We start from the raw sequence: 71,016 nt of genomic DNA on the forward strand, positions 1-71,016 counted from the left end.
GCTAGGCCCAGTACCTCAAGTCAAACAAGTCATATTACTTTGTTATTAATGCAGGAAAACTGAAATTAGTTTACCTAATTTCTAACAGCATGTCACGTGTTCAACTAGAAGCGAAAAAAACTCTAGACCACCTTTACTCCACACACAGAGACGCATACAAGCTCTCCCTCGCCCTCCATTTGGCAAATATGACCATAACTCTATCCTCCTGAATCCTGCTTACAGGCAAAAACTCAAACAGGAAGTACCAGTGATGCGCTCAATACGGAAGTGGTCCGATCAAGCAGATGATAAGCTACAGGACTGTTTCACTAGCACAGACTGGAATATGTTCCGGGTCTCATCCGATGGCATTGAGGAGATAACCACATCAGTCACCGACTTCATTAACAAGTGAATCGACAACGTTGTCCTCACAGTGACCATACGGGTACATATTTCAACCAGAAGCCCTGGATTACAGGCAACAAACGCACTGAGCTAAAAACCAGAGCTCCCGCTTTCAAGAAGTGGGACACTAACCCAGACGATTATAAGAAAATCTGCTATGTCCTCCGACAAACCATCAAACAGACATACGTCAATGCAGGATTAAGATCGAATCCTGCTACACCAGCTTTGATGCTCGTCGGATGTGGCAGGGCTTGCAAACTATCACGGATTATAAAGGGAAACCCAGCCGCGAGCTGCCCAGTGACGACCAGACGAGCAAAATGCCTTCTATGCTCACTTCAAGGCAAGCAACACTGAACCATGCATGAGAACAACATTTGTTTGGGTGTAGGACCTCAACAGATCCACAAATGACTCAATCTCTACTGCACGCCACACTGTCCTTTCCACTTGGACAAAAGGAACACCTACATGAGAATGTTGTTCATTGTCCACAGCTCAGCGTTCAACACCATAGTGCCCTCCAAGCTCATCACTAAGCTAAGGACCCTGGGACTGAAAACCTCCCTCAACAACTAGACTTCCTGATGGGATGTCCCCAGGTGGTGAGGGTAGGCAACAACACATCTGCCACGGTGGCCCTCAACACGGGTGCATAAAATTTGATTTGTATTACATGTAACCCTGTCAATCAATACACAGAGCACAGTGGAGGCTGCTGAGGGGAGGATGGCTCATTATGTCTGGAACGGAGTAAATGGAACGGCATCAAACCATGTGTTTTATGTATTGGATACCATTCCATTGATTCAGCTCCAGCCATTACCACGAGCCCGTCCTCCCCAATTAAGGTGCCACCAAACTCCTGTGGCATAGTATACGTTGGTAACTTCCTGTTTAGTTTCAAGCTATTTTCTGACCTTTTATCTGAGGGTTTCTTCGATTTAATGTAGAATCTCTCCAATCGAATAATATACGGACGCTCCTTCAGGTGTCATAAGTGCAGATGAACCATTTGTTATTCATTGGTCCTTATCATCACAACAAGACTATTGATTAAGTGTCCAAAGGTGATAAGAGTATGGAACACATGTATCCACTGTCCCCTCCCATCAGTCCAGCCAGGCAATTCATGAACTTTATCTCCACTTGGGGAAAAAGCACCTAGACATTATTTCCCATTGCTTCTAGCCCAGCATTTGGTTTGCAACAGTGGGGGTTTGCATACATCTTGCTGTCTGCCCCTCCAACCTCGACAACATTGTTGCAATTTATTATTACATGCAGTAATAAGTGTGCCACCCAGTTGACAGTGCTGCCAACAGCTAATTCATGTCTGCTCTCTGAGTAAGGGAGGTGGAGAAAGGAGAGGTAAAATAAGTGAAACTAATGTTTTGGTTAATGCATTGGATTGGAATACTTAGCTTCAATAAATCACTTTTCCATGTGTACATATTGCAACTGTTGTGACTTCTGGCTATAGATATTCAATATTATTTGATCTAATTTATTTAATTAGGTAGTCCTATCCAAATTAATCTAAGAGGGGCACAATTTAAGGGTTTTAATATAGAGACTGAATTAACTCGATCAGTAGTTATCATTAACCGGTATACCATCTAATCCTCTATCAACAATAGTGTTAATCAACAGTCAATTGACTATGTTCTCATTCTGAACGGTTGTCGAGCTCTGAAACTTCCAAGAACCCAATGTCTTGCAAATTAACTCAATGCCACAAATAATTAATTCAAGGTTTTATTTACTAGACTAAATAAGTTGGAAAATTCAGTAATTAACAGATACAATATAGAGGCAGAGTGTACAAGATACAGCACAGTTGTCTAGGGGAGAATCTCCACAGGTCAATATAAATTAACTTCCGTACCCAACTCAGCAAATACAACAGTACATACATTCACAAGACCTTTGAGGACGAGATGAGTATTATCAATTGAGAGGGAAATATGAGAGGCTCCACCAACACATGCTTTCACAACCGTGAAATGATAGTTTTGTCACCCAGAAATCGGCAGTGGGCCCAGGCTACCAGGCTAATGTGGACAATGCAGAGACGGTATGGATCATGGGTTGGTAAATTAGACCTGCCGTCTTACACACACACAACGCCACTTTCATAGAATAGTTATAATGCAACAGGGAAATTCATTGTATGTCGATGTTGCCTCTCAGTGGGATTCCGTCAGGATGGGATAAGTGCTTGGAGGATGGTGGTCTCTCTCTCCCTCTCGTAGAGCTGAGGCCAGGGGGCCGGAAATAGCTCACAGCCAAAGGAGTGATACCCACGTCTTCCTCTCTTGGTTCTTTTACTGAACAAAAATATAAAACGCAACATGCAACAATTTCAAATATTTTACTGAGTTACAGTTCATATAAGGAAATCAGTCCATTGAAATAAATTAATTGGGCCCTAATCTATGGATTTCACATGACTGGGAATAGAGATACCTTTAAAAAAAAGGTAGGGGCCTGGATGGATGAGAAACAGTATCTGGTGTGACCACCATTTGCCTCCTGCAGCGTGACACATCTCCTTCACATAGAGTTCATCAGGTTGTTGATTGTGGCCTGTGGAATGTTGTCCCACTACTCTTCAATGGCTCTGCGAAGTTGCTTGATATTGGCGGAAACTGAAACATGCTGTCGGACACATCGATCCAGAGCATCCCAAACATGCTCAATGGGTGACATGTCTGGTGAGTATGCAGGCTATGGAAGAACTGGGAAATGTTCAGCTTCGAGGAATTGTGTACAGATCCTTGCGACATAAGGCTGTGCATTAACATGCTAAAACAGGAGGTGATGGTGACAGATGAATGGAATGACAATGGGCATCAGGATCTCATCACGGTATATCTGTGCATTAAGATAAATGCAAGTGTGTTCGTTGTCCATAGCTTGCCTGCCCTTATCATAACCCTACCGCCACCACAGGTCACTCTGTTCACAACGTTGACATCAGCAAACCGCTCACCCACATGATGCCATACACGTGGTCTGCGGTTGTGAGGCTGGTTGCGCGTACTGTAAAATTCTCTAAAACGACGTTGGAGGCGGCTTATGGTAGAGAATTTAACATTCAATTATCTGGCAACAGCTCTGATGGACATTCCTGCAGTCAGCATGTCGATTGCACAAGCCCTCAAAACTTGAGACATCTGTGTTGTGGGACAAAAGTGCACATTTTAGAGTGGCCTTTTATTGTCCCCAGCATAAGGTGCACCTGTGTAATGATCATGCTGTTTCATCAGCTTCTTGATAGGCCACATCTGTCAGGTGCATGGATTATCTTGGCAAAGGAGAAATGCTCACTAACAGGGATGTAACAAATCTGTGCACAACATTTGAGAGAAATAAGCTTTCTGCGCATATGAAAAATTGGGATCTTTTATTTCAGCTCATGAAACATTACATGTTGCATTTATATTTTTGTTCAGTGTATTATCAGTCCAGGGAAGTAGGCCTAAAGTCTATTAGAGTTAATGTAATTATTTCTCTGACCCCGCAGGATGTATTGCGAACTCAGTCCGTGGTCTTGAATGAGCAACAGCGCGCTCCGCAGGGTCCTCTCTGGAAACTCTTCTGTCTGAGTAGGATAAGGCTTCCTTGATCGGTCTTTTGGTTTCCAAGGAGATTAGATCATTCGTCCAACGGGCGTGGCCTCGCCTTGTAGAACTTGATCTCATTTATGTTTAGTACGTCCTCTAATTTATAGGGAGACTCGCAGAAGGCAGGCTCTAAGACTAGTGGGCTTTTCGTCACAACACAACAATATCAAGTGGAAGTGTTACAAATAAGGGACAAGTTGATTCTCTTTTAGAAACACTTCAGAGGAACAATGAATGCTTGGTAGCTTTTACAAAACAGAGGGGTGTGTTTTGAAATGGCATCCTATTTCCTGTAGTGCACTACATTTTTGTTCTGCAAAGAGAGGAAGGGAAACAGTAACACGGAGAGGAAGGGAAACAGTAACACGGAGAGGGGGAAGCGACACTACTTTTGATCAGAGCTGTAGGTTTATTTGGTCATAAAGTAGTGCACTATATTAGGGAATAGGGAACGCAGCTCAGTGTCTGTATAGTCCAGTTCCCCTAGTCAAAACACCTGAGAACCCTCTCACCTACGTGGCTGCTTACAGCTGTACTGCTTTAAGGACCCACTCTCCAGTTCTCTCCAGTTCCTACACTCAGAACACTGGGGCTGTGTGCCAAATGGCACCCTATTCAGTGCTCTACTTTTGACCAGAATCCTATGGGCCCTAGTGCACAATTTAGAGAAAAGGGTGCCATTTGGGGCGTAGCCCCGAGGTTCCTCTCACTTGGTTTGCTGCTCACACCTGTGCCTCTTCAGGGACCCACTCTGACTGTAGCTCCTACAGCACTCCGTGCATTTGTACGGCTTCTCTCCTGTGTGGACAACCATGTGCACTTTACGGGACGCCGAAGTGATGAAGCACTTGTCACACTCGGAGCATTTGTATGGTTTCTCCCCAGTGTGTCTCCTCATGTGCTGCGCTAGATGCCCACTCTGACTGTATCTCCTACAGCACTCTGTGCATTTGTAAGGCTTCTCTCCTGTGTGGACAACCATGTGCACTTTACGAGACGCCGAAGTGATGAAGCACTTGTCACACTCGGAGCATTTGTAAGGTTTCTCCCCTGTGTGTTTCATTGTAACGTGGTCTTTCAATTGGTACCCCTGTTTGAACTGCTTCCCACAGTCCTGGCAAGAGAACAGTGTTTTCCTGCTGTGTTGTCGCCGGTGGATCATAAGGGTGTGCGGCCGGGCAAAGGTCATGGGACACTCTGGGCAGGACAGCGGGCGCTCGCCGGTGTGGCTCAGTCGATGATACTTCAGACTAATGTAACGGACAAAACTCTGGCCGCACTCTGGGCACACGTACGGTTTATTCCCGCTGTGGGCCGTCATGTGGCTCTTCAGGTGGTCGGAGATCTTGAAGCTTTGGCCGCACTGGGGGCAGACGTAGGGCCGTGCATCGCTGTGGAACCGCATGTGCCGGGTCAGGTTGGATTTGAACGTGAAGGTCCTGCCGCATTGGAGGCAGGCGAAGGGGCGCTCCAACTCGTGGATTGGTCGGTGCTCATCTAGACTGCCTTTCCGGGAGAACGTTTTATGGCACACCTCACAGGAGTACGGCCGGTACTGTGTGTGGCTCCGGGAATGAAACTTAAACTGAATTTTGGAGAAGAACTTCTGGCCGCAGTCCGGACACGGGAACCTGGGGACCTTCTGGTTATGAGGCCAACATTCCAGGTCAGACCGCAACGCAGCCGGATTGAATGGCTGAATGGTAGACTGCAGCTGCCTCCCATCATCCTGGCGGTACAGGGGGGCATCCTTCGTCTTGATACCAAAGTGATGTGCATCTGTCCTGGGGTTGCTCTCTGTAGGTCCGCTGGTGTTAACCATCTCTGGGTCGTAGCTCTCTGGCTTCACAGAGTTCAACCAGTGTTCATCACTTCTTGTACCGATAGGCAGCTCATCCATCTCTTGTTTCACCTGGTTTAGAATAAGAGCTTTATTTTTCCAGAGGAAACTTATGCGATAGTAAGATACGTCAAGATATCTAGTAAATATATACAGTGCACTCGGACATATTCAGACCCCCAGACTTTTTCCACAGTTACATTAGCCTTATTCTAAAATTGATTAAATAGATTTTTTCACCCCTCAATCTACACACAATACCCCATAATGACATTTTTAAATGTTTGCAAATGTATTAAAAAATAAACTGAAATATCACATTTACGTAAGTATTCAGATTCTTTACTCAGTACTTTATTGAAGCACCTTTGGAACCTTTGGCAGTGATTAAAGCCTTGAGTCTTCTTGGGTATGATGCTACAAGCTTGGCACACCTGTATTTGGGGAGTTTCTCCCATTCTTCTCTGCAGAACCTCTTGAGCTCTGTCAGGTTGGATGGGGAGTGTTGCTTCACAGTTATTTCCAGGTCTCTCCAGAGATGTTCAATCGGGTTCAAGTCTGGGCTCTGGATGGGCCACTCAAGGTCATTCAGAAACTTGTCCCGAAGCCACTCCTGTGTTGTCTTGGCTGTGTGTTCAGGGGTTGTTGTCCTGTTGGAAGGTTAACCTTCACCCCAGTCTGAGGTCCTGAGTGCTCTGGAGCAGGTTTTCATCAAGGATCTCTCTGTACTTTGCTCTGTTAATCTAGTCTCCCAGTCCCTGCCGTTGAAAAACATCCCCACAGTATGATGCTGCCACCACCATGCTTCACAGTAGGGATGGTGCCAGGTTTCATCCAGGTGTGACGCTTGGCATTCAGGCCAAAATAGTTGAATCTTGGTTTCATCAGACCAGAGAATCTTGTTTCTCATGGTCAGAGTCCTTTAGGTGCCTTTTGGCAAACTCCAAGCGGCCTGTCATGTGCCTTTTACTGAGGAGTGGCTTCCATCTGACCACTCTACCATAAAGGCCTGGTTGGTGGAGTGCTGCAGAGACGGTTGTCCATCTGGAAGGTTCTTCCATCTCCACAGAGGAACTCTGGAGCTCTGTCAGAGTGACCATCGGGTTCTTGGTCAGGACTCTTAGTGGTTCTAAACTTCTTTCATTTTAAAATGATGGAGGCAACTGTGTTCTTGGGGACCTTCAATGCTGCAGACATTCTTTGGTACCTTTCCTCAGATCTGTGCCTCGACACAATCCTCTCGGAGCTCTACGGACAATTCCTTTGACCTCATGGCTTGGTTTTATCTCTGACATGCAATGTCAATTGTGGGACATTATATAGACAGGTGTGTGCCTTTCCAAATCATGTCCAATCAATTGAATTTACCATAGGTGGACACCAATCAAGTTGTAGAAACATATCAAGGATGATCAATGGAAACAGAATGGAACTGAGCACAATTTTGAGTCTCGTAGCAAAGGTTCTGAATAATTTTGTAAACATTTCTAAAAACCAGTTTTGCTTTGTCATTATGGGGTATTGTGTGTAGATTGATGAATTTTTTTTATTTAATACACTTTAGAATGAGGCTGTAACGTCACAAAATGTGGAAAAAGTCAAGGGGTCTGAATACTTTCCGAATGAACTGTAGCTGCAACATTCACACAGACAGATACAAATGCTATAAAAGATCTCAATTACATTTTCATTTAAAAGCCACAAGTTTAAACCTACCTCTTTTTTTGCTGCGTCAGGCCTCAAGATGGAGCGGGAGAGTTTGAGAATTATCCTGGGTTTATTTTTGCTTCCCTTCGGGCAGTGCTGATGTCTAGACACTAGTGATACCTGGCTAAAAATGTTTTTGTTGTCAGCGGAGTTGTGTCCATTTCTTGTGGATTTTTTCTTTCCTCTGCTGGTGGTGGTGTTTTTCTTCTTCGTTGGTTTTCTGCCTGGTTTGTTGTTGTTCTTCGGGTTGTTCTGGTCAAGTCTAGGATCACAGAGAGACAGTTGATCCTTTGTCAGTCTGTAGAGTCTCAAGATGGGTAAAGAAACAGCAGCGGACATTTTGAGTTGATTCAAGTTAACGCTATGCAGAGAATCGCCTTCCTCCATTTTGAGTTGATTCAGGTTAACACTATGCAGAGAATCTCCTTCCTCCATCTTGAGTTGATTCAGGTTAACGCTATGCAGAGAATCTCCTTCCTCCATTTTGAGTTGATTCAGGTTAACGCTATGCAGAGAAGCGCCTTCCTCCATTTTGAGTTGATTCAGGTTAACGCTATGCAGAGAATCTCCTTCCTCCATTTTGAGTTGATTCAGGTTAACGCTATGCAGAGAATCTCCTTCCTCCATTTTGAGTTGATTCAGGTTAACGCTGTGCAGAGAATCTCCTTCCTCCATCTTGAGTTGATTCAGGTTAACGCTGTGTAGAGAATCTCCTTCCTCCATTTTGAATTGATTCAGGTTAACGCTATGCAGAGAATCGCCTTCCACCATTTTGAGGTGATGTAGTTTTAACCTGGGCAGAGAAACTTGTTCTGTTAAACTAACGGCCTTCATATCAGTAAATGTTTCAAACTTCCAGGGTCTTATAGCTCTAGGCTGGTGCCATGTGGGTGATTGTGTTGCTTGTCTTCTCCTTATAAGACAGCTCTAGGCTGGTGCCATGTGGGTGATTGTGATGGCTTGTCTTCTTATAAGACAGAGCTGGTCATCATCTGTAAGAAGTAATGGAGAGACATGTAAGAATAAAGAAGAATATCAACTAGACAAATTGACCAGATCAGAATAAGGGAATCCACGGCTTGTTCACCCCACTATTATCCAGAAGGTGAGGTCCATACAGGTGCATCAAAGCTGGGACCGAAAGATTGAAAAACAGCTTCTATCTCATGGCCATCAGACTGTTAAATAGCCATCTCTAGCAGGCCTCTATCCAGTATCCTGCCCTGAACTTAAGTCACTGTCACTAGCTGACTATCACCCAATTACTCATCCCTGCACCTTAGAGGCTGCTGCCCTAAGTACATAGACATGGAACACTGGTCACTTCAATAATGTTTACATACTGTTTTACCCATTTCATAAGTACAGTATATTCTAGTCAAGTACATCTTATTCAACTATTGCTGTACATACAGTGCCTTAAGAAAGTGTTCAGACCCCTTGAACTGTCCACCTTTTGTTACGTTAAAGCCTTATTCTAAAATGAAAAATAAAATAAAATACGAAAATCCTCAGCCATCTACACACAATACCCAATAATGACAAAACAAAAACAGGTTTTTAGAAATGTTTGCAAATAAAAAAATAAAAAAACAGCAATACCTTATTTACATAAGTATTCAGTCCCTTTGCTATGAGACTCGAAATTGAGCTCAGGTGCATCCTGTTTCCATTGATGATCCTTGATGTTTCTACAACTTGATTGGAGTCCACCTGTGGTAAATTCAATTGATTGGACATGATTTGTAAAGGCACACACACCCCTGTCTATATAAGGTCCCACAGTTGACAGTGCATGTCAGAGCAAAAACCAAGCCATGAGGTTGAATGAATTGTCCTTAGAGCTCCGAGACAGGATTGTGTCGAGGCACAGATCTGGGGAAGGGTACCAAAACATTTTTGCAGCATTGAAGGTCCCCAAGAACACAGTGGCCTCCATCATTTTTAAAATGGAACAAGTTTGGAACTGCCAAGGTTCTTCCTAGAGCTGGCCGCCCGGCCAAACTGAGCAATCGGGGGAGAAGGGCCTTGGTCAGGGATGGTCACTCTGACAGAGCTTTAGAGTTCCTCTGTGGAGATGGGAGAACCTTCCAGAAGGACAACCATCTCTGCAGCACTCCACCAATAAGGCCTTTATGGTAGAGTGGCCAGATGGAAGCCACTCCTCAGTAAAAGGCACATGACAGCCTGCTTGGAGTTTGCCAAAAAGCACCTAAAGGACTCACGGACCATGAGAAACAAGATTCTCTGGTCTGATGAAACCAAGATTCAACTATTTGGCCTGAATGCCAAGCGTCACACCTGGAGGAAACCTGGCACCATCCCTACTGTGAACCATGGTGGTGGAAGCATCATGCTGTGGGGATGTTTTTCAGCGGCAGGGACTGGGAGACAAGTCAGGATCGAGGCAAAGATTAACAGAGCAAAGTACAGAGAGATCCTTGATGAAAACCTGCTCCAGAGCATTCAGGACCTCAGACTGGGGTGAAGGTTAACCTTCCAACAGGACAATCACCCTAAGCACACAGCCAAGACAACACAGGAGTGGCTTCAGGACAAGTTTCTGAATGACCTTGAGTGGCCCATCCAGAGCCCGGACTTGAACCCAATGAAACATCTCTGGAGAGACCTGAAAATAGCTATGAAGCAACACTCCCCATCCAACCTTTCAGAGCTTAAGAGGTTCTGCAGGGAAGAATGGGAGAAACTCCCCAAATACAGGTGTGCCAAGCTTGTAGCATCATACCCAAGAAGACTCGAGGCTGTAATTGCTGCCAAAGGTTCTTCAACAAAGTACTGAGTAAAGGGTCTGAATACTTATGTAAATGTGATATTTGTTTAATTTTTTATAAACTAACATACATTTCTAAAAAACGGTTTTTGCTTAGTCATTAATGGGGTATTGTGTGTAGATTTGAAAATGATTGAATCAATTTTAGAACAAGGCTGAAACCTAACAACATTTGTAAAAAGTCAAGGGGTCTGAATACTTTCCGAAGGCACTGTATATGGTAGAGACATAGAATTTGGACTATCGTTTTTCTGATGCAATTCTCTATTGAACATTTTGTCATAAAGATTGAATGAAATAATGGTTGAACACTCTACATTATCCTTCGCTAACACTAGCCTTCACCGTCGTTAACAGAACTGCGGGAAAAGATTGCCCAACAGGGGGGGGGGGTGAATTGACACTGGCTAGCTAGCTACTTTTGTCACCCCCGCCTCTTCTTATTTATCTGTGGAATACATTCCTAGTGTATGAGAAATGTTTGCTTGCCAAATGCTAGCCAGCTAGCTAATACTTAAAATGAAAAATGTTTGGCTACAGTTATGGTAACCATTTGCAAACGCTTTAGCTTTGCTTGTGTAACAGTATAGCTTCCGTCCCTCTCCTCGCCCCAACCTGGGCTTGAACCAGGGACCCTCTGCACACATCAACAACTGACACCCCACGAAGCATCGTTACCCATCGCGCCACAAAAGCCACGGCCTTGCAGAGCAAGGGGAACAACTACTTCAGGTCTCAGAGCGAGTGACGTCACCCGATTGAAACGCTATTAGCGCGCACCACCGCTAACTAACTAGCCATTTCACATCGGTTACACTCACCCGCCTTTTGACCTCCTCCTTCCGCTGCAACTAGTGATCCGGGTCACGGCACCAATGTAACAGTATAGCTTCCGTTTCTCTCCTCGCCCCAACTAGCCATTTTACATCGGTTACACTTGCTAGCTTGATGGTTAGCGCCAGAGGTTAGCTATAGTATTTAGCTACTGCCAACATGTTTTGTTGTTGTGTAATTATCATATTTTGCCAAGTCCACTGTTTGCAGAATGCATGCTGGCATTTGAATACAACTTGGGAAAAGAAAATCTGGACACAATGTGGACACATTTAAATCTAACTATAGACACATGCAGTGGTGTGTATTCTGGATGCCAAGGGAAGCCAGCCTAAAAAAATTGACCAAGAAAAACTTTTAAAAATGATTTAGCTTTTGTCTTTTCAGAATTCTCCTTCAATTTGCAAGAGGCTGAATGTATCGCACCCGAGAAAGCATCCGAGCAAGCGAAACAGCGCCCCTCTGTCTCTGTATGTGTAGGCCATCTATCTGATGCTGTCTGGTCAGAAAGACTATGACATTGTTGCTAGCTGTCGCTGAATGCAAGGGAAGCCAGCAAGCATTTGGCCTCCCGTGATAAAAAAAAAGTATAAAATAGTAGCCAATCAGCATTGAGCTAAACTGAGTGAGTTCAGCTGTGAATGGTCCTGGCACACCAAAAAAAAAGGGTCAAGTGAAGCCAGTTTTGATTTGGCTTCACTCCTATCACATCAAGAGAAATACGTCATTGACAGAAACAACATGAAATGTTGCATCTCATTGTGTTGTTGTCCTCCGGTATCTAGATAAAATTGGCCCTTTACTAAATTAGACATGGATGGAGATAGGGATTTGGACTTGTGGTTTTACTTAATGCTCCATACTGGCCAATGATTATAATGACGATTCTGATTCAACCATAAATTCATACATTGTGCCCCTGGACTGAGAGGATGGAAGTTCAATATGTAGCTAGATGTAGAAGACTAATGTTAACTAGCTAACATTGCCCATGAAAGGAAGTTAGGCTAACGAGCAAGCATTTTAGCCAGGTAGCACAGGGCAACAAAAATATAAGTGTTTACTGTATGACAGTCATAGACCATTGCATCAACATGGAAAAAGAAGAGGAAGGCATTGTTCTCTAGAAGTAGGGAGAGTCAACGTGTTTTTTTCTACTTGCATGAACGCACACACAAAGCAGAACCATGGACTGCCACATCATATTTAGCTTACGTTGATTGGACTAAATATTTTCCCCAATACCTTTTATTGTCACCGTCTTAGACTAAGCACAGGTGATTTGATGATGTTGACATGGTGCTGGAATAGTGGAGGCAGCTCCTGTTTTCTTTGCGACTTGCGGTAACTCTCTGTGGTTCTAAAACAGTAGTTGTTTAGTAGTTTGAAAATGTGGGAAACATTAATTTGCTTGACCATGCTGTAGGTCAAGTAAGGGTTTGTTAGAATCAATATGCTTTGTGGACTTGCTTTCTGGTTTTGTGATGAAACAAAGGCGTGGTTGAATATTCTGCCACTGTCTTCTTATTGTCTTGGCCTTAAGACCACAGAGGCAAGGCATATGAACTAACAGGTTCTAGAGCAAACAATGCAATCATCACAACACATAGGTTGTAATATGTTTTTGTTGGGCTTGGCTTCCCCAGTGATTTTACCCACGCACTGCGACTCCACACATGATGTGTTCGGAATAGTCCTCCACAGTGGATGTGTCATAATAGCCATAAAAACACAGAAATGGTTCCAATGGTTTTTCCGCCATTAATTTCTCACATTCAAATGAATTGTGTGTTTGGTGTACGCTTACCTTGGCCTTACATTTTGATAGCCTTGTAATTCTCTCTTGGACAAGGGGAGTTTTATCAATATATTCACCTCAATTTACTCCCCAAAATATGCTATGCTAATTATTGATAAAAGTTATCTTGTCCGAGAGACAGTTGTTATCACAATGTCACGCCAGGGTAAGTCTACACGAAACACAGACCTTATATGAAGTAGTTCTAAAATCCCAGATGGAGAAATGAATTGTGAAAAAACAATTGGAACCATTTCCGGGTTTTATGACTCATATCACAGAAAGAACAATGAGACAGATATTTCAGTGGATGTATAAATGTGAAGCACCTGCTTGGTGTTTCCACTCACAACCAAATACAGAATTACAGTTAATATGAGGAAATCAGTCAGTTGAAATAATTTCATTAGGCCCTAATCTATGGATTTCACATGACTGGGAAAGCAGATATGCATCTGTTGGTAACATTACCTTAAAAAAAAAAAAATGGGCATGACAATGGGCCTCAGGGTCTCTCACAGTATTTTTGTGCAATCAAATCGCCATCGATAAAATACAATTTGTTCGTATCACTAGCCACTTTAAACAATGGCACTTTATATAATGTTTACATACCCTACATTACTCATCTCATATGTATATACTGTACTCTATACCATCTAGTGCATCTTGCCTATGGCGTTCGGCCATCACACATTCATATATTTTTATGTACATATTCATATTCATTCCTTTACACTTGTGTGTATAAGGTAGTTGTTGTGAAATTGTTAGGTTATATTACTTGTAAGATATTGCTAGATATTACTGCATGGTCGGAACTAGAAGCACAAGCATTTCGCTACACTCGCATTACCATCTGCTAACCATGTGTATGTGACAAATAAAATTTGATTTGATTTTGTTGTCCGTAGTTTATGCCTGCCCATACCATAACCCCAACACCACCATGGGGCACTGTTCACCACTTTGACGTCAGCAAACCGCTCGCCCACTCAAACGCCATACATGTGGTCTGTGGTAGTGAGGCCGGTTGGACCCACTGCCAAATTCTCTAAAATGAAGTTGGAGGTGGCTTACGGTAGATAAATGAACATTAACTTCTCTGGCAACAGCTCTGGTGGACATTCCTGCAGTCAGCATGCCAATTGCACGTACCCTCAAAACTTGAGACATCTGTGGTGTTGTGACAGAAGTGCATGTTTTCGAGTGGCCTTTTATTGTCCCCAGCACAAGGTGCACCTGTGTAATGATCATAATAAGCTTGTTGATATGCCACACCTGTCCAATGGATGGATTATATTGGCTAAGGAGAAATGCTCACTAACAGTGATGTAAACAATAGTTCAGCTAATGAAACATGGTCCCAACAGTTTGTTGCGTTTATATTTTTGTGTGTATGAGCAGAACTGTCCGAGTCTATATTCAAGTAATAATAAGAAATTACCATCGACCACGCCCATAAATTGTGGAAAACAATCATTCTTTCCCATTCACCACCATCGTAAAACAGCCATCTTAGTTGTCGCTTTTATAGAAATAACAAAACATGTTCAATGTACATATAACCAGATAAAAAATCCCGACCTGGGGATCGCAAATAAGGAAATAAAGCCTGTGTGGCTTCAGTCTATTCGCCATTGGAGTGGGAAATGTAGGGAGCAGGTGTCCAAGTACAGTAGGCTACACGGAGCTATGTGTGTGGAAAAATATTTGATCACAGGCAATACATTTAACTTGTTTAGTATAGTTCATTTGTAACTCCACTCGCTACTTGTATCTGTATAGTCTATGTGTTTGTGTTGTTGGTCGTGGTTTGGTTATGTTCCGGTCGGAAGCTAGCTACAGGAGCTAGCTGCTAACGTTATGTGAAAAGGGGCACGAGGGAAGCCCTAAAATATTACATTCTTCTAACTAGGCAAGTCAGTTAAGAACAAATTCTTATTTACAATGACGGCCTACCCCGGCTAAACCCGGACGAAGCTGGGTAAATTGTACGCCGCCCTATGGGACTCCCAACCACGGCCGGATGTGATACAGCCTGGATAGACAACAACTGCATTAACTGTCAAGTCTAGAAACGGCCAGCCTACCTGCAGAGACGGAGGCAACAATCTTCAGCGGTTATGAGTGATCCGAGTTGGTCCTACAAGCTAGTACATTTATCTCTGAGATCTCCCTGTTTGTAATAAACACTGTTAGCCATACACAGGGTTGCCAGGTCATGGAAATGTCTAGCCCAAGACCGAAAAACAACACAAAAGGCCTGAAAACGAGGCCAATTTTTTTTTCTTCACATCAAGAGTTGAGTTGCCACGTTTATAGGATAAACCATTTCCCCATAACGTTATTAGCCTATTAACAAGGAACATAGACGTAACTACATGCTAAATATGTTCTTATGCATGACGCAACGTAGAGTGCCTGGATAAAGCCTTATTGGCCATATACCACAAACCTCCAGGGTGCCTTATTGCAATTATAAACTGGTTACCAATGTAAAAGTTTTTCTCATACCCATATGTCATATGGTCTGATATACCACAGCTTTCAGCCAATCAGCATTCAGGGCCTGAACTTGGTTTATAATTGTAAATAAATCACTTTTGTGCATAACTATAGATAAATCCACAGAGTTTGAGTGATGAATGTTGGACAATGTGCAGGGACGGAGGATCTACAAATCTCTGAGGAAGAAACACTATTTTCTGGCAATTGTGCTGTTATTATGAAGCCAGATGTTAAGATGACAAACCGTTATAAATTGACCATTTGCGAGATTGCCTTGTCATTTTAATAGGCATAGGCTACAGACTAAAATCTGGGATTATGATTGTAATTCAACTTTGCCATGCTTTGCTTAGATAGATGCAGGTAGCCTATAGGCCTACATCTAATTTCAGATAGTCTACAGTAGACTAGGCAAAATGTAAACTGAACGATTTAGTGTATTGCTTAGTTCAAATTAACAGACTCATTTATTCTACATGAATAGTTTGGTGATTTGAGGTAAGAAGTGCTTGTTTCCCAATAACCTGCTGGGATGGGCTACTGAGGATCGGTCTTAATTTCAATCATTGGATAAAATATGAATAATATGTATATCAACTGAATGTTTGTCAACAGCCAGTGTTTATTATTTAAGAGAAATGCCATGGTGACCGCAGTGCAACTTAGAAGTAGCCCAAAAACCCGCAACCAATACATTTTCACCCGTGACATCGTTTTCAAAGTTGCCCAAATGTCAAAACTGTAAACATGGCAACCCTGCACAGACAGATCAAAGGAAGTTGTGACTGCTTCTGCTGCTCGTTCAAGACGTCCACATGATCATTTCTGCCACCTAGCGGAGTGGAGAAATTAGACATTTCCTTCCATTTCCATGCATGTATAATACCACTAGATAGATTCTTATGGGTTTCCCCTATTCATCTGTGCGTGTACTATCTACAATCATGACCTCTACCTAAACCATAAAAATAACATAGTAATACACTTACTGTTTACAGAGACAGTATAAACTGAGTGTACATCAAGGACACCTTCCTAATATTGAGTTGAGCCACCCACCACTTTTGCCCTCAGAACAGCCACAATTCATCTGGGCACGGAATCCACAGGGACGCTGGTCCATGTTGACTCCAATGCTTCCTACTGTTGTGTCAAGTTGGCTGGATGTCCTTTGGGTGGTGGAACATTCTTGATACACACGGGAAACTGTTGAATGTGGAAAAACCCAGCAGTGTTGCAGTTCTTGACACAAACCGGTGTGCCTGGCACCTACTACCATACCCCGTTCAAACCACTTAAATATGTTGTCTTGCGCATTCACCCTCTGAATGGCACACATACACAATCCATGTCTCAATTGTCGCAAAGCTTAAAAAAATATATATATATTTAACCTGTCTCATCTACACTGATTGAAGTGGATTTAACAAGTGACATCAATAAGGGATCATATCTTTCACCTGGATTCACCTGGTCAGTCTGTCATGGAAAGAGTAGGTGTTCTTAATGTTTTGTACACTCAGTGTAGATCTTTTCATTCATTTGTTAAATAATTTTTTTCATAAAAATCTCAATTTATTTCATGATTTGTTACTGATTTTGATTTCAGCATACAAATTGTGTTGGACAACAATGTATGATAGAGATACAATATGTTTTGACAATTATATCTCTCCTTAATGACATATGACCATCATTCACACTCATAAAATGGGAGTAAATAAATGTCAACAATGAGTCTAACCAAAACTTAGATCAAAGCTCTGTAATTCAATGTAGTCATAAGAATACATTGATTTTCACAATTTTTCAGGAGTCAACCTTTCATTTTCACTTTCTTTTCTCTCCAAGTTCCCACCATCTTGTATTTTGCTCCATACAGTAAGTCATCAACCATCAATTTGAACACAGCTCCAACTGCCACTAACATCACCATGGTGACCACCACACCAGACGCTTCTTTCTCCCTTACTGGGTGTGTGTTGACATTGAAGTGGTTTCCACCATTGCTCTCCACCATCTCCTCTATCTTCTCCAGCAGCTCAGTGACCTGAGTGTGGTCACCTTTCTCCTTGTTGTTGAAGACATGATATCTGTCCCTGCAGGTACTGATTAGTTGTAGCAGTTGACTGTTGTCCTTCAGTAGGTCCTCCACTGGTTTCCCCTCTAGCTGGTCTCCCCCAGTGAACAGCACCATGGTGAACATTAAAGACTCTTCTCTAAAGTTCTCCTGGATCCACCTCACGAGGGTATCCCTTTCCTCCTCTGTGAACCTCACCCCCTGATCACCAGCAGGAACGCGTGGGGTCCTGGTGCGGCGGAAAGGCCCAGGGTGTCGACGACGTGGCGGGAGCAGCGGGAGGCCCGTCCGGTTGACCCTCTAGCGGTAGTAGCAGCTGGCCTGGTCCAACTCTCACAATCTGTGGTCATGGCAACCATAGAGAAGTCCACTCAGAAGGCCTCTCTGCCAATGATGGTGTTTCCTGCTGAACTCTGACCCTGCCCAGTGTTGCCTCAACGCTGCCACTATGGAGACACATACACACGATACAGTAAAACAAGTCCGTTTATTGATCTGTTCAATTCATCAGTTAACCAGTTGTGCAGGGCCGTTTCAATACAACTTTTAAAAAAACAATGTTTACAAGGAGGGCCTAGTCCCAGGATGAAAACTTATTTCAATGGAGATTCTCTTGCTTTTTAGTCCAGGATTTGGCTTCATCTGTGTCTGGGAAACCTTCCCTGAACATTTACAATACACATCAGGTAAGTTAAACTGCATCACAGTGAAAGTGGTTGATTTCATTGAGGGTTCAATAATTGATAGTGAATAGGCCTAGAGATTTCCATGGGCAGGTGATCTTATATTTTGAGTTCTACTGGGGTAAGACAGTTTAACTGCAGTAAGTTCATGAGGCAGTTATACATTATATTTTTCAAGAATCAATGGCTATATGTCCAAAAATGGATCACAGATTGTCCCTTTTTAAGTCCTGTATAAACAAAGTCCAGTTTCCCTACTCAGAACACCGGAGAACCCTATAACCTGGTTCCTTTCACCTGTGCTACTTTTTAAGGATCGACTCCATTGCGCTCCAGTTCCGACACTGAGAACACCGGGACTGTGTCCCAAATGGCATCCTATTCCATATAGTGCACTACTTTTGACCAGAGCCCTGTGGGCCCTAGTGCACTTTCTAGGGAATAGGGTGGCATTTGGGATGTACCCCGGAGGTCCCTCTCACCTGGGTTTCTTCTTACACCTGGGCCTCTTCAGGGACCCACTCTGACTGTAGCTCCTACAGCACTCCATGCATTTGTACGGCTTCTCCCCTGTGTGAACAACCATGTGCACTTTACGCAAAGTAGAAGTGACAAAGCACTTGTCGCAATCGGAGCATTTATAAGGTTTCTCCCCTGTGTTTCCTTCTAATGTGTTCTTTCAGCTTGCACCGCTGTTTGAACTGGTTCCCACAGTCCTGGCAAGAGAAAGGCGTCTCCCCGGTGTGCTGTCGCCGGTGGATCATAAGGATGTGCGGTCGGGCAAAGGTCATGGGACACTCTGGGCAGGACAGCGGGCGCTCGCCGGTGTGGCTCAGTCGGTGATACTTCAGACTCATGTAACTCATGTAACTCTGGCCGCACTCCGGGCACACGTACGGTTTATACCCGCTGTGGGCCGTCATGTGGCGCTTCAGGTGGGCGGAGATCTTGAAGCTTTGGCCGCACTGGGGGCAGACGTAGGGCCGTGCATCGCTGTGGAACCGCATGTGCCGGGTCAGGTTGGATTTGAACGTGAAGGTCCTGCCGCATTGGAGGCAGGTGAAAGGACGTTCCGCATCGTGGATTGGCCGGTGCTCGTCCAAGCCGGCTTTCCGGGAGAACGTTTTATGGCACACCTCACAGGAGTACGGCCGGTACTGGGTGTGGATCCGGGAATGTAACTCCAGTGTGGTTTTGGAGAAGAACTTCCGTCCACAATCTGGGCACGGAAACCGGCGGACCTTCTGGTTGCGAGGCCGCCATTCTGGGTCGGACCGGAATGCAGTCAGATTGAACGGCTGGCTGGTAGCCGACCGTAGACGTCTCCCTCCATCCTGGTGGTACAGGGGGGCATCCTCTGTCTTGATACCCAGGTGATGTGCATCTGTCCTGGGGTCGCTCTCTGTAGGAGGTCCCTTGGTGTTACCCATCTCTGGGTCGTAGCTTTCTGGCTTCACAGCGTTCAACCAGTGTTCATCACTTCTCATTTCGATAGGCAGCTCGTCCATCTCTTGTTTTACCTGGTTTAAATTAGAATACCTTCATTTTTATCTGAGGAAACTTACAACCAGTCAAGATATCTAGTAAACATATAGCTGTAACATTCACAAAGTGTTACAAATGCTATACACGATCTCAATTAAATGTTCATTTAAAAGCCACAAGTTTAAACCTACCTCTTGTTTTACCTCGTCAGGCCTCAAGATGGCGCTGGAGAGTTGTAGACTTATCTTGGGTTTGTTTTTGCTTCCCTTGGGGCGACCCCACCACTTAGGGGCCGGCGATTCCTGGCTAGAAACACTTTTGCTGTCAGCAGAGTCGTTTCCTTTTCCTGTGGATTGTTTCTTTCCTCTGGTGGTGGTGAAGTTTTTCTTATTTGTTGGTTTTCTCCCTGGTTTGTTATTGTTCTTCTGAGCAGCGAGAGACAGTTGATCCTTCGTTAGTCTGTGGAGTCTCACGATAGGTAAAGAAATTAGTTTATCTCCCTCCATTTTGAGGTGATGTAAGGCGAGTTTCTCTGCTCAAAAGTTGCTGACGCCTGACAGATCTTACTTAATATACCTATCCAGGCATTGTATTAACTAACCAAATCATGTTACAGCAATCTGTCAGTCGATGACACAGTCGAAGGTGTGGCACGCAACCACTGGTTAATGAATGCAACGTCTGAGCAGGGGAACATTACCCCTAGTCTCAATCTGGGCAGAGAAACTTGTTCTGTTAAACTAATGTCTCAGGGTCTTGTAGCTCTAGGCTGGAACCCTGTGGGGGATGCCTTGTCCTCTCCTTTAAAGACAGAGCTGGTCATCATCTGTAAGAAACAATGGAGAGAAAGTAAATAAGAATTGAGAAAATTAAGCCTACAAAGTAAGAAAAGAAGCATATCAACTAGAAAAAAATAGAATTGACCAAAATAAGAATAAGGGAAACGAATAGTATCATCTCTCCAAAGTAGATATATTAATATAGTAAAGATGCCCTACGCAGAAATCCCTCCGCCATTTCCTGGTTGATAAAATTCAAATAGTTCACCTACTTTCAGTTTGTGACAAAACATGCATGTATAGTGTTGAGAATCATTGTACCCTAAACCACTGTGAAGTATCTTTTCCATAACCAAGATAGTATTTTCAGCTGTTTGAAGCTGGTGTACAAAACTGAAAGTAAAAGAAGCATAAAACAAATCTTATGAACGGGAAGCATAGAAATAGTACACATAGAACAGATCTACCGCTTCTGAGACTTGTTTTCAATGAGAATGACAGATCTATAACTTACATTTCTATGTGAATTTGGTCCGATAGCCCTGAAAGTTACATATTGCAGCTTTAAATAAACAATTATTGGGGTCTAAAAATCTTAAAATCCACAAGATAACTCTAGGTTAAATAGAACTTCATGGCGAAATACAACACTAATTACATGTTGCCGTAAGAGTTTTTTTAAAGGATAAAACAGTCTGCCAAATGCATTCTGTTGGTGCAAAACGAATCCGTATCTAAAGTTACTTTTGGATGAATACCGTATTGATTATATATTGATAATCAACTCCACCGTTGGATATTTGCAGCGAAGTTTATTTGATAGCTTGCATTGTGGAAAGCGATAGCTACTGTAGTTATTCAGTAGCTAGCTAGTCGATGCTTGGTCAGCTAGCTCTGGTCTACTACTGCAAGAGACATCTAATGGCCTACCTGTAGGGACGGAGACAACAATCTGCAGCGGTCATGGCTGGTACGAGTCGGTTTACTGAGAAGCCAGTACATTTCATTTCAGAGAAATAATTGCAATCCCCGTTTGCAAGAAACACTGTTGCATTCCAAGATAAATAATACCACATGTATCCACAGCGCAAGGGAAGTAGTGACTACTGTTGCTGATTTTGTTCCAAGACCTCCACGTTCTCAGTGCTGCCACCTAGCAGAGCGGATGAAGACATTTCGTTCCATTTCCATACTACGTGTTCTGTAAGAGATAAAGATATTCAATTTTGATCTGTGCGTGTACTGTCTGTAAATGAATTATCTGCACCATAAACATAACCACATAGTAATACACGTTGCTGGGTGATTATGCAACTTCGGGCACTTTGGCCGTGCAAACTTTCAGAAATGAAAACTTATTCAAACACCATTTTACCAGTATTGTACTTGTCTTTGATTTGTCTAGAAACTATATCTGATAATGGCTGCGATCGTACTATTCAGGAATTTATATATTTTTGTCATTTTTCCCAGACAGCCATTGACAAATGTCATTTCCATCACGTCATTAAACATACATTTTAGTTGAAAATGAAATATCATACAATTGATTTATAACGGATTTCTTATACATTTGTATTGAATATTATTTAAAGTGATTTTTAAGGTTTTCCTAATATTAATAATTCAACACGACGACTGAATGTATAAACTTACCTTGGTGACAGCTGAAAACATTTATTTATCATGAAAAATAACATATTTCCACCCAACCTTTTTGTCAGATTATGATAACAACCATATGAATTCCATATTTAAAACAAATAAATGTAAGTAAACTATACATAATATACTCATTTACCTCAAAATATGGGTTGTGATGGAAATTACATGTAAAAAAAAAAAACAAAAAAACGTATGAAAACTATTTTATTGCAAACATTTTGAACAACAACCATTGTTAAACATTTCAGACCTATACTGGTTTGTAGGCCCATCACTCACAAAGTGTACAGCAGTAGCCGATGGGCAGAGCTCAAGGAAGTAGGCCAGTGTTTTGAGAGATGGGCCCAGATAGCAGAGGGGTATGCTGCATAGAAGAGCTCAGTGAGCAAAGTGAAACCGTATCGTTTGTGGTATATCCAACACAGGTGTGGAGGGTCACCTGCTTGTGAGAATCACCAAAGTGAACTGCCTGGATTTCACTGGTGTATTTACACAGGTAGTTCTCTGCAAAGTCAATATGCACGATGATCTCCTCTTTCCCCAGATTCTCTTAATTCTCTCAGTTGAGTATTGGTGTTGAATGTTGTACACATGTTTCCCCAACTTCTCTTTCAATCCTTTGGAGAACTTCTCCAATAGAATCTGCAGTGTGCCACATACCTTTTCTTTTACTGTCAAATGTACAGTGAACTTCTCCATGTTTCCCTCTTTGTTTTTCTTCTCTCTCTCTTCAGCTTTGTTTTTCCACTCAAACCACCATGTCTGCTCACCAGCATCAAAGTCAGATGTTTTAAGCTCTTTTGCTTGGCGAAGGGAGCACTCTCTATACATGCACTCTTTCTCCAGGTTCTCACAGCACAAAGACTCAAAAACGTTCTCAATGTTGCTGCAGCTGATCACTTTGTGATGCTGTAGTTTGTCCACCATAAACTGGAGGTTGGCGTGGGTTTTGTAGAGACATGTGTCCCTATCCTGGACTGTTGGCTTGACAACCCAAAAAGGACATCTTATGCAGAATTCACAGTAGGAAATTTGAATTTCTGAATATTCCCTCTTAAACTTCTGATAAAGGTTCTGAATTGTGCCATTCAAGAAGTGCTTCTGCTTTTTCTTCTTGTTCCTCGTTATCCAAGATGGCGTAGCAGTCAGACGTCTTTGTCCTGTCGTGTCCCTTGTATATATTTCTCTTCGCATAACTTTTAAAATATTTTCCTAAACCTCAACTTCTAAATACTCTCTTGCAACCCGCCTCACTCAATGTGGCGTGGATCTGTTTTTTTGTAAAGTATTTCTATTTACTTCAGATCTGGAATCCCTCAACTGAAGCTAGCCAGCTAACTACCTACCAGCTATCAGTCAGCAAACCACTGCTAGCGGTCATCAGCTAACCTTCAGCTTGGAAAGCTCTCACCAGTTCGTACAACGTGACTCAAACCAGAGCATAACGGACCTATTTTTCAAAAAAAAAATCTGTTCATATCCCCGGATTCCTACCACAAACTCTGAACATTTTCATCTGGATCTTCGCAACTAACTAACCGCAATCCCGGGTGACTACTCCTGGCTAGCGTTACCATCCCGGAGCAAGCACCAATTAGCCTGAAGCTAGCCCGGCTAGGGCTCCTGGGCTACCACCGAAGCCCACTCCTGGACTACAATATCCGGACCCCTTCTACTGCCGGTACGGGGCACGGAACCCCGCCGATCCTCTACGACTGGAATACCGACATAATCTGCCCAAGGATTCCAACAGGCCCCTCAGGCGTGACGTCCGCTGAAGGCCCATTCTGCTAACCGCGGCCTGCTAGCTACCTAGAGCTACTTGGAACCCTACAAATCCACGACTGGTCTATCGACGTCACCGCACGAAGAGGCAAAAACAGACTTACCTCCATCGCGACGTCCCCCAAAGGCCCTTCTGCTAACTTGTTAGACCCGGTCTGCTAACTGCTAGCTTGCTAGCCCCGATCTGCTAACTGCTAGCTTGCTTGCTAACCCCGGTCTGCTAACTGCTAGCTTGCTTGCTAACCCCGGTCTGCTAACTGCTAGCTTGCTAGCACCAGTCTGCTAACTGCTAGCTTGTTAGCCCCGGCCTACTAATGGTTGCTTATTAGCCCCGGACTGCTAACTGTCTGAATCGCCATGTCCCCAGCCAGCCCAAACACTCACTGGACCCATATGATCACTTGGCTATGCATGCTTCTCTCTAATATCAATATGCCTCATCCATTACTGTCCTGGTTAGTCACACAAATTATCAATGAACCTACCACGTACAACAACCCCAAATCCGTAAACACGGGCACCCTCATAGATATCATCCTGACCAACCTGCACTCTAAATACACCTCTGCTGTTTTCAATCAAGATCTCAGCGATCACTGCCTCATTGCCTGCATCCGTAATGGGTCTGCGATCAAACAACCACCCCTCATCACTGTCAAACGCTCCCTAAAACACTTCTGCGAGCAGGCCTTTCTAATCGACCTGGCCGGGGTATCCTGGAATGACATAGACCTCATCCCGTCAGTAGAGGATGCCTGGTTATTCTTTAAAAGTGCCTTCCTCACCATCTTAAATAAGCATGCCCCATTCAAAAAATGTAGAACTAGGAATAGATATAGTCCATGGTTCACTCCAGACCTGTCTGCCCTTGACCAACACAAAAACATCCTATGGCGTTCTGCATTAGCATCAAATAGCCCCTGTGATATGCAACTTTTCAGGGAAGTTAGGAACAAATATACACAGGCAGTTAGGAAAGCTAAGGCTAGCTTTTTCAAACAAAAATTTGCATCCTGTAGTACAAACTCAAAAAAGTTCTGGGACACTGTAAAGTCCATGGAGAATAAGAGCACCTCATCCCAGCTGCCCACTGCTCTGAGGCTAGGAAACACTGTTACCACCGATAAATCCACTATAATTGAGAATTTCAAAAAGCATTCCTATACGGCTGGCCATGCTTTCCACCTGGCTACCTTTACCCCGGTCAACTGTCCGGCACCCTCCACAGCAACCCGCCCAAGCCCCCACCATTTCTCCATCACCCAAATCCAGATAGCTGATGTTCTGAAAGAGATGCAAAATCTGGACCCCTACAAATCATCCGGGCTAGACAATCTGGACCCTCTCTAAAATTATCTGCCGAAATTGTTGCAACCGCTATTACTAGCCTGTTCAACCTCTTTTGTATCGTCTGAGATTCCCAAAGATTGGAAAGCTGCCGCGGTCATCCCCCTCTTCAAAGGGGGTGACACTAGACCCAAACTGCTACAGACCTATATCTATCCTACCCTGTCTTTCTAAGGTCTTCGAAAGCCAAGTTAACAAACAGATCACCGACCATTTCGAATCCCAACTTACCTTCTCCGCTATGCAATCTGGTTTCAGAGCTGGTCATGGGTGCACCTCAGCCACGCTCAAGGTCCTAAACGATATCATAACCGCCATCGATAAGAGACATTACTGTGCAGCCATATTCACTGACCTGGCCAAGGCTTTCGACTCTGTCAATCACCACATTCTTATTGGCAGACTCAACAGCCTTGGTTTCTTAAATGATTGTTTCGCCTGGTTTACCAACTACTTCTCTGATACAGTTCAGTGTGTCAAATCGGAGGGCCTGTTGTCCGGACCTCTGGCAGTCTCTATGGGGGTGCCACAGGGTTCAATTCTCGGGCCGACTCTCTTCTCTGTATACATCAATGATGTCGCTCTTGCTGCTGGTGATTCTCTGATCCACCTCTACGCAGACGACACCATTCTGTATACTTCTGGCCACTCTTTGGACACTGTGTTAACTAACCTCCAAACGAGCTTCAATGCCATACAACTCTCCTTCCGTGGCCTCCAACTGCTCTTAAATGCAAGTAAAACTAAATGCATGCTCTTCAATCGATCGCTGCCCGCTCCTGCCCGCCCGTCCAGCATCACTACTCTGGACGGTTCTGACTTAGAATATGTGCACAACTACAAATACCTGGGTGTCTGGTTAGACTGTAAACTCTCCTTCCAGACTCACATTAAGCATCTCCAATCCAAAATTAAATCTAGAATCGGCTTCCTATATCGCAACAAAGCATCCTTCACTCATGCTGCCAAACATACCCTCGTAAAACTGACCATCTTACCGATCCTCGACTTCGGCGATGTCATCTATAAAATAGCCTCCAACATTCTACTCAACAAATTGGATGCAGTTTATCACAGTGCCATCTGTTTTGTCACCAAAGCCCCATATACTACCCACCACTGCGACCTGTATGCTCTCGTTGGTTGGCCCTCGCTTCATACTCGTCACCAAACCCACTGGCTACAGGTTATCTACAAGTCTCTGCTAGGTAAAGCCCTGCCTTATCTCAGCTCACTGGTCACCATAGCAGCACCCACTCGTAGCACGCGCTCCAGCAGGTATATCTCACTGGTCACTCCCAAAGCCAATTCCTCCTTTGGTCGCCTTTCCTTCCAGTTCTCTGCTGCCAATGACTGGAACGAACTGCAAAAATCACTGAAGCTGGAGACTCATATCTCCCTCACTAGCTTTAAGCACCAGCTGTCAGAGCAGCTCACAGATCACTGCACCTGTACATAGCCCATCTGTTAACCGCCCATCTATCTACCTCATCCCCATACTGTATTTATTTATTTATCTTGCTCCTTTGCACCCCAGTAGATCTACTTGCACATTCATCTTCTGCACATCTACCATTCGTGTTTAATTGCCATATTGTAATTACTTCGCCAACATGGCCTATTTATTGCCTTAACTCCCTTATCTTACCTCATCTGCACTCACTGTATAGACTTTTTGTTTAATTTTTTCCTACTGTATTATTGACAATGTTTTGTTTATTCCATGTGTAACTCTGTGTTGTTGTATGTGTCGAATTGCTATGCTTTATCTTGGCCAGGTCGCAGTTGCAAATGAGAACTTGTTCTCAACTAGCCTACCTGGTTAAATAAAGGTAAAATAAATAAATAAATAAAAAAGTGTGTCCTTTTTCCCTGTTGTTGCTCTGCTCTTGTCATCACATTCATAGAATATAGTGATTTTTCTCTTCTGTGGCAGTGCTAATTCTGTTACACTGATTTTTCCTGGAGTATTGAAGACTTGATGGCCTGTTTTCATTTGCCCTTATTGCTTTTGCTGAAAATCCAAATTCTCGGTTTGACCAGGCCATACTTTCTCAGGATGTTGCCTCTACATTGATGGCATTTTGAAACAATAAAATCCTTCTCAAGTTCTTCGGAGTTCCCTTCATTTGCTGTTTTGTCTTTGGGGAATCTTGTCTCTTCATTTTGTTCATCAGTCGATCATACCTTTTTTTGTATTTCTCAGCTTTCCGTAAAGCCTTATTAAGTTTGACATTTGTCATACTAAGATCTTTGTATGCTTTTGAGTGACCTCTTCCAACCTTTTTCTTTCCAGCAAGTATTCGACTTCTCATTCATGTTGCTGACGATGAGGAAGGGGTATCAGGGTGTGAATCAGGGGCAGGTAAGTTAGGGGCAGGTATGTTAGCCTCGTGTTCTGGCTGCAAGTCATCTGGTGACTGAGGTGGTGTGTTGCCTGATAGGTCGGTCTCCATTGCAACTGTTCTCTTTAAAGTCTGTCTTCTATTCCGTTGGTTACATTTTCATTGCCATCTAATTTCTTTGTTCTCGCTTTGTAAGCTCAGAGATAGATTTCACTTCTCCCTTCTCTTTTTTCTTCCAGTATCTCTCCCTGTCTTTTTGCAGATGTTCCTGGTATCGTATAGGATAATTTTTAAAATTTTGTTTCTATATGTCTGTGACCTCTGTGCTGTTTTATGTGGCGTCTTCTAAAAATAAAGTCAAATGCTACTTAGTTTTCAACTTGTGCACACCTTTGAGCATTTTCTAGATTCAATTAATTTAAAAATGGTTAATAAGCCTAAAGTATAAAAAAAGTAAAGTAAAAACAAATAAGATAATGGATTTTTTGTGTCATTTCCACCACACTTAAGTTTGTGATGGAAATGACTGTGATGGAAATTACATTTCTACAGTTTCTGGAGAAAATTGACAGACATCTTAGCATGCTTTGATTAGTATTACAGCTAGCATATCGTTTACACTAAATACATAAAGAAATTAGAGCCTGTTTGGAAATAAAATATTCTCTACACAAGCAATATTTACCTCGATTTTTCTTCAACTTCTGGACAGCACATCTGGAACAACTGTCCACTGCAGCCATGTGCTTCAGTGTCACAATGTTTCCATGGTAACTAAATTAACATTCTCTTGAAAAAACGTTAATGAGGAATTTGTCCTCAGTGGTGGAAATGACACCACTCCCAAAGGACATATATTTTGTGTAATAAACAATATAAAGGGCATACTCACAATATTGTTATAGATTTGATTTAATTGACTCTTTCTGTAGTACATAACATTATATAATGTGTAATTATTGTTTTCTCATAGAAAAACATAGTAGAAGCTTAAAAGTCTGGGTCAGGGACAAGGGCAAAATAGTGAAATTGAGGTATAAAATGCATCTGAAAAGTAGCTAAAATACTTGATAGAGGCGTTTAAAAAATGATGGGGTGATTCCAGTGTGAACTTAACATACAAATATGTGTATTTGTTTCATTTTTGATAAAATCCCCAAAATTGACCCGAGGACATGGAAGTGCCCGTAGCTGCATAATCACCCCGCTACTGTTTGAAGTGACAAATTCATGTAGCTAGTTGTGCTAGATATTTTATGTCAAATGTTTTGCCTCCTGGAAGGCAGAAAATGGATGTTGTAAAATACTGTCTTTCTTTGCTCTTCACCTATGTTTCTCAGCCTCTTCCGTTGCTCTTTCTTTCTGCCTCTTCCATGTAGTAGTATCCCCAGTTCTGGTATAATACTGTATCAATATTTTCAAGCTGTCATTTAACTTCTCCAATGTTGCCTTTGACTTCAATGTTGAAGACATTGGATCCACCACCAGTTAGCATTGAGCACCTGAAGGTCTTGACTGCTCTTCAGAAAGGTCATTATAGCTTTACCCTTCAACTGGTCTTTATGTGTGAACAGCACACTGGTGAACTTTGGGGGCCCGTGATCCAAAGCTCTCCTGGATTCACTTAACAGCGTTCCTTCTCCTCGTCGGTGAATCTCCCCAGCAGTAGAACATGAGGACGAGAGAGATCCAGGCATTTCACTGTCCTAACCTTCATCTCACTGAATACTCCTGGGGTTTCCATGACGGTGATGTTGGTCCCATCCAGAACTCTATATTCTGACTGACACTGGTCACAGACACAGAGGAAGCCTCTACTGTGAAGACATTTCTCCCCAGTTTGGTGTTTCCTGTTGCACTCTTTCCTCCTACAGGCATACCCAGCAGAACTATTCTAAGCTCACAGTCCCACTGGGCAAAAAAAATTGGTTGAATCAATGTTGTTTCCACATCATTTAAACCAAAATATTCAATGTGATGTTGAATCAACGTGGAAAACTGATTGGATTTGCCAAAAGTCATCAACTTAAGGGAATTGCCTTCCAACTTTTAACTTAAATTCAATGACAGGGTGAAATATTTGGTTGATTTCACATTAGTTTAAATCATAATTTATCTGCATTAACAACAGATTGAAAAGCATGAATCACATCAAATGCAAAACACAGTAAAAATGAGTGTGAGTAAGGCTCTCTCTGAGATACTGACATGTAAGTGCACACGGGACCACAGCGATAAGACTCTTGATGATAACGCCAGTGGCTTTCTGCCTAGAGAAAATCAGATACAATCGAAATGAGTCCTATAAATTACTACATTCCAGAACCTGAAACCAGTAAAAGTCAAGACACCAAAAACAAAATGAAAAGCTCATTCTGAGGGGCTTCTTGCCTGAGTCACAGTCTGTTCTCCTCTAATTACCTCAGCCATACTGTCACAGCTGTGGTGGTCTTCTTTATTGTTTAGTGTAACAGATGTGAAATCAAAACATTAGAAATACAATCTAACACTACTATATATATTGATTCATAGCATTTTTTTTTTTTAAGTCTGAATATTTGACAAAATTCTGGTAATCAACTATTAATCCTCCTGACAGCCCAGGTGTTACAGCATTACTTAGTTTTATGTTTATCTTCCCGGTAATTCCTTCCCCCCTGACTTAAGAAAACATTGAATAACATTTACCTCGACAGTATGGTACGCAGGTGCTTATATTTGTCCTATTTCACACTTGTACAAGTGTGTACTTGTGTGAATTGCAAATGCTTGTATATCCCTGAGACAGCCTGAAGAACTGAGGTCAAAGCCAAGGTCAGCCTTTATCAACGCTGTCCCTGGAGCAGTAGGGGGTTACAGGAAGTGCCATGGAATGACCTTAATCAAACAGGTGTGGTTTCCTTTGATACGTTGTCTACTGAGACAGTTAATTTAAAAAAACTAAAAGTCGCTTCAAGAAAAACACGTCACCAAATGACTGAACAGATGTTATGGGACATCTTGTCCCAATGTAACTTATTGCAAAGCAATATTGCAGCAATTTGAATTTGATTCCTGTTACATTTCAGATTATTTTAAAATGTTTAAGTCGTTAATATACCTCAATCCGTATAAGTAAAAACTATATGTCCATTTAGTTAGCTCAGAATATAGCAGATTCATACATCTACTTTTAGTCAACTATCAAGTTTCAAGTTCATGCAGTGCTGGCGTGTTTCGTAGTGCCCTTCAACTGCCCCGTTAGGCTACAAGGTCAAAGGTCAAACCAAAATGTCACATAGATCATTCCTACAGCCAACCCTGTTAATCACGCTAACCTGCTGGATACATAAGACATGGCTCTGGTTTAGTAGCCGAAAGGGATCTCACCTTTAAGCAGTGTGAATCTTCAGTTATATTGTAATCTTCTCCATCATTCCTTAGTGAGCTTCCCTGAACCTGTCAGTGTTGTTTAAACCATCACTTTTACGCTCTTCTCTTTCTGACTAACCCTCATCTCTCTCATACACACACACACACACGGTTATTGATCAGTTCGATTAATCAGTTGGGCAAAAATGACAAGCATGGCACCACAGGAGGTTGGTGGCACCTTAATTGGGGAGGACGGGCTTGTGGTGAATAACTGGATCGGCATCAAATACATCAAACATATGGTTCCCATGTGTTTGAAGCCATTCCATTTGCTCCGTTCCACCCATCACCATGGTACATACCTGTTCTAGACATCCTAATAATCCTCTCCAACAAAAGGCTTTCAGTCTCTACTAACCATGCCATTAATAGTAGATGATTGTTTTCTAAACAAAGACTGTTTTACAACATCGCGGGCCGGTTTCCTGGACACAGATTAAGCCTAGTGCTAGGATAAAAACCTATTTCACTGGAGATTCTCCTGCTTTTAATTCCAGGATTTGGCGTAATCTGCGTCTGGGGAAACCGGCCCTGTACGTTCACATCACACATCAGGTGAGAGTGGGACTGCATCACAATGAAAACAGATCATTTTATTGAGGGTTCAATAACTGATATAACAGTCAATGGAACAGCCTATTGTTTTCCCTGGTGAGGCGATCATATACACTGCTCAAAAAAATAAAGGGAACACTTAAACAACACAATGTAACTCCAAGTCAATCACACTTCTGTGAAATCAAACTGTCCACTTAGGAAGCAACACTGATTGACAATAAATTTCACATGCTGTTGTGCAAATGGAATAGACAACAGGTGGAAATTATAAGCAAGACACCCCCAATAAAGGAGTGGTTCTGCAGGTGGAGACCACAGACCACTTCTCAGTTCCTATGCTTCCTGGCTGATGTTTTGGTCACTTTTGAATGCTGGTGGTGCTTTCACTCTAGTGGTAGCATGAGACGGAGTCTACAACCCACACAAGTGGCTCAGGTAGTGCAGCTCATCCAGGATGGCACATCAATGCGAGCTGTGGCAAGAAGATTTGCTGTGTCTGTCAGCGTAGTGTCCAGAGCATGGAGGCGCTACCAGGAGACAGGCCAGTACATCAGGAGACGTGGAGGAGGCCGTAGGTGGGCAACAACCCAGCAGCAGGACCGCTACCTCCGCCTTTGTGCAAGGAGGAGCAAAAGGAGCACTGCCAGAGCCCTGCAAAATGACCTCCAGCAGGCCACAAATGTGCATGTGTCTGCTCAAACGGTCAGAAACAGACTCCATGAGGGTGGTATGAAGGCCCGACGTCCACAGGTGGGGGTTGTGCTTACAGCCCAACACCGTGCAGGATGTTTGGCATTTGCCAGAGAACACCAAGATTGGCAAATTCGCCACTGGCACCCTGTGCTCTTCACAGATGAAAACAGGTTCACACTGAGCACGTGACAGACGTGACAGAGTCTGGAGACGCCGAGGAGAATGTTCTGCTGCCTGCAACATCCTCCAGCATGACCGGTTTGGCGGTGGGTCAGTCATGGTGTGGGGTGGCATTTCTTTGGGGGGGGGGGGGGGGGTCGCACAGCCCTCCATGTGCTCGCCAGAGGTAGCCTGACTGCCATTAGGTACCGAGATGAGATCCTCAGACCCCTTGTGAGACCATATGCTGGTGCGGTTGGCCCTGGGTTCCTCCTAATGCAAGACAATACTAGACCTCATGTGGCTGGAGTGTGTCAGCAGTTCCTGCAAGAGGAAGGCATTGATGCTATGGACTGGCCCGCCCGTTCCCCAGACCTGAATCCAATTGAGCACATCTGGGACATCATGTCTCGCTCCATCCACCAACGCCATGTTGCACCACAGACTGTCCAGGAGTTGGCGGATGCTTTAGTCCAGGTCTGGGAGGAGGTCCCTCAGGAGACCATCCGCCACCTCATCAGGAGCATGCCCAGGCGTTGTAGGGAGGTCATACATGCACGTGGAGGCCACACACACTACTGAGCCTCATTTTGACTTGTTTTAAGGACATTACATCAAAGTTGGATCAGCCTGTAGTGTGGTTTTCCACTTTAATTTTCAGTGTGACTCCAAATCCAGACCTCCATGGGTTGATAAATTGGATTTCCATTGATTATTTGTGTGTGATTTTGTTGTCAGCACATTCAACTATGTAAAGAAAAAAGTATTTAATAAGATTATTTCTTTCATTCAGATCTAGGATGTGTTGTTTAAGTGTTCCCTTTATTTTTTTGAGCAGTGTATTTAGAGTTCTGATGGGGTAAAACAATAACTAAATTCAAGAGGCATTTCTAAGTTATATTCCTCAAGAATCAAAGTTTTAAAAAATGGATGTACCAATCCCAGATTGCTCCTTTAAATCCGGTATAAACAAAGGCCAGTTTCCCAACTCAGGACACCTGAGAATCCGCTCACCTGGCTTCTGTCACCTACGTGGCTGCTTACACCTGTGCTGCTTCAAGGATCCACTCTCCAGTTTCTACACTCAGAACACTGGGTCTATGTCCCAAATGGCACCCTATTCCCTATACAGTGCACTACTTTTGACCAGAACCCTATATAGTGCACTACTTTTGACCAGAGCCCTATGGTCCCTAGTGCACTACTTAGAGAATAGGGTGCCATTTGGGGCATACCCCAAGGTTCCTCTCACCTGGTTTGCTGCTCACACCTGTGCCTCTTCAGGCCCCCACTCTGACTGTAGCTCCTACAGCACTCTGTGCATTTGTAAGGCTTCTCTCCTGTGTGGACAACCATGTGCACTTTACGGGACGCCGAAGTGACAAAGCACTTGTCACACTCGGAGCATTTGTATGGTTTCTCCCCTGTGTGTTTCCTTCTAACGTGGTCTTTCAGTTGGCACCCCTGTTTGAACCTCTTCCCACAGTCCTGGCAAGAAAATGGTGTCTCCCCGGTGTGCTGTCGCCGGTGGATCATAAGGGTGTGCGGCCGGGCAAAGGTCATGGGACACTCTGGGCAGGACAGCGGGCGCTCGCCGGTGTGGCTCAGCCGATGATACTTCAGACTCATGTAACGGACGAAACTCTGGCCGCACTCCGGGCACACGTACGGTTTATACCCGCTGTGGGAAATCATGTGGCTCTTGAGTTGGGCGGAGATCTTGAAGCCTTGGCCGCACTGTGGGCAGACGTAGGGCCGTGCATCACTGTGGAACCGCATGTGCCGGGTCAGGTTAGATTTGAACGTGAAGGTCCTGCCGCATTGGAGGCAGGCAAAGGGGCGTTCCGCTGCATGGATTGGTCGGTGCTCGACCAGACCGCCTTTCCGGGAGAACGTTTTATGGCACACCTCACAGGAGTACGGCTGGTACTGGGTGTGGATCCGGGAATGTAACTCCAGTGTGGTTTTGGAGAAGAACTTCTGGCCGCAATCTGGACACGGGAACCGGCGGACCTTCTGGTTGCGAGGCCACCATTCCGGCTCGGACCGCAACGCAGCCAGATTGAACAGCTGAACGGTAGACGACCGCAGCTGCCTCCCTCCATCCTGGTGGTACAGGGGGGCATCCTCCGTCTTGATACCCAAGTGATGTGCATCTGTCCTGGGGTCGCTCTCTGTAGGTCCCCTGGTGTTACCCATCTCTGGGTCGTAGCTCTCTGGCTTCACAGCGTTCAACCAGTGTTCATCACTTCTCATTTCGATAGGCAGCTCGTCCATCTCTTGTTTCACCTGGTTTAGAATAGAATAGCTTTATTTTCCAAGAGGAGACTTCAGTGCTGGTTGTATGATACGTCAAGATATCTAGTAAAACATATACCAGCAGCATTCACACACACACACAGATATATAGTAAACATACACCGCCGGTCAAAAGCTTTAGAACACCTGCTCATTGAAGGGTTTTTCTTTATTTTTTACTATTTTCTACATTGTAGAAGACATCAAAACTATGAAATGACACATATGGAATCATGTAGTAAAAAAGTTTTAAACAATTCCAAATATTTGAGATTCTTCAAATAGCCACCCTTTGCCTTGACAGCTTTGCACACTATTGGCATTCACTCAACCAGCTTCACCTGGAATGCTTTTCCAACAGTCTAGAAGGAGTTCCCACATATGCTGGGAACTTGTTGGCTGCTTTTCCCTCACTATGCGGTCCGACTCATCCCAAACCATCTCAATTTGGTTGAGGTCGGGGGATTGTGGAGGCCAGGTCATCTGATGCAGCACTCCATCGCTCTCCTTCTTGGTAAAATAGCCCTTACACAGCCTGGAGGTGTGTTGGGTCATTGTCCTGTTCAAAAACAAATGATAGTGGGACTAAGTGCAAACCAGATGTGATGGCGTATCGCTGCAGAATGCTGTGGTAGCCATGTTGGTCAAGTGTGCCTTGAATTCTACATAAATCACAGACAGTGTCACCAGCAAAGCACCCCCACACCATAACACCTTCTTCTCCATGCTTTACGGTGGGAAATACACATGCGGAGATCTGTTCACCCACACCGCATCTCACAAAGACACAGAGGTTAGAACCAAAAATCTCCAATTTGGACTCCAGACCAAAGGACACATTTCCACCGGTCTAATGTCCATTGCTCGTGTTTCTTGGTCCAAGCAAATCTCTTCTTCTTGTTGGTGTCCTTTAGTAGTGGTTTCTTTGCAACAATTCGACGATGAAGGCCTGATTCACACAGTCTCCTCTGAACAGTTGATGTTGAGATGTGTCTGTTACTTGAACTCTGAAGCATTTATTTGGGCTGCAATTTGAGGCTGGTAACTCTTATGAACTTATCCGCTGCAGCAGAGGTAACTCTGGGTCTTGCATTCCTGTGGCGGTCCTCATGAGAGCCAGTTTCATCATAGCGCTAGATAGGTTTTGCGACTGCACTTGAAGAAACTTTCAAAGTTCTTAATTTTCTGTGTTGACTGACCATCATGTCTTCAAGTAATGATGGACTGTCGTTTCTCTTTGCTTATTTGAGCTGTTCTTGCCATAATATGGACTTGGTCTTTTACCAAATAGGGCTATCTTCTGTATACCCCCCCCCCCTTCTCACAACTAAACTGATTGGCTCAAACACATTGAGGAAAGAAATTCCACAAATTAACTTAACAGGGCACACCTGTTAATTAAAATGCACTCCAGGTGACTACTTCATGAAGCTGAGAGAATGCCAAGAGTGTGCAAAGCTGTCATCAAGGCAAAGGGTGGCTATTTGAAGAATCTCAAATATATTTTGATTTGTTTAACACTTTTGGTTACTTCTTGATTCCCATATGTGTTATTTCATAGTTTTGATGTCTTCACTATTATTCTACAATGTAGAAAATAGTAAAAATAAAGAAAAACCTTGAATGAGTAGGTGTTCTAAAGCTTTTAACTAGTAGTGTATAGCTGTAACATTCACACACACAGATATCTAGTCAACATAGCTGTAACATTCACACAGACAGATATCTAGTAAACATAGCTGTAACATTCACACAGACAGATATCTAGTTAACATATAACTAACGTTCACACAGACAGATATCAAGTAAACATAGCTGTAACATTCACACAGACAGATATCTAGTAAACATATAGCTGCAACATTCACACAGACAGCTGTCTAGTAAACATATAGCTGCAACATTCCCACAGATATATCTAGTAAACATATAGCTGTAACATTCACACAGACAGATACAAATGCTATACAAGATCTCAATTAAATGTTCATTTAAAAGCCACAAGTTTAAACCTACCTCTTGTTTTATCTCATCAGGCCTTAAGATGGCATTGGAAAGTTTGAGAGTTATTTTGGGTTTGTTTTTGCTTCCCTTGGGGCGACCCCACCACTTAGGGGCCGGCGATTCCTGGCTAGAAACACTTTTGCTGTCAGCAGAGTCGTTTCCTTTTCCTGTGGATTGTTTCTTTCCTCTGGTGGTGGTGAAGTTTTTCTTATTTGTTGGTTTTCTCCCTGGTTTGTTATTGTTCTTCTGAGCAGCGAGAGACAGTTGATCCTTCGTTAGTCTGTGGAGTCTCACGATAGGTAAAGAAACGACAGCAGCCATTTTGATTTGATTCAGGTTAACGCTATGCAGTGAATCTCCTCCCTCCACTTTGAGTTAATGTAAGGCGCGTTCCTCTGCTCAGAAGTTGCTGACGTCTGACCTGATCTCACAGCGCCTGGATATGTATTTTAAGTTTCAACTAACCAGATCATGTTATAGCAATCTGTCAGTCGATGACACAGTTGATGGCGTGGCAGGCAACCATTGGTTGATGAATGCAACGTCTGAGCAGGGGAACATTGCCCCTAGTCTCAATCTGGGCAGAGAAACTTGTTCTGTTAAACTAATGTCTCAGGGTCTTGTAGCTCTAGGCTGGAACCCTGTGGGGGATGTCTTGTCCTCTCCTTTAAAGAAAGAGCTGGTCATCATCTGTAAGAAACAGATTCAATGGAGATTAAATAAATAAGAATATTAGAAATGAGAAAATTAAGCGTACGACGTAAGATTGAAGAATCTAAATTAGAATCAAATGGACCAAAGAAGAATAAAGAAACCAACAGCACTCTCTCTCTCCAAAGTAGATATATTAAATAAACTATTATTGGTGAGAAAGACCCCCCTGACTGGTTTTTAAACCTTTCACATCCCTAACCTAAAAATCCATGAAATCATTATAGGATAAAAACATTTACATTTTAGTCATTTAGCAGACGCTCTTATCCAGAGCGACTTACAGTAGTGAATGCATACATTTCATACATTTTTTTCTCCGTACTGGTCCCCCGTGGGAATCGAACCCACAGCCCTGGCGTTGCAAACACCATGCTCTACCAACTGAGCCACAATAGATCTTCATTGTGAAATTCAACACTACATGTTGCTGCAAAGAGAGGTCTCTTTTTTTAAGGATAAAAAAAAAAAAAAAAAGTATACCAAATGTATTGTTGGTGCAAAACGAAGTAGTACCTAAGTTACTTTTGGATAAATAATGCATTGATTACATAGGCAATTAAGTCGACAGTTAGATACTTGCAGCGAAGTTTATCTGATAGCTTGTATTGTGGAACGCTATAGCTCCTGTAGTTATTCAGTTGATTGGCTGATTTATGACGCTAGGTCAGCTTGCTCTGGTCTAATCGCGCGAAAACAACGAGTTGCTCCTAAATAGAATAACACGTACTGGACCAGAGCTAGCTAACCATCAGCTAGCTAGTTACTACTGCAAGAGACATCAAATAGCCTACCTGCAGAGACGAAGGCAACAATCTGAGGCGGTATGGGTGTTCAGAATCAATTTACTGAGAAGCCAGTACAGTTATATCATGACATAATTGCAATCCCCGTTTGCAATAAACACGTTTGCATTCAAAGATAAACAATAACGCACATGCAGCCACAGAGCAAGGGAAGTACTGACTGGTTCTGCTGATTTTGTTTCGACGTCCACATTCTCAGTGCTGCCACCTAGCGGATCGGATGAATCAGACATTTCGTCCCAATTCCAAGTATGTTCTATAAGAGATAAAGTTTCTTATAGACCTACCCCCTAATTCTTATGAGTTTCCCATATTATTCTGTATGGGTACTGTCAGTGAATTAATTATCTGTTCGTAAAACTATAAACATAACCACATGGTAAAACACTTATCTACTGTTTGAAGAGAGTATAGATATGCTTTTCATTCATTTGTTAAATCATTTTATTTGGTCATAAAATGATACGCTAATTCTATTTCGTTTATTTAAAAGAATGTATTTCGTTTTTTCTCCAACATTTCATGTAATTATTTTTTACGTAATTTTCTATCAGCATACAAATGTGTTAGATAAAACAATGCATGATACAGTATTGCTTAATATTTTCACCTTGAATGATATATGACTATCGTTCACACTCACATAAATTACAGGAATGAGTCTTACCAAAGCTGAGATCAAAGCTCTGTAATTTAATAACAATACATTGATAATCATTTTCTCAGTAGTCAACCTTTCATTGTCTGTTTCTCTCCAAGTTCCCACCATCTTGTATTTTGCTCCATACAGTAAGTCATCAACCATCAATTTGAACACAGCTCCAACTGCCACTAACATCACCAGGGTGACCACCACACCAGACCCTTCTTTCTCCCTTACTGGGTGTGTGTTGACATTGAAGTGGTTTCCACCATTGCTCTCCACCATCTCCTCTATCTTCTCCAGCAGCTCAGTGACCTGAGTGTGGTCATCTTTCTCCTTGTTGTTGAAGACATGATATCTGTCCCTGCAGGTACTGATTAGTTGTAGCAGTTGACTGTTGTCCTTCAGTAGGTCCTCCACTGGTTTCCCCTCTAGCTGGTCTCCCCCAGTGAACAGCACCATGGTGAACATTAAAGACTCTTCTCTAAAGTTCTCCTGGATCCACCTCATGAGGGTATCCCTTTCCTCCTCTGTGAACCTCACCCCCTGATCACCAGCAGGAACGCGTGGGGGCCCGGGGCGGCGTGAACAACACACTCTGCCCGGTGTGTCGATGACGGGGACATGACGGCAGCGGCGGGGGGGGTCGGTTCCGGTCGGTCCGGTAGTGGTAGCAGCAGCTGGCCCGGTCCAACACTGGCACTCTGTGGTCACGGCAACCAGAGAGAAGAACGCCTCAGAACGCCTCTCTGACCAGGATGGCGTTTCCTGCTGCACCCCGACCCTGGCCAGTGTTACCAATCAGGACCAGACTCAACACTGACACTGTGGAGGGGTTTGATTCACAACAGTGAGGGATGTCTTCCTGGACACAGATTCAACCTAGCTAGTCCTAGGATAAAAAACCAACAATTCTCTTCCTCTTTAGACCATGGACTATGGACAAGCTATTACAGCAACAGATGCTTTGGTTTTGTTTACCTGGCCAATGTTTGCAAATCTAACTTTTTAAGATTTACGGCGCACATCCAATGCACGTCAATGGTACCTAAGCATTTTCACACTTCATGTCCAGTTCACATATAAGTAACTTCATTGAGCTACACAATACATTTTTATATCCTTTAGGATGATTTGGAAATGAAGTGCAAAAAAAGACCCACTAGAGCCTTTCTCACTTTGTGCATTTCCAATGTTTCTCTCCCGTATGGACGACCATGTGCACTTTTGGTTGGAGTTGAACATGAAGGTAGGCACACTTTCAGTTTAATTACTAACTCATAGAAGTAAAATGGAGATGGCCCTTAATGGTGTTGCCTATGCTGTCACAGAAGCCAGTGTGTCAGAGCCGACAATAGACAATGGACCTGATCGGACAGCTCAGAGCTTCTGCTCTTTTCTGTCCATAAAAACATATGGATTGGTGGAAGAGGCAGGGCAGGCCAGGAGCAAGGAAGGAGGGTGTGGTCAAGCAAGGCATCCCCCGAGGCTAAATGCCCTAAGGTTTTTATCAGAACAGGCATAGATTAGTTTCACCTTTTTTCTTTTCCCGACATGAGTTTGTTGTGTTTAAAATAAGCTTTATTAAAATTATAGCTCACAACTGTGCGGGGGGAGAGGGGTGGGGGCACTAAGGAATGCATTCACATATATCTACACACTTTCATACACACACATTTTGGTTGAGGACCTTCCACTTCTCTCCATTGTTACTGTTGGTTGAGGATCTTCCACTTCTCACCATTGTTACTGTTGGTTGAGGACCTTCCACTTCTCTCCATTGTTACTGTTGGTTGAGGACCTTCCACATCTCCATTGTTACTGTTGGTTGAGGACCTTCCACTTCTCTCCATTGTTACTGTTGGTAGAGGACCTTCCACTTCTCTCCATTGTCACTATTGGTTGAGGACCTTCCACTTCTCTCCATTGTCACTGTTGGTTGAGACCTTCCACTTCTCTTCATTGTCACTGTTGGTTGAGGACCTTCCACTTCTCTTCATTGTTACTGTTGGTTGAGGACCTTCCACTTCTCCTCCATTGTTACTGTTGGTTGAGGACCTTCCACTTCTCTCCATTGTTACTGTTGGTTGAGGACCTTCCACTTCTCTCCAATGTTACTGTTGGTTGAGGACCTTCCACTTCCCTCCATTGTTACTGTTGGTTGAGGACCTTCCACTTCTCTCCATTGTTACTGTTGGTTGAGGACCTTCCACCTCTCTCAATTGTTACTGTTGGTTGAGGACCTTCCACTTCTCTCCATTGTTACTGTTGGTTGAGGACCTTCCACTTCTCTCCATTGTTACTGTTGGTTGAGGACCTTCCACCTGTCTCAATTGTTACTGTTGGTTGAGGACCTTCCACTTCTCTCCATTGTTACTGTTGGTTGAGGACCTTCCACTTCTCTCCATTGTTACTGTTGGTTGAGGACCTTCCACATCTCCATTGTTACTGTTGGTTGAGGACCTTCCACTTCTCTTCATTGTTACTGTTGGTTGAGGACCTTCCACTTCTCTTCATTGTTACTGTTGGTTGAGGACCTTCCACTTCTCTCCATTGTTACTGTTGGTTGAGGACCTTCCACTTCTCTCCATTGTTACTGTTGGTTGAGGACCTTCCACCTCTCCATTGTTACTGTTGGTTGAGGACCTTCCACTTCTCTCCATTGTCACTGTTGGTTGAGGACCTTCCACTTCTCTTCATTGTTACTGTTGGTAGAGGACCTTCCACTTCTCTCCATTGTTACTATTGGTTGAGGACCTTCCACTTCTCCATTGTTACTGTTGGTTGAGGACCTTCCACTTCTCCATTGTTACTGTTGGTTGAGGACCTTCCACTTCTCTCCATTGTTACTGTTGGTTGAGGACCTTCCACTTCTCTCCATTGTTACTGTTGGTTGAGGACCTTCCACTTCTCTCCATTGTCACTGTTGGTTGAGGACCTTCCACTTCTCTCCATTGTTACTGTTGGTTGAGGACCTTCCACTTCTCTCCATTGCTACTGTTGGTTGAGGACCTTCTACTTCTCTCCATTATTACTGTTGGTTGAGGACCTTCCACTTCTCTCCAGTGTTACTGTTGGTTGAGGACCTTCCACTTCTCTCCATTGTTACTGTTGGTTGAGGACCTTCCACTTCTCTCCATTATTACTGTTGGTTGAGGACCTTCCACTTCTCTCCAATGTTACTGTTGGTTGAGGACCTTCCACTTCCCTCCATTATTACTGTTGGTTGAGGACCTTCCACCTCTCTCCATTGTTACTGTTGGTTGAGGACCTTCCACTTCTCTCCATTGTTGCTGTTGGTTGAGGACCTTCCACTTCTCTTCATTGTTACTGTTGGTTGAGGACCTTCCACTTCTCTCCATTGTTACTGTTGGTTGAGGACCTTCCACTTCTCTCCATTGTTACTGTTGGTTGAGGACCTTCCACTTCTCTTCATTGTTACTGTTGGTTGAGGACCTTCCACTTCTCTCCACTGTTACTGTTGGTTGAGGCCCTTCCACTTCTCTACATTGTCACTGTTGGTTGAGGACCTTCCACTTCTCTCCATTGTTACTGTTGGTGGAGGACCTTCCACTTCTCTCCATTGTTACTGCTGGTTGAGGACCTTCCACTTCTCTCCATTGTTACTGTTGGTTGAGGACCTTCCACCTCTCTCCACTGTTAGTGTAGGTTGAGGCCCTTCCACTTCTCTTCATTGTTACTGTTGGTTGAGGACCTTCCATCTTTCTCCATTGTTACTGTTGGTTGAGGACCTTCCACTTCTCTCCATTGTTACTGTTGGTTGAGGACCTTCCACTTCTCTCCATTGTTACTGTTGGTTGAGGACCTTCCACTTCTCTCCATTGTTAATGTTGGTTGAGTCCCTTCCACTTCTATCCATTGTTACTGTTGGTGGAGGACCTTCCACTTCTCTCCACTGTTACTGTTGGTTGAGGACCTTCCACTTCTCTCCATTGTTACTGTTGGTTGAGGGTTGAGGACCTTCCACTTCTCTCCACTGTTACTGTTGGTGGAGGACCTTCCACTTCTCTCCATTGTTACTGTTGGTTGAGGGTTGAGGACCTTCCACTTCTCTCCACTGTTACTGTTGGTTGAGGACCTTCCACTTCTCTCCATTGTTACTGTTGGTTGAGGACCTTCCACTTCTCTCCATTGTCACTGTTGGTTGAGGACCTTCCACTTCTCTCCATTGTTACTGTTGGTTGAGGACCTTCCACCTCTCCATTGTCACTGTTGGTTGAGGACCTTCCACTTCTCTCCATTGTTACTGTTGGTTGAGCGTTGAGGACCTTCCACTTCTCTCCACTGTTACTGTTGGTTGAGGACCTTCCACTTCTCTCCATTGTTACTGTTGGTTGAGGACCTTCCACTTCTCTCCATTGTTACTGTTGGTTGAGGACCATCCACTTCTCTCCATTGTTGCTGTTGGTTGAGGACCTTCCACTTCTCTCCATTGTTACTGTTGGTTGAGGACCTTCCACTTCTCTCCATTGTTACTGTTGGTTGAGGACCATCCACTTCTCTCCATTGTTGCTGTTGGTTGAGGACCTTCCACCTCTCTCCTTTGTTACTGTTGGTTGAGGACCTTCCACCTCTCTCCTTTGTTACTGTTGGTTGAGGACCTTCCACCTCTCTCCATTGTTACTGTTGGTTGAGGACCTTCCACCTCTCTCCTTTGTTGCTGTTGGTTGAGGACCTTCCACCTCTCTCCATTGTTACTGTTGGTTGAGGACCTTCCACCTCTCTCCATTGTTACTGTTGGTTGAGGACCTTCCACCTCTCTCCTTTGTTGCTGTTGGTTGAGGACCTTCCACCTCTCTCCATTGTTACTGTTGGTTGAGGACCTTCCACCTCTCTCCATTGTTACTGTTGGTTGAGGACCTTCCACCTCTCTCCTTTGTTGCTGTTGGTTGAGGACCTTCCACCTCTCTCCATTGTTACTGTTGGTTGAGGACCTTCCACTTCTCTCCATTGTTACTGTTGTTTGAGGACCTTCCACTTCTCTCTATTGTTACTGTTGGTTGAGGACCTTCCACATCTCTCCATTGTTACTGTGGGTTGAGGCCCTTCCACTTCTCTCCATTGCTACTGTTGGTTGAGGACCTTCCACTTCTCTCCATTGTTACTGTTGTTTGAGGACCTTCCACTTCTCTCTATTGTTACTGTTGGTTGAGGACCTTCAACCTTTCTCCATTGTTACTGTTGGTGGAGGACCTTCCACTTCTCTCCATTGTTACTGTTGGTTGAGGCCCTTCCACTTCTCTCCATTGTTTCTGTTGGTTGAGGCCCTTCTACTTCTCTCCATTGTTACTGTTGGTGGAGGAATTCCACTTCTCTCCACTGTTACTGTTGGTTGAGGACCTTCCACTTCTCTCCATTGTTACTGTTGGTTGAGGACCTTCCACTTCTCTCCATTGTTACTGTTGGTTGAGGACCTTCCACTTCTCTCCATTGTTACTGCTGGTTGAGGACCTTCCACCTCTCTCCATTGTTACTGTTGGTTGAGGACCTTCCACTTGTTTTCATTGTTACTGTTGGTTGAGGACCTTCCACCTCTCTCCATTGTTACTGTTGGTTGAGGACCTTCCACTTCTCTCCATTGTTACTGTTGGTTGAGGACCTTCCACTTCTCTCCATTGTTACTGTTGGTTGAGGACCTTCCACTTCTCTCCATTGTTACTGCTGGTTGAGGACCTTCCACCTCTCGCCATTGTTACTGTTGGTTGAGGACCTTCCACCTCTCTCCATTGTTACTGTTGGTTGAGGACCTTCCACCTCTCTCCATTGTTACTGTTGGTTGAGGACCTTCCACCTCTCTCCTTTGTTGCTGTTGGTTGAGGACCTTCCACCTCTCTCCATTGTTACTGTTGGTTGAGGACCTTCCACTTCTCTCCATTGTTACTGTTATTTGAGGACCTTCCACTTCTCTCTATTGTTACTGTTGGTTGAGGACCTTCCACTTCTCTCCATTGTTACTGTGGGTTGAGGCCCTTCCACTTCTCTCCATTGCTACTGTTGGTTGAGGACCTTCCACTTCTCTCCATTGTTACTGTTGTTTGAGGACCTTCCACTTCTCTCCATTGTTACTGTTGGTTGAGGACCTTCCACTTCTCTCCACTGTTACTGTTGGTTGAGGCCCTTCCACTTCTCTCCATTGTTTCTGTTGGTTGAGGCCCTTCTACTTCTCTCCATTGTTACTGTTGGTGGAGGAATTCCACTTCTCTCCACTGTTACTGTTGGTTGAGGACCTTCCACTTCTCTCCATTGTTGCTGTTGGTTGAGGACCTTCCACTTCTCTCCATTGTTACTGTTGGTTGAGGACCTTCCACTTCTCTCCATTGTTACTGTTGGTTGAGGACCTTCCACTTCTCTCCATTGTTACTGTTGGTTGAGGACCTTCCACTTCTCTCCATTGTTACTGCTGGTTGAGGACCTTCCACCTCTCTCCATTGTTACTGTTGGTTGAGGACCTTCCACTTGTTTTCATTGTTACTGTTGGTTGAGGACCTTCCACCTCTCTCCATTGTTACTGTTGGTTGAGGACCTTCCACTTCTCTCCATTGTTACTGTTGGTTGAGGACCTTCCACTTCTCTCCATTGTTACTGTTGGTTGAGGACCTTCCACTTCTCTCCATTGTTACTGCTGGTTGAGGACCTTCCACCTCTCGCCATTGTTACTGTTGGTTGAGGACCTTCCACCTCTCTCCATTGTTACTGTTGGTTGAGGACCTTCCACCTCTCTCCATTGTTACTGTTGGTTGAGGACCTTCCACTTCTCTCCATTGTTACTGTTGGTTGAGGACCTTCCACTTCTCACCATTGTTACTGCTGGTTGAGGACCTTCCACCTCTCTCCACTGTTACTGTTGGTTGAGGCACTTCCACTTCTCTCCATTGTTACTGTTGGTTGAGGACCTTCCACTTCTCTTCATTGTTACTGTTGGTTGAGGACCTTCCACTTCTCTCCATTGTTACTGTTGGTTGAGGACCTTCCACTTCTCTTCATTGTTACTGTTGGTTGAGGCCCTTCCACTTCTCTCCATTGTTACTGTTGGTTGAGGACCTTCCACTTCTCTCCATTGTTACTGTTGGTTGAGGACCTTCCATCTCTCTCCATTGTTACTGTTGGTTGAGGACCTTCCACTTCTCTCCACTGTTACTGTTGGTTGAGGCCCTTCCACATCTCTCCATTGTCACTGTTGGTTGAGGACCTTCCACCTCTCTCCATTGTTACTGTTGGTTGAGGCCCTTCCACTTCTCTCCATTGTTACTGTTGGTTGTGTACCTTCCACTTCTCTCCATTGTAACTGTTGGTTGAGCACCTTCCACTTCTCTCCATTGTTACTGTTGGTTGTGTACCTTCCACTTCTCTCCATTGTAACTGTTGGTTGAGCACCTTCCACTTCTCTCCATTGTTAATGTTGGTTGAGTCCCTTCCACTTCTCTCCATTGTTACTGTTGGTGGAGGAATTCCACTTCTCTCCACTGTTACTGTTGGTTGAGGACCTTCCACTTCTCTCCATTGTTGCTGTTGGTTGAGGACCTTCCACCTCTCTCCATTGTTACTGTTGGTTGAGGACCTTCCACTTCTCTCCATTGTTACTGTTGGTTGAGGACCTTCCACTTCTCTCCATTGTTACTGTTGGTTGAGGCCCTTCCACTTCTCTCCATTGTTACTGTTGTTTGAGGACCTTCCATCTCTCTCCATTGTTACTGTTGGTTGAGGACCTTCCACTTCTCTCCATTGTTACTGTTTGTTGAGGACCTTCCACTTCTTTTCATTGTTACTGTTGGTTGAGGACCTTCCACCTCTCTCCATTGTTACTGTTGGTTGAGGACCTTCCACTTCTCTCCATTGTTACTGTTGGTTGAGGACCTTCCACTTCTCTCCATTGTTACTGTTGGTTGAGGACCTTCCACTTCTCTCCATTGTTACTGCTGGTTGAGGACCTTCCACCTCTCTCCACTGTTACTGTTGGTTGAGGCACTTCCACTTCTCTCCATTGTTACTGTTGGTTGAGGACCTTCCACTTCTCTTCATTGTTACTGTTGGTTGAGGACCTTCCACTTCTCTCCATTGTTACTGTTGGTTGAGGACCTTCCACTTCTCTTCATTGTTACTGTTGGTTGAGGACCTTCCACTTCTCTCCATTGTTACTGTTGGTTGAGGACCTTCCACTTCTCTCCATTGTTACTGTTGGTTGAGGACCTTCCACTTCTCTCCATTGTTACTGTTGGTTGAGGACCTTCCACCTCTCTCCATTGTTACTGTTGGTCGAGGACCTTCCACCTCTCTCCATTGTTACTGTTGGTTGAGGACCTTCCACCTCTCTCCATTGTTACTGTTGGTAGAGGACCTTCCACTTCTCTCCATTGTTACTGTTGGTGGAGGACCTTCCACTTCTCTCCACTGTTACTGTTGGTTGAGGCCCTTCCACTTCTCTCCATTGTTACTGTTGTTTGAGGACCTTCCACTTCTCTCCATTGTTACTGTTGGTTGAGGACCTTCCACTTCTCTCCATTGTTACTGTTGGTGGAGGACCTTCCACTTCTCTCCACTGTTACTGTTGGTTGAGGACCTTCCACCTCTCTCCATTGTTACTGTTGGTTGAGGACCTTCCACTTCTCTCCATTGTTACTGTTGGTTGAGGACCTTCCACTTCTCTCCATTGTTGCTGTTGGTTGAGGACCTTCCACCTCTCTCCATTGTTACTGATGGTAGAGGACCTTCCACTTCTCTCCATTGTTACTGTTGGTTGAGGACCTTCCACTTCTCTCCATTGTTACTGTGGGTTGAGGCCCTTCCACTTCTCTCCATTGATACTGTTGGTTGAGGACCTTCCACTTCTCTTCATTGTTACTGTTGGTTGAGGACCTTCCACTTCTCTTCATTGTTACTGTTGGTTGAGGACCTTCCACCTTTCTCCATTGTTACTGTTGTTTGAGGACCTTCTACTTCTCTCCATTGTTACTGTTGTTTGAGGACCTTCCACTTCTCTCCATTGTTACTGTTGGATGAGGAACTTCCACTTCTCTCCATTGTTACTGTTGGTTGAGGACCTTCCACTTCTCTCCATTGTTGCTGTTGGTTGAGGACCTTCCACTTCTCTCCATTGTTACTGTTGGTTGAGGACCTTCCACTTCTCTCCATTGTTACTGTTGGTTGAGGACCTTCCACTTCTCTCCATTGTTACTGTTGGTTGAGGCTCTTCCACTTCTCTCCATTGTTACTGTTGGTTGAGGACCTTCCACTTCTCTCCATTGTTACTGTTGGTTGAGGACCTTCCACTTCTCTCCATTGTCACTGTTGGTTGAGGACCTTCCACTTCTCTCCATTGTTACTGTTGGTGGTGGACCTTCCACTTCTCTCCATTGTTACTGTTGGTTGAGGCCCTTCCACTTCTCTCCATTGTTACTGTTGGTGGAGGACCTTCCATTTCTCTCCATTGCCACTGTTGGTTGAGGCCCTTCCACTTCTCTCCATTGTTACTGTGGGTTGAGGCCCTTCCACTTCTCTCCATTGCTACTGTTGGTTGAGGCCCTTCCACTTCTCACCATTGTTACTGTTGGTTGAGGACCTTCCACTTCTCTCCATTGTTACTGTTGGTGGAGGACCTTCCACTTCTCTCCATTGTTACTGTTGGTTAAGGACCTTCCACTTCTCTCCATTGTTACTGTGGGTTAAGGCCCTTCCACTTCTCTCCATTGCTACTGTTGGTTGAGGCCCTTCCACTTCTCTCCATTGTTACTGTTGGTGGTGGACCTTCCACTTCTCTCCACTGTTACTGTTGGTTGAGGCCCTTCCACTTCTCTCCATTGTTACTGTTGGTTGAGGACCTTCCACTTCTCTCCATTGTTACTGTTGGTTGAGGACCTTCCACTTCTCTCCATTGTTACTGTTGGTTGAGGACCTTCCACTTCTCTCCATTGTTACTGTTGGTTGAGGACCTTCCACTTCTCTTCATTGTTACTGTTGGTTGAGGACCTTCCATCTCTCTCCATTGTTACTGTTGGTTGAGGACCTTCCACCTCTCTCCATTGTTACTGTTGGTTGAGGACCTTCCACTTCTCTCCATTGTTACTGTTGGTTGAGGACCTTCCACTTCTCTCCATTGTCACTGTTGGTTGAGGACCTTCCACTTCTCTCCATTGTTACTGTGGGTTGAGGCCCTTCCACTTCTCTCCATTGCTACTGTTGGTTGAGGACCTTCCACTTCTCTTCATTGTTACTGTTGGTTGAGGACCTTCAACCTTTCTCCATTGTTACTGTTGGTTGAGGACCTTCTACTTTTCTCCATTGTTACTGTTGGATGAGGACCTTCCACTTCTCTCCATTGTTACTGTTGGTTGAGGCCCTTCCACTTCTCTCCATTGTTACTGTTGGTTGAGCACCTTCCACTTCTCTCCATTGTTACTGTTGGATGAGGACCTTCCACTTCTCTCCATTGTTACTGTTGGTTGAGGACCTTCCACTTCTCTCCATTGTTGCTGGTGGTTGAGGACCTTCCACCTCTCTCCATTGTTACTGTTGGTTGAGGACCTTCCACTTCTCTCCATTGTTACTGTTGGTTGAGGACCTTCCACTTCTCTCCATTGTTACTGTTGGTTGAGGCCCTTCCACTTCTCTCCATTGTTACTGTTGGTTGAGGACCTTCCACTTCTCTCCATTGTTACTGTGGGTTGAGGCCCTTCCACTTCTCTCCATTGCCACTGTTGGTTGAGGACCTTCCACTTCTCTTCATTGTTACTGTTGGTTGAGGACCTTCCACTTCTCTTCATTGTTACTGTTGGTTGAGGACCTTCTACTTCTCTCCATTGTTACTGTTGGTTGAGGACCTTCCACTTCTCTCCACTGTTACTGTTGGTTGAGGCCCTTCCACTTCTCTCCATTGTTACTGTTGGTGGAGGACCTTCCACTTCTCTCCACTGTTACTGTTACTGTCCTGTTAAGGCAAGGGCTGATTTCAAGGTTTTACTGCTAACCTACAAAGCATTACATGGGCTTGCTCCTACCTATCTTTCCGATTTGGTCCTGCCGTACATACCTACACGTACGCTACGGTCACAAGACGCAGGCCTCCTAATTGTCCCTAGAATTTCTAAGCAAACGGCTGGAGGTAGGGCTTTCTCCTATAGAGCTCCATTTTTATGGAATGGTCTGCCTACCAATGTGAGAGACGCAGACTCAGTCTCAACCTTTAAGTCTTTACTGAAGACTTATCTCTTCAGTAGGTCCTATGATTAAGTATAGTCTGGCCCAGGAGTGTGAAGGTGAACGGAAAGGCTGGAGCAACGAACCGCCCTTGCTGTCTCTGCCTTGCCGGTTCCCCTCTTTCCACTGGGATTCTCTGCCTCTAACCCTTTTACAGAGGCTGAGTCACTGGCCTACTGGTGTTCTTCCATGCCGTCCATGGGAGGGGTGCGTCACTTGAGTGGGTTGAGTCACTGACGTGGTCTTCCTGTCTGGGTTGGCGCCCCCCCTTGGGTTGTGCCATGGCGGAGATCGTTGTGGGCTATACTCGGCCTTGTCTTAGGACGGTAAGTTGGTGGTTGGAGACATCCCTCTAGTGGTGTGGGGGCTGTGCTTTGGCAAAGTGGGTGGGGTTATATCCTGCCTGTTTGGCCCTGTCCGGGGTATCATCGGATGGGGCCACAGTGTCTTCTGATCCCTCCTGTCTCAGCCTCCAGTATTTATGCTGCAGTAGTTTATGTGTCGGGGGCTAGGGTCAGTCTGTTACATCTGGAGTATTTCTCTTGTCTTATCCGGTGTCCTGTGTGTATTTAAATATGCTCTCTCTAATTCTCTCTTTCTCTCTTTCTGTCTTTCTCTCGGAGGACCTGAGCCCTAGGACCATGCCTCAGGACTACCTGGTATGATGACTCCTTGCTGTCCCCAGTCCACCTGGCCGTGCTGCTGCTCCAGTTTCAACTGTTCTGCCTGCGGCTATGGAACCCTGACCTGTTCACCGGACGTGCTTGTTGCACCCTCGACAACTACTATGATTATTATTATTTGACCATGCTGGTCATTTATGAACATTTTAACATTTTAACATTTTGACCATGTTCTGTTTTAATATCCACCCTGCACAGCCAGAAGAGGACTGGCCACCCCTCATAGCCTGGTTCCTCTCTAGGTTTCTTCCTAGGTTTTTGGCCTTTCTAGGGAGTTTTTCCTAGGGAGTTTTTCCTAGCCACCGTGCTTCTTTCACATGCTTTGCTTGCTGTTTGGGGTTTTAGGCTGGGTTTCTGTACAGCACTTTGAGAATATCAGCTGATGTACGAAGGGCTATATAAAAATAAATTTGATTTGATTTGATTTTGATACTGTTGTTTGAGGACCTTCCACTTCTCTTCATTGTTACTGTTGGTTGAGGACCTTCCACTTCTCTCCATTGTTACTGTTGGTTGAGGCTCTTCCACTTCTCTCCATTGTTACTGTTGGTTGAGGACCTTCCACTTCTCTTCATTGTTACTGTTGGTTGAGGACCTTCCACTTCTCTCCATTGTTACTGTTGGTTGAGGCCCTTCCACTTCTCTCCATTGCTACTGTTTGTTGAGGACCTTCCACTTCTCTTCATTGTTACTGTTGGTTGAGGACCTTCTACTTCTCTCCATTGTTACTGTTGGATGAGGACCTTCCACCTCTCCATTGTTACTGTTGGTTGAGGCCCTTCCACTTCTCTCCATTGTTACTGTTAGTTGAGGACCTTCCACTTCTCTCCATTGTTACTGTTGGTTGAGGACCTTCCACCTCTCTCCATTGTTACTGTTGGTTGAGGACCTTCCACTTCTCTCCATTGTTGCTGTTGGTTGAGGACCTTCCACCTCTCTCCATTGTTACTGATGGTAGAGGACCTTCCACTTCTCTCCATTGTTACTGTTGGTTGAGGACCTTCCACTTCTCTCCATTGTTACTGTGGGTTGAGGCCCTTCCACTTCTCTCCATTGCTACTGTTGGTTGAGGACCTTCCACTTCTCTTCATTGTTACTGTTGGTTGAGGACCTTCCACTTCTCTCCATTGTTACTGTTGGTTGAGGACCTTCCACTTCTCTCCATTGTTACTGTTGGTTGAGGCTCTTCCACTTCTCTCCATTGTTACTGTTGGTTGAGGACCTTCCACTTCTCCATTGTTACTGTTGGTTGAGGACCTTCCACTTCTCTCCATTGTTACTGTTGGTTGAGGACCTTCCACTTCTCTCCATTGTTACTGTTGGTGGAGGACCTTCCATTTCTCTCCACTGTTACTGTTGGTTGAGGCCCTTCCACTTCTCTCCATTGTTACTGTTGGTGGTGGACCTTCCACTTCTCTTCATTGTTACTGTTGGTTGAGGACCTTCCACTTCTCTCCATTGTTACTGTTGGTTGAGGACCTTCCACTTCTCTTCATTGTTACTGTTGGTTGAGGACCTTCCATCTCTCTCCATTGTTACTGTTGGTTGAGGACCTTCCACCTCTCTCCATTGTTACTGTTGGTTGAGGACCTTCCACTTCTCTCCATTGTTACTGTTGGTTGAGGACCTTCCACTTCTCTCCATTGTCACTGTTGGTTGAGGACCTTCCACTTCTCTCCATTGTTACTGTGGGTTGAGGCCCTTCCACTTCTCTCCATTGCTACTGTTGGTTGAGGACCTTCCACTTCTCTTCATTGTTACTGTTGGTTGAGGACCTTCAACCTTTCTCCATTGTTACTGTTGGTTGAGGACCTTCTACTTTTCTCCATTGTTACTGTTGGATGAGGACCTTCCACTTCTCTCCATTGTTACTGTTGGTTGAGGACCTTCCACTTCTCTCCATTGTTGCTGTTGGTTGAGGACCTTCCACCTCTCTCCATTGTTACTGTTGGTTGAGGACCTTCCACTTCTCTCCATTGTTACTGTTGGTTGAGGACCTTCCACTTCTCTCCATTGTTACTGTTGGTTGAGGCCCTTCCACTTCTCTCCATTGTTACTGTTGTTTGAGGACCTTCCATCTCTCTCCATTGTTACTGTTGGTTGAGGACCTTCCACTTCTCTCCATTGTTACTGTTGGTTGAGGACCTTCCACTTCTCTTCATTGTTACTGTTGGTTGAGGACCTTCCACCTCTCTCCATTGTTACTGTTGGTTGAGGACCTTCCACTTCTCTCCATTGTTACTGTTGGTTGAGGACCTTCCACTTCTCTCCATTGTTACTGTTGGTTGAGGACCTTCCACTTCTCTCCATTGTTACTGCTGGTTGAGGACCTTCCACCTCTCTCCACTGTTACTGTTGGTTGAGGCACTTCCACTTCTCTCCATTGTTACTGTTGGTTGAGGACCTTCCACTTCTCTTCATTGTTACTGTTGGTTGAGGACCTTCCACTTCTCTCCATTGTTACTGTTGGTTGAGGACCTTCCACTTCTCTCCATTGTTACTGTTGGTTGAGGACCTTCCACTTCTCTCCATTGTTACTGTTGGTTGAGGACCTTCCACTTCTCTCCATTGTTACTGTTGGTTGAGGACCTTCCACTTCTCTCCATTGTTACTGTTGGTTGAGGACCTTCCACTTCTCTCCATTGTTACTGTTGGTCGAGGACCTTCCACCTCTCTCCATTGTTACTGTTGGTTGAGGACCTTCCACCTCTCTCCATTGTTACTGTTGGTAGAGGACCTTCCACTTCTCTCCATTGTTACTGTTGGTGGAGGACCTTCCACTTCTCTCCACTGTTACTGTTGGTTGAGGCCCTTCCACTTCTCTCCATTGTTACTGTTGTTTGAGGACCTTCCACTTCTCTCCATTGTTACTGTTGGTTGAGGACCTTCCACTTCTCTCCATTGTTACTGTTGGTTGAGGACCTTCCACTTCTCTCCATTGTTACTGTTGGTTGAGGACCTTCCACCTCTCTCCATTGTTACTGTTGGTTGAGGACCTTCCACTTCTCTCCATTGTTACTGTTGGTTGAGGACCTTCCACTTCTCTCCATTGTTGCTGTTGGTTGAGGACCTTCCACCTCTCTCCATTGTTACTGATGGTAGAGGACCTTCCACTTCTCTCCATTGTTACTGTTGGTTGAGGACCTTCCACTTCTCTCCATTGTTACTGTGGGTTGAGGCTCTTCCACTTCTCTCCATTGATACTGTTGGTTGAGGACCTTCCACTTCTCTTCATTGTTACTGTTGGTTGAGGACCTTCCACTTCTCTTCATTGTTACTGTTGGTTGAGGACCTTCCACCTTTCTCCATTGTTACTGTTGTTTGAGGACCTTCTACTTCTCTCCATTGTTACTGTTGTTTGAGGACCTTCCACTTCTCTCCATTGTTACTGTTGGATGAGGAACTTCCACTTCTCTCCATTGTTACTGTTGGTTGAGGACCTTCCACTTCTCTCCATTGTTGCTGTTGGTTGAGGACCTTCCACCTCTCTCCATTGTTACTGTTGGTTGAGGACCTTCCACTTCTCTCCATTGTTACTGTTGGTTGAGGACCTTTCACTTCTCTCCATTGTTACTGTTGGTTGAGGCTCTTCCACTTCTCTCCATTGTTACTGTTGGTTGAGGACCTTCCACTTCTCTCCATTGTTGCTGTTGGTTGAGGACCTTCCACCTCTCTCCATTGTTACTGATGGTAGAGGACCTTCCACTTCTCTCCATTGTTACTGTTGGTTGAGGACCTTCCACTTCTCTCCATTGTTACTGCTGGTTGAGGACCTTCCACTTCTCTCCATTGTTACTGATGGTAGAGGACCTTCCACTTCTCTCCATTGTTACTGTGTGTTGAGGCCCTTCCACTTCTCTCCATTGCTACTGTTGGTTGAGGACCTTCCACTTCTCTTCATTGTTACTGTTGGTTGAGGACCTTCCACTTCTCTTCATTGTTACTGTTGGTTGAGGACCTTCCACCTTTCTCCATTGTTACTGTTGGTTGAGGACCTTCCACCTCTCTCCATTGTTACTGTTGGTTGAGGACCTTCCACTTCTCTCCATTGTTACTGTTGGTTGAGGACCTTCCACTTCTCTCCATTGTCACTGTTGGTTGAGGACCTTCCACTTCTCTCCATTGTTACTGTGGGTTGAGGCCCTTCCACTTCTCTCCATTGCTACTGTTGGTTGAGGACCTTCCACTTCTCTTCATTGTTACTGTTGGTTGAGGACCTTCAACCTTTCTCCATTGTTACTGTTGGTTGAGGACCTTCTACTTTTCTCCATTGTTACTGTTGGATGAGGACCTTCCACTTCTCTCCATTGTTACTGTTGGTTGAGGCCCTTCCACTTCTCTCCATTGTTACTGTTGGTTGAGCACCTTCCACTTCTCTCCATTGTTACTGTTGGATGAGGACCTTCCACTTCTCTCCATTGTTACTGTTGGTTGAGGACCTTCCACTTCTCTCCATTGTTGCTGGTGGTTGAGGACCTTCCACCTCTCTCCATTGTTACTGTTGGTTGAGGACCTTCCACTTCTCTCCATTGTTATTGTTGGTTGAGGACCTTCCACTTCTCCATTGTTACTGTTGGTTGAGGACCTTCCACTTCTCTTCATTGTTACTGTTGGTTGAGGACCTTCCACTTCTCTCCATTGTTACTGTTGGTTGAGGACCTTCCACTTCTCTTCATTGTTACTGTTGGTTGAGGACCTTCCATCTCTCTCCATTGTTACTGTTGGTTGAGGACCTTCCACCTCTCTCCATTGTTACTGTTGGTTGAGGACCTTCCACTTCTCTCCATTGTTACTGTTGGTTGAGGACCTTCCACTTCTCTCCATTGTCACTGTTGGTTGAGGACCTTCCACTTCTCTCCATTGTTACTGTGGGTTGAGGCCCTTCCACTTCTCTCCATTGCTACTGTTGGTTGAGGACCTTCCACTTCTCTTCATTGTTACTGTTGGTTGAGGACCTTCAACCTTTCTCCATTGTTACTGTTGGTTGATAACCTTCTACTTTTCTCCATTGTTACTGTTGGATGAGGACCTTCCACTTCTCTCCATTGTTACTGTTGGTTGAGGCCCTTCCACTTCTCTCCATTGTTACTGTTGGTTGAGCACCTTCCACTTCTCTCCATTGTTACTGTTGGATGAGGACCTTCCACTTCTCTCCATTGTTACTGTTAGTTGAGGACCTTCCACTTCTCTCCATTGTTACTGTTGGTTGAGGACCTTCCACCTCTCTCCATTGTTACTGTTGGTTGAGGACCTTCCACTTCTCTCCATTGTTGCTGTTGGTTGAGGACCTTCCACCTCTCTCCATTGTTACTGATGGTAGAGGACCTTCCACTTCTCTCCATTGTTACTGTTGGTTGAGGACCTTCCACTTCTCTCCATTGTTACTGTGGGTTGAGGCCCTTCCACTTCTCTCCATTGCTACTGTTGGTTGAGGACCTTCCACTTCTCTTCATTGTTACTGTTGGTTGAGGACCTTCCACTTCTCTCCATTGTTACTGTTGGTTGAGGACCTTCCACTTCTCTCCATTGTTACTGTTGGTTGAGGCTCTTCCACTTCTCTCCATTGTTACTGTTGGTTGAGGACCTTCCACTTCTCCATTGTTACTGTTGGTTGAGGACCTTCCACTTCTCTCCATTGTTACTGTTGGTTGAGGACCTTCCACTTCTCTCCATTGTTACTGTTGGTGGAGGACCTTCCATTTCTCTCCACTGTTACTGTTGGTTGAGGCCCTTCCACTTCTCTCCATTGTTACTGTTGGTGGTGGACCTTCCACTTCTCTTCATTGTTACTGTTGGTTGAGGACCTTCCACTTCTCTCCATTGTTACTGTTGGTTGAGGACCTTCCACTTCTCTTCATTGTTACTGTTGGTTGAGGACCTTCCATCTCTCTCCATTGTTACTGTTGGTTGAGGACCTTCCACCTCTCTCCATTGTTACTGTTGGTTGAGGACCTTCCACTTCTCTCCATTGTTACTGTTGGTTGAGGACCTTCCACTTCTCTCCATTGTCACTGTTGGTTGAGGACCTTCCACTTCTCTCCATTGTTACTGTGGGTTGAGGCCCTTCCACTTCTCTCCATTGCTACTGTTGGTTGAGGACCTTCCACTTCTCTTCATTGTTACTGTTGGTTGAGGACCTTCAACCTTTCTCCATTGTTACTGTTGGTTGAGGACCTTCTACTTTTCTCCATTGTTACTGTTGGATGAGGACCTTCCACTTCTCTCCATTGTTACTGTTGGTTGAGGCCCTTCCACTTCTCTCCATTGTTACTGTTGGTTGAGCACCTTCCACTTCTCTCCATTGTTACTGTTGGATGAGGACCTTCCACTTCTCTCCATTGTTACTGTTGGTTGAGGACCTTCCACTTCTCTCCATTGTTGCTGGTGGTTGAGGACCTTCCACCTCTCTCCATTGTTACTGTTGGTTGAGGACCTTCCACTTCTCTCCATTGTTATTGTTGGTTGAGGACCTTCCACTTCTCTCCATTGTTACTGTTGGTTGAGGCCCTTCCACTTCTCTCCATTGTTACTGTTGGTTGAGGACCTTCCACTTCTCTCCATTGTTACTGTGGGTTGAGGCCCTTCCACTTCTCTCCATTGCCACTGTTGGTTGAGGACCTTCCACTTCTCTTCATTGTTACTGTTGGTTGAGGACCTTCCACTTCTCTTCATTGTTACTGTTGGTTGAGGACCTTCTACTTCTCTCCATTGTTACTGTTGGTTGAGGACCTTCCACTTCTCTCCACTGTTACTGTTGGTTGAGGCCCTTCCACTTCTCTCCATTGTTACTGTTGGTGGAGGACCTTCCACTTCTCTTCATTGTTACTGTTGGTTGAGGACCTTCTACTTCTCTCCATTGTTACTGTTGGTTGAGGACCTTCCACTTCTCTCCATTGTTACTGTTGGTTGAGGCCCTTCCACTTCTCTCCATTGTTACTGTTGGTTGAGGACCTTCCACTTCTCTTCATTGTTACTGTTGGTTGAGGACCTTCCACTTCTCTCCATTGTTACTGTTGGTTGAGGACCTTCCACTTCTCTCCACTGTTACTGTTGGTTGAGGACCTTCCACTTCTCTCCATTGTTACTGTTGGTTGAGGACCTTCCACTTCTCTCCACTGTTACTGTTGGTTGAGGACCTTCCACTTCTCTCCATTGTTACTGTTGGTTGAGGACCTTCCACTTCTCTCCATTGTTACTGTTGGTTGAGGACCTTCCACTTCTCTCCATTGTTACTGTTGGTTGAGGACCTTCCACTTCTCTCCATTGTTACTGTTGGTTGAGGACCTTCCACTTCTCTCCATTGTTACTGTTGGTTGAGGCCCTTCCACTTCTCTCCATTGCTACTGTTTGTTGAGGACCTTCCACTTCTCTTCATTGTTACTGTTGGTTGAGGACCTTCTACTTCTCTCCATTGTTACTGTTGGATGAGGACCTTCCACTTCTCTCCATTGTTACTGTTGGTTGAGGCTCTTCCACTTCTCTCCATTGTTACTGTTGGTTGAGGACCTTCCACTTCTCTCCATTGTTACTGTTGGTTGAGGACCTTCCACCTCTCTCCATTGTTACTGTTGGTTGAGGACCTTCCACTTCTCTCCATTGTTGCTGTTGGTTGAGGACCTTCCACCTCTCTCCATTGTTACTGTTGGTAGAGGACCTTCCACTTCTCTCCATTGTTACTGTTGGTTGAGGACCTTCCACTTCTCTCCATTGTTACTGTTGGTTGAGGCCCTTCCACTTCTCTCCATTGCTACTGTTGGTTGAGGACCTTCCACTTCTCTTCATTGTTACTGTTGGTTGAGGACCTTCCACTTCTCTCCATTGTTACTGTTGGTTGAGGACCTTCCACTTCTCTCCATTGTTACTGTTGGTTGAGGACCTTCCACTTCTCTCCATTGTTACTGTTGGTTGAGGCTCTTCCACTTCTCCCATTGTTGCTGTTGGTTGAGGACCTTCCACTTCTCTCCATTGTTACTGTTGGTAGAGGACCTTCCACTTCTCTCCATTGTTGCTGTTGGTTGAGGACCTTCCACCTCTCTCCATTGTTACTGTTGGTTGAGGCCCTTCCACTTCTCTCCATTGTTACTGTTGGTTGAGGCCCTTCCACTTCTCTCCATTGTTACTGTTGGTTGAGGACCTTCCACTTCTCTCCACTGTTACTGTTGGTTGAGGCCCTTCCACTTCTCTCCATTGTTACTGTTGGTTGAGGACCTTCCACTTCTCTCCATTGTTACTGTTGGTTGAGGACCTTCCACTTCTCTCCATTGTTACTGTTGGTTGAGGACCTTCCACTTCTCTCCATTGTTACTGTTGGTTGAGGACCTTCCACTTCTCTCCATTGTTACTGTTGGTGGAGGACCTTCCATTTCTCTCCACTGTTACTGTTGGTTGAGGACCTTCCACTTCTCTCCATTGTTACTGTTGGTTGAGGACCTTCCACTTCTCTTCATTGTTACTGTTGGTTGAGGACCTTCCACTTCTCTCCATTGTTACTGTTGGTTGAGGACCTTCCACTTCTCTTCATTGTTACTGTTGGTTGAGGACCTTCCATCTCTCTCCATTGTTACTGTTGGTTGAGGACCTTCCACCTCTCTCCATTGTTACTGTTGGTTGAGGACCTTCCACTTCTCTCCATTGTTACTGTTGGTTGAGGACCTTCCACTTCTCTCCATTGTTACTGTTGGTTGAGGACCTTCCACTTCTCTCCATTGTTACTGTGGGTTGAGGCCCTTCCACTTCTCTCCATTGCTACTGTTGGTTGAGGACCTTCCACTTCTCTTCATTGTTACTGTTGGTTGAGGACCTTCCACCTTTCTCCATTGTTACTGTTGGATGAGGACCTTCCACTTCTCTCCATTGTTACTGTTGGTTGAGGCCCTTCCACTTCTCTCCATTGTTACTGTTGGTTGAGGACCTTCCACTTCTCTCCATTGTTGCTGGTAGTTGAGGACCTTCCACCTCTCTCCATTGTTACTGTTGGTTGAGGACCTTCCACTTCTCTCCATTGTTACTGTTGGTTGAGGACCTTCCACTTCTCTTCATTGTTACTGTTGGTTGAGGACCTTCCACTTCTCTCCATTGTTACTGTTGGTTGAGGACCTTCCACTTCTCTCCATTGTTACTGTGGGTTGAGGCCCTTCCACTTCTCTCCATTGCCACTGTTGGTTGAGGACCTTCCACTTCTCTTCATTGTTACTGTTGGTTGAGGACCTTCCACTTCTCTTCATTGTTACTGTTGGTTGAGGACCTTCTACTTCTCTCCATTGTTACTGTTGGTTGAGGACCTTCCACTTCTCTCCACTGTTACTGTTGCTTGAGGCCCTTCCACTTCTCTCCATTGTTACTGTTGGTGGAGGACCTTCCACTTCTCTCCACTGTTACTGTTGTTTGAGGACCTTCCACTTCTCTTCATTGTTACTGTTGGTTGAGGACCTTCCACTTCTCTCCATTGTTACTGTTGGTTGAGGCTCTTCCACTTCTCTCCATTGTTACTGTTGGTTGAGGACCTTCCACTTCTCTTCATTGTTACTGTTGGTTGAGGACCTTCCACTTCTCTCCATTGTTACTGTTGGTTGAGGCCCTTCCACTTCTCTCCATTGCTACTGTTTGTTGAGGACCTTCCACTTCTCTCCATTGTTACTGTTGGATGAGGACCTTCCACCTCTCCATTGTTACTGTTGGTTGAGGACCTTCCACCTCTCTCCATTGTTACTGATGGTAGAGGACCTTCCACTTCTCTCCATTGTTACTGTTGGTTGAGGACCTTCCACTTCTCTCCATTGTTACTGTGGGTTGAGGCCCTTCCACTTCTCTCCATTGCTACTGTTGGTTGAGGACCTTCCACTTCTCTTCATTGTTACTGTTGGTTGAGGACCTTCCACTTCTCTCCATTGTTACTGTTGGTTGAGGACCTTCCACTTCTCTCCATTGTTACTGTTGGTTGAGGCTCTTCCACTTCTCTCCATTGTTACTGTTGGTTGAGGACCTTCCACTTCTCCATTGTTACTGTTGGTTGAGGACCTTCCACTTCTCTCCATTGTTACTGTTGGTTGAGGACCTTCCACTTCTCTCCATTGTTGCTGTTGGTTGAGGACCTTCCACCTCTCTCCATTGTTACTGTTGGTTGAGGACCTTCCACTTCTCTCCATTGTTACTGTTGGTTGAGGACCTTCCACTTCTCTCCATTGTTACTGTTGGTTGAGGCTCTTCCACTTCTCTCCATTGTTACTGTTGGTTGAGGACCTTCCACTTCTCTCCATTGTTGCTGTTGGTTGAGGACCTTCCACCTCTCTCCATTGTTACTGATGGTAGAGGACCTTCCACTTCTCTCCATTGTTACTGTTGGTTGAGGACCTTCCACTTCTCTCCATTGTTACTGTGTGTTGAGGCCCTTCCACTTCTCTCCATTGTTACTGTTGGTTGAGGACCTTCCACCTTTCTCCATTGTTACTGTTGTTTGAGGACCTTCTACTTCTCTCCAATGTTGCTGTTGGTTGAGGACCTTCCACCTCTCTCCATTGTTACTGTTGGTTGAGGACCTTCCACTTCTCTCCATTGTTACTGTTGGTTGAGGACCTTCCACTTCTCTCCGTTGTTACTGTTGGTTAAGGACCTTCCACTTCTCTCCATTGTTACTGTGGGTTGAGGCCCTTCCAATTCTCTCCATTGTTACTGTTGGTTGAGGACCTTCCACTTCTCTCCATTGTTACTGTTGGTTGAGGACCTTCCACTTCTCTCCATTGTTACTGTTGGTTGAGGACCTTCCACTTCTCTCCATTGTTACTGTTGGTTGAGGACCTTCCACTTCTCTCCATTGTTACTGTTGGTGGAGGACCTTCCACTTCTCTCCACTGTTACTGTTGGTTGAGGCCCTTCCACTTCTCTCCATTGTTACTGTTGGTTGAGGACCTTCCACTTCTCTTCATTGTTACTGTTGGTTGAGGACCTTCCACTTCTCTCCATTGTTACTGTTGGTTGAGGACCTTCCACTTCTCTTCATTGTTACTGTTGGTTGAGGACCTTCCATCTCTCTCCATTGTTACTGTTGGTTGAGGACCTTCCACCTCTCTCCATTGTTACTGTTGGTTGAGGACCTTCCACTTCTCTCCATTGTTACTGTTGGTTGAGGACCTTCCACTTCTCTCCATTGTTACTGTTGGTTGAGGACCTTCCACTTCTCTCCATTGTTACTGTGGGTTGAGGCCCTTCCACTTCTCTCCATTGCTACTGTTGGTTGAGGACCTTCCACTTCTCTTCATTGTTACTGTTGGTTGAGGACCTTCCACCTTTCTCCATTGTTACTGTTGGATGAGGACCTTCCACTTCTCTCCATTGTTACTGTTGGTTGAGGCCCTTCCACTTCTCTCCATTGTTACTGTTGGTTGAGGACCTTCCACTTCTCTTCATTGTTACTGTTGGTTGAGGACCTTCTACTTCTCTCCATTGCCACTGTTGGTTGAGGACCTTCCACTTCTCTTCATTGTTACTGTTGGTTGAGGACCTTCCACTTCTCTTCATTGTTACTGTTGGTTGAGGACCTTCTACTTCTCTCCATTGTTACTGTTGGTTGAGGACCTTCCACTTCTCTCCATTGTTACTGTTGGTGGAGGACCTTCCACTTCTCTCCACTGTTACTGTTGGTTGAGGACCTTCCACTTCTCTTCATTGTTACTGTTGGTTGAGGACCTTCCACTTCTCTCCATTGTTACTGTTGGTTGAGGACCTTCCACTTCTCTCCATTGTTACTGTTGGTTGAGGCTCTTCCACTTCTCTCCATTGTTACTGTTGGTTGAGGACCTTCCACTTCTCCATTGTTACTGTTGGTTGAGGACCTTCCACTTCTCTCCATTGTTACTGTTGGTTGAGGACCTTCCACTTCTCTCCATTGTTACTGTTGGTGGAGGACCTTCCATTTCTCTCCACTGTTACTGTTGGTTGAGGCCCTTCCACTTCTCTCCATTGTTACTGTTGGTGGTGGACCTTCCACTTCTCTTCATTGTTACTGTTGGTTGAGGACCTTCCACTTCTCTCCATTGTTACTGTTGGTTGAGGACCTTCCACTTCTCTTCATTGTTACTGTTGGTTGAGGACCTTCCATCTCTCTCCATTGTTACTGTTGGTTGAGGACCTTCCACCTCTCTCCATTGTTACTGTTGGTTGAGGACCTTCCACTTCTCTCCATTGTTACTGTTGGTTGAGGACCTTCCACTTCTCTCCATTGTCACTGTTGGTTGAGGACCTTCCACTTCTCTCCATTGTTACTGTGGGTTGAGGCCCTTCCACTTCTCTCCATTGCTACTGTTGGTTGAGGACCTTCCACTTCTCTTCATTGTTACTGTTGGTTGAGGACCTTCAACCTTTCTCCATTGTTACTGTTGGTTGAGGACCTTCTACTTTTCTCCATTGTTACTGTTGGATGAGGACCTTCCACTTCTCTCCATTGTTACTGTTGGTTGAGGCCCTTCCACTTCTCTCCATTGTTACTGTTGGTTGAGCACCTTCCACTTCTCTCCATTGTTACTGTTGGATGAGGACCTTCCACTTCTCTCCATTGTTACTGTTGGTTGAGGACCTTCCACTTCTCTCCATTGTTGCTGGTGGTTGAGGACCTTCCACCTCTCTCCATTGTTACTGTTGGTTGAGGACCTTCCACTTCTCTCCATTGTTATTGTTGGTTGAGGACCTTCCACTTCTCTCCATTGTTACTGTTGGTTGAGGCCCTTCCACTTCTCTCCATTGTTACTGTTGGTTGAGGACCTTCCACTTCTCTCCATTGTTACTGTGGGTTGAGGCCCTTCCACTTCTCTCCATTGCCACTGTTGGTTGAGGACCTTCCACTTCTCTTCATTGTTACTGTTGGTTGAGGACCTTCCACTTCTCTTCATTGTTACTGTTGGTTGAGGACCTTCTACTTCTCTCCATTGTTACTGTTGGTTGAGGACCTTCCACTTCTCTCCACTGTTACTGTTGGTTGAGGCCCTTCCACTTCTCTCCATTGTTACTGTTGGTGGAGGACCTTCCACTTCTCTCCACTGTTACTGTTGTTTGAGGACCTTCCACTTCTCTTCATTGTTACTGTTGGTTGAGGACCTTCCACTTCTCTCCATTGTTACTGTTGGTTGAGGCCCTTCCACTTCTCTCCATTGTTACTGTTGGTTGAGGACCTTCCACTTCTCTCCATTGTTACTGTTGGTTGAGGACCTTCCACTTCTCTCCATTGTTACTGTTGGTTGAGGCCCTTCCACTTCTCTCCATTGCTACTGTTTGTTGAGGACCTTCCACTTCTCTTCATTGTTACTGTTGGTTGAGGACCTTCTACTTCTCTCCATTGTTACTGTTGGATGAGGACCTTCCACCTCTCCATTGTTACTGTTGGTTGAGGCCCTTCCACTTCTCTCCATTGTTACTGTTAGTTGAGGACCTTCCACTTCTCTCCATTGTTACTGTTGGTTGAGGACCTTCCACCTCTCTCCATTGTTACTGTTGGTTGAGGACCTTCCACTTCTCTCCATTGTTGCTGTTGGTTGAGGACCTTCCACCTCTCTCCATTGTTACTGATGGTAGAGGACCTTCCACTTCTCTCCATTGTTACTGTTGGTTGAGGACCTTCCACTTCTCTCCATTGTTACTGTGGGTTGAGGCCCTTCCACTTCTCTCCATTGCTACTGTTGGTTGAGGACCTTCCACTTCTCTTCATTGTTACTGTTGGTTGAGGACCTTCCACTTCTCTCCATTGTTACTGTTGGTTGAGGACCTTCCACTTCTCTCCATTGTTACTGTTGGTTGAGGCTCTTCCACTTCTCTCCATTGTTACTGTTGGTTGAGGACCTTCCACTTCTCCATTGTTACTGTTGGTTGAGGACCTTCCACTTCTCTCCATTGTTACTGTTGGTTGAGGACCTTCCACTTCTCTCCATTGTTGCTGTTGGTTGAGGACCTTCCACCTCTCTCCATTGTTACTGTTGGTTGAGGACCTTCCACTTCTCTCCATTGTTACTGTTGGTTGAGGACCTTCCACTTCTCTCCATTGTTACTGTTGGTTGAGGCTCTTCCACTTCTCTCCATTGTTACTGTTGGTTGAGGACCTTCCACTTCTCTCCACTGTTAGTGGTGGTTGAGGACCTTCCACTTCTCTCCATTGTTACTGTTGGTTGAGGACCTTCCACTTCTCTCCATTGTTACTGTTGGTTGAGGCTCTTCCAATTCTCTCCATTGTTACTGTTGGTTGAGGACCTTCCACTTCTCTCCATTGTTGCTGTTGGTTGAGGACCTTCCACCTCTCTCCATTGTTACTGATGGTAGAGGACCTTCCACTTCTCTCCATTGTTACTGTTGGTTGAGGACCTTCCACTTCTCTCCATTGTTACTGTGTGTTGAGGCCCTTCCACTTCTCTCCATTGTTACTGTTGGTTAAGGACCTTCCACTTCTCTCCATTGTTACTGTTGGTTAAGGACCTTCCACTTCTCTCCATTGTTACTGTGGGTTGAGGCCCTTCCAATTCTCTCCATTGTTACTGTTGGTTGAGGACCTTCCACTTCTCTCCATTGTTACTGTTGGTTGAGGACCTTCCACTTCTCTCCATTGTTACTGTTGGTTGAGGACCTTCCACTTCTCTCCATTGTTACTGTTGGTTGAGGACCTTCCACTTCTCTCCATTGTTACTGTTGGTGGAGGACCTTCCATTTCTCTCCACTGTTACTGTTGGTTGAGGACCTTCCACTTCTCTCCATTGTTACTGTTGGTTGAGGACCTTCCACTTCTCTTCATTGTTACTGTTGGTTGAGGACCTTCCACTTCTCTCCATTGTTACTGTTGGTTGAGGACCTTCCACTTCTCTTCATTGTTACTGTTGGTTGAGGACCTTCCATCTCTCTCCATTGTTACTGTTGGTTGAGGACCTTCCACCTCTCTCCATTGTTACTGTTGGTTGAGGACCTTCCACTTCTCTCCATTGTTACTGTTGGTTGAGGACCTTCCACTTCTCTCCATTGTTACTGTTGGTTGAGGACCTTCCACTTCTCTCCATTGTTACTGTGGGTTGAGGCCCTTCCACTTCTCTCCATTGCTACTGTTGGTTGAGGACCTTCCACTTCTCTTCATTGTTACTGTTGGTTGAGGACCTTCCACCTTTCTCCATTGTTACTGTTGGATGAGGACCTTCCACTTCTCTCCATTGTTACTGTTGGTTGAGGCCCTTCCACTTCTCTCCATTGTTACTGTTGGTTGAGGACCTTCCACTTCTCTCCATTGTTGCTGGTAGTTGAGGACCTTCCACCTCTCTCCATTGTTACTGTTGGTTGAGGACCTTCCACTTCTCTCCATTGTTACTGTTGGTTGAGGACCTTCCACTTCTCTTCATTGTTACTGTTGGTTGAGGACCTTCCATCTCTCTCCATTGTTACTGTTGGTTGAGGACCTTCCACCTCTCTCCATTGTTACTGTTGGTTGAGGACCTTCCACTTCTCTCCATTGTTACTGTTGGTTGAGGACCTTCCACTTCTCTCCATTGTCACTGTTGGTTGAGGACCTTCCACTTCTCTCCATTGTTACTGTGGGTTGAGGCCCTTCCACTTCTCTCCATTGCTACTGTTGGTTGAGGACCTTCCACTTCTCTTCATTGTTACTGTTGGTTGAGGACCTTCAACCTTTCTCCATTGTTACTGTTGGTTGAGGACCTTCTACTTTTCTCCATTGTTACTGTTGGATGAGGACCTTCCACTTCTCTCCATTGTTACTGTTGGTTGAGGCCCTTTCACTTCTCTCCATTGTTACTGTTGGTTGAGCACCTTCCACTTCTCTCCATTGTTACTGTTGGATGAGGACCTTCCACTTCTCTCCATTGTTACTGTTGGTTGAGGACCTTCCACTTCTCTCCATTGTTGCTGGTGGTTGAGGACCTTCCACCTCTCTCCATTGTTACTGTTGGTTGAGGACCTTCCACTTCTCTCCATTGTTATTGTTGGTTGAGGACCTTCCACTTCTCTCCATTGTTACTGTTGGTTGAGGCCCTTCCACTTCTCTCCATTGTTACTGTTGGTTGAGGACCTTCCACTTCTCTCCATTGTTACTGTGGGTTGAGGCCCTTCCACTTCTCTCCATTGCCACTGTTGGTTGAGGACCTTCCACTTCTCTTCATTGTTACTGTTGGTTGAGGACCTTCCACTTCTCTTCATTGTTACTGTTGGTTGAGGACCTTCTACTTCTCTCCATTGTTACTGTTGGTTGAGGACCTTCCACTTCTCTCCACTGTTACTGTTGCTTGAGGACCTTCCACTTCTCTTCATTGTTACTGTTGGTTGAGGACCTTCTACTTCTCTCCATTGTTACTGTTGGATGAGGACCTTCCACCTCTCCATTGTTACTGTTGGTTGAGGACCTTCCACCTCTCTCCATTGTTACTGATGGTAGAGGACCTTCCACTTCTCTCCATTGTTACTGTTGGTTGAGGACCTTCCACTTCTCTCCATTGTTACTGTGGGTTGAGGCCCTTCCACTTCTCTCCATTGCTACTGTTGGTTGAGGACCTTCCACTTCTCTTCATTGTTACTGTTGGTTGAGGACCTTCCACTTCTCTCCATTGTTACTGTTGGTTGAGGACCTTCCACTTCTCTCCATTGTTACTGTTGGTTGAGGACCTTCCACTTCTCTCCATTGTTACTGTTGGTTGAGGCTCTTCCACTTCTCTCCATTGTTACTGTTGGTTGAGGACCTTCCACTTCTCTCCATTGTTACTGTTGGTTGAGGACCTTCCACTTCTCTCCATTGTTGCTGTTGGTTGAGGACCTTCCACCTCTCTCCATTGTTACTGTTGGTTGAGGACCTTCCACTTCTCTCCATTGTTACTGTTGGTTGAGGACCTTCCACTTCTCTCCATTGTTACTGTTGGTTGAGGCTCTTCCACTTCTCTCCATTGTTACTGTTGGTTGAGGACCTTCCACTTCTCTCCATTGTTGCTGTTGGTTGAGGACCTTCCACCTCTCTCCATTGTTACTGATGGTAGAGGACCTTCCACTTCTCTCCATTGTTACTGTTGGTTGAGGACCTTCCACTTCTCTCCATTGTTACTGTGTGTTGAGGCCCTTCCACTTCTCTCCATTGTTACTGTTGGTTGAGGACCTTCCACCTTTCTCCATTGTTACTGTTGTTTGAGGACCTTCTACTTCTCTCCAATGTTGCTGTTGGTTGAGGACCTTCCACCTCTCTCCATTGTTACTGTTGGTTGAGGACCTTCCACTTCTCTCCATTGTTACTGTTGGTTGAGGACCTTCCACTTCTCTCCATTGTTACTGTTGGTTAAGGACCTTCCACTTCTCTCCATTGTTACTGTGGGTTGAGGCCCTTCCAATTCTCTCCATTGTTACTGTTGGTTGAGGACCTTCCACTTCTCTCCATTGTTACTGTTGGTTGAGGACCTTCCACTTCTCTCCATTGTTACTGTTGGTTGAGGACCTTCCACTTCTCTCCATTGTTACTGTTGGTTGAGGACCTTCCACTTCTCTCCATTGTTACTGTTGGTGGAGGACCTTCCATTTCTCTCCACTGTTACTGTTGGTTGAGGACCTTCCACTTCTCTCCATTGTTACTGTTGGTTGAGGACCTTCCACTTCTCTTCATTGTTACTGTTGGTTGAGGACCTTCCACTTCTCTCCATTGTTACTGTTGGTTGAGGACCTTCCACTTCTCTTCATTGTTACTGTTGGTTGAGGACCTTCCATCTCTCTCCATTGTTACTGTTGGTTGAGGACCTTCCACCTCTCTCCATTGTTACTGTTGGTTGAGGACCTTCCACTTCTCTCCATTGTTACTGTTGGTTGAGGACCTTCCACTTCTCTCCATTGTTACTGTTGGTTGAGGACCTTCCACTTCTCTCCATTGTTACTGTGGGTTGAGGCCCTTCCACTTCTCTCCATTGCTACTGTTGGTTGAGGACCTTCCACTTCTCTTCATTGTTACTGTTGGTTGAGGACCTTCCACCTTTCTCCATTGTTACTGTTGGATGAGGACCTTCCACTTCTCTCCATTGTTACTGTTGGTTGAGGCCCTTCCACTTCTCTCCATTGTTACTGTTGGTTGAGGACCTTCCACTTCTCTCCATTGTTGCTGGTAGTTGAGGACCTTCCACCTCTCTCCATTGTTACAGTTGGTTGAGGACCTTCCACTTCTCTCCATTGTTACTGTTGGTTGAGGACCTTCCACTTCTCTTCATTGTTACTGTTGGTTGAGGACCTTCCACTTCTCTTCATTGTTACTGTTGGTTGAGGACCTTCTACTTCTCTCCATTGCCACTGTTGGTTGAGGACCTTCCACTTCTCTTCATTGTTACTGTTGGTTGAGGACCTTCCACTTCTCTTCATTGTTACTGTTGGTTGAGGACCTTCTACTTCTCTCCATTGTTACTGTTGGTTGAGGACCTTCCACTTCTCTCCATTGTTACTGTTGGTGGAGGACCTTCCACTTCTCTCCACTGTTACTGTTGGTTGAGGACCTTCCACTTCTCTTCATTGTTACTGTTGGTTGAGGACCTTCCACTTCTCTCCATTGTTACTGTTGGTTGAGGCTCTTCCACTTCTCTCCATTGTTACTGTTGGTTGAGGACCTTCCACTTCTCTTCATTGTTACTGTTGGTTGAGGACCTTCCACTTCTCTCCATTGTTACTGTTGGTTGAGGCTCTTCCACTTCTCTCCATTGTTACTGTTGGTAGAGGACCTTCCACTTCTCTCCATTGTTACTGTTGGTTGAGGACCTTCCACTTCTCTCCATTGTTACTGTGGGTTGAGGCCCTTCCACTTCTCTCCATTGCTACTGTTTGTTGAGGACCTTCCACTTCTCTTCATTGTTACTGTTGGTTGAGGACCTTCCACTTCTCTTCATTGTTGCTGTTGGTTGAGGACGTTCCACCTCTCTCCATTGTTACTGTTGGTTGAGGCCCTTCCACCTCTCTCCATTGTTACTGTTGGTTGAGGACCTTCCACTTCTCTCCATTGTTACTGTTGGTTGAGGACCTTCCACTTCTCTCCATTGTTACTGTTAGTTGAGGACCTTCCACTTCTCTCCATTGTTACTGTTGGTTGAGGACCTTCCACCTCTCTCCATTGTTACTGTTGGTTGAGGACCTTCCACTTCTCTCCATTGTTACTGTTGGTTGAGGACCTTCCACTTCTCTCCATTGTTACTGTTGATTGAGGCCCTTCCACTTCTCTCCATTGTTACTGTTGGTTGAGGACCTTCCAATTCTCTTCATTGTTACTGTTGGTTGAGGACCTTCCACTTCTCTCCATTGTTACTGTTGGTTGAGGACCTTCCACTTCTCTCCATTGTTACTGTTGGTTGAGGACCTTCCACTTCTCTCCATTGTTACTGTTGGTTGAGGACCTTCCACTTCTCTCCATTGTTACTGTTGGTTGAGGACCTTCCACCTTTCTCTTCATTGTTACTGTTGGTTGAGGACCTTCCACTTCTCTCCATTGTTGCTGTTGGTTGAGGACCTTCCACTTCTCTCCATTGTTGCTGTTGGTTGAGGACCTTCCACTTCTCTCCATTGTTACTGTTGGTTGAGGACCTTCCACTTCTCTCCATTGTTACTGTTGGTTGAGGACCTTCCACTTCTCTCCATTGTTACTGTTGGTTGAGGACCTTCCACTTCTCTCCATTGTTACTGTTGGTTGAGGACCTTCCACTTCTCTCCATTGTTACTGTTGGTTGAGGACCTTCCACTTCTCTCCATTGTTACTGTTGGTTGAGGACCTTCCACTTCTCTCCATTGTTACTGTTGGTTGAGGACCTTCCACTTCTCTCCATTGTTACTATAAACTCAATGTGGGTTGTGCCTTCAGGCCTGGTGTATTTGTGTGGGTGTTTGTGTGTGGATGTGTGTGTTTCATTACAAAGAGCTCACAGGGTCAAGCTAGAGTCTGTAAAACAGTTGCTGTTATCAAGATGACAGTTTCATTTAATACCCTCTAAACCTCAAACAGAGCTGTCTGTAAAGCACCAAGGTGCTGTTGGTTTGGGGAAAGTTTTACGAGGTAGCAGTTCTCCTTTCTCTCCACTGGGTGGAGCTGTGGAGCTGTTGTGAGAGAAAGGTTGGCTGTTGGCCCATTCCTGAATCAATCCCTAGCAGTGGAGGAAATGGAATGGCATCAAACAACTGGAAACCATGTGTGCCA

The 71,016-nt window shown here is 44.8% G+C and overlaps 3 protein-coding genes and 1 long non-coding RNA gene across 7 annotated transcripts; all 4 read right to left on the reverse strand.

The window, feature by feature from the left end:
* Positions 1-2,138: 2,138 nt before the first annotated feature.
* On the reverse strand, positions 2,139-15,302 carry LOC106591798 (zinc finger protein 345). Of its 2 annotated transcripts, none has more exons than XM_014183063.2 (3): positions 15,086-15,302; positions 7,579-8,561; positions 2,139-5,934 (listed from the first exon to the last, which is right to left on the reverse strand). In XM_014183063.2, the coding sequence occupies exons 2-3, from the start codon at positions 8,401-8,403 to the stop codon at positions 4,729-4,731; spliced, it is 2,031 nt and encodes a 676-aa protein (XP_014038538.2). In that variant the 5' UTR covers positions 8,404-8,561; positions 15,086-15,302; the 3' UTR covers positions 2,139-4,728. The 2 variants fall into 2 exon arrangements, with proteins under 2 accessions (XP_014038538.2, XP_014038546.2); XM_014183071.2 differs by lacking the exon at positions 15,086-15,302 and adding an exon at positions 9,172-9,260.
* Positions 15,303-17,031: 1,729 nt separating this feature from the next.
* On the reverse strand, positions 17,032-21,952 carry LOC106591824 (zinc finger protein 771). 3 transcript variants are annotated; one of them, XR_006762334.1, is made up of 4 exons: positions 21,461-21,952; positions 19,943-20,577; positions 18,749-19,786; positions 17,032-18,029 (listed from the first exon to the last, which is right to left on the reverse strand). XR_006762334.1 is itself a non-coding variant. In XM_014183091.2 (3 exons), the coding sequence occupies exons 2-3, from the start codon at positions 20,255-20,257 to the stop codon at positions 18,905-18,907; spliced, it is 1,197 nt and encodes a 398-aa protein (XP_014038566.2). In that variant the 5' UTR covers positions 20,258-20,577; positions 21,461-21,952; the 3' UTR covers positions 18,052-18,904. The 3 variants fall into 3 exon arrangements, 2 of the variants coding, with proteins under 2 accessions (XP_014038566.2, XP_045565214.1); XM_014183091.2 differs by lacking the exon at positions 17,032-18,029 and having other exon boundaries at positions 18,052-19,786; XM_045709258.1 differs by lacking the exons at positions 17,032-18,029; positions 21,461-21,952 and adding an exon at positions 20,852-20,898 and having other exon boundaries at positions 18,052-19,786.
* A 6,614-nt stretch (positions 21,953-28,566) lies between these two features.
* LOC123730904 (uncharacterized) lies at positions 28,567-31,914 on the reverse strand. The gene is made up of 2 exons (XR_006762336.1): positions 29,881-31,914; positions 28,567-29,583 (listed from the first exon to the last, which is right to left on the reverse strand). It is a non-coding gene; the product is annotated as an uncharacterized lncRNA (long non-coding RNA).
* A 1,286-nt stretch (positions 31,915-33,200) lies between these two features.
* LOC106564339 (gastrula zinc finger protein XlCGF57.1) lies at positions 33,201-38,479 on the reverse strand. Its single transcript, XM_014130394.2, has 3 exons — positions 38,304-38,479; positions 36,811-37,488; positions 33,201-34,785 (listed from the first exon to the last, which is right to left on the reverse strand). The coding sequence occupies exons 2-3, from the start codon at positions 37,117-37,119 to the stop codon at positions 33,745-33,747; spliced, it is 1,350 nt and encodes a 449-aa protein (XP_013985869.1). The 5' UTR covers positions 37,120-37,488; positions 38,304-38,479; the 3' UTR covers positions 33,201-33,744.
* Positions 38,480-71,016: the final 32,537 nt, after the last annotated feature.

Source organism: Salmo salar, chromosome ssa02 (genome assembly GCF_905237065.1).
Source record: "Salmo salar chromosome ssa02, Ssal_v3.1, whole genome shotgun sequence".
NCBI classification, from domain to species: Eukaryota; Metazoa; Chordata; class Actinopteri; order Salmoniformes; family Salmonidae; genus Salmo; species Salmo salar.

What these genes read in the sequence shown, in the direction of transcription:
- LOC106591824 (XM_014183091.2), bottom strand. Translation starts at nt 20,257, where the DNA reads ATGGAGGGAGATAAACTAATTTCTTTACCTATCGTGAGACTCCACAGA. An exon ending in CTGACGAGGTAAAACAAGAG is followed by an intron (nt 19,787 to 19,942) that starts GTAGGTTTAAAC and finishes AATTTAAACCAG; the next exon opens with GTAAAACAAGAGATGGACGA.
- LOC106591798 (XM_014183063.2), bottom strand. Translation starts at nt 8,403, where the DNA reads ATGAAGGCCGTTAGTTTAACAGAACAAGTTTCTCTGCCCAGGTTAAAA. An exon ending in CTGACGCAGCAAAAAAAGAG is followed by an intron (nt 5,935 to 7,578) that starts GTAGGTTTAAAC and finishes ATTCTAAACCAG; the next exon opens with GTGAAACAAGAGATGGATGA.
- LOC106564339 (XM_014130394.2), bottom strand. Translation starts at nt 37,119, where the DNA reads ATGGCTGCTGTCGTTTCTTTACCTATCGTGAGACTCCACAGACTAACG. An exon ending in CTGATGAGATAAAACAAGAG is followed by an intron (nt 34,786 to 36,810) that starts GTAGGTTTAAAC and finishes ATTCTAAACCAG; the next exon opens with GTGAAACAAGAGATGGACGA.